This window comes from Triticum aestivum, chromosome 7A (genome assembly GCF_018294505.1).
Source record: "Triticum aestivum cultivar Chinese Spring chromosome 7A, IWGSC CS RefSeq v2.1, whole genome shotgun sequence".
Lineage (NCBI taxonomy): Eukaryota > Viridiplantae > Streptophyta > Magnoliopsida > Poales > Poaceae > Triticum > Triticum aestivum.
Window position 1 is genome coordinate 90,339,898 of NC_057812.1, and position 72,089 is coordinate 90,411,986.

Sequence of the window (72,089 nt, forward strand, 5' to 3'; positions counted from 1 at the left end):
AATGTGCATCCTTTCCAAGCTATGTGATTTGTGCCTCATCTGCTTCCGCTAGGTCACCTCACACTACCCCAAAACAGGGGGCATGTTGCTGGACGTTTGAATTCACTGTGGAATTCCTTCCTTCTAAGGTGAAGCTAGGTGATTGTAGCATGCGGGACATAGAGAGATACAATTGTGAAGTGGGAGATTGATTTTACAGAGATTGATCCACAAGAACTACATAGCATGGAAGAGAAGGCCATGGAGAATGTGGTAGAAAAAATTGGGGAGAGCATTTTTTGGGGTCCAGAGCAAGAGGTAGCATTGTTAAGGTTTGATAGTTGGAAAGGAGAGTATGTGAGAATTGAGGATGGTGAAGACATGGTCGATGAAATCGATCGACAAGATGGCTGGACAACCAAACAGACTATGTTTCATGTAGTGCTTGTTGATCTTAAATCAGATTCTAAGGTTGGATATGTGCCATCAAAGTTAGCTTCACATATGGTAGATGATGATTGGGCTTCAGAGAGGCAGATAATGCCCATGTGTATAGGTGAAGTGACAGTATTACCTTAGGGGGTGATGTAGAAGAGGGCTCTCGTGGTGTTCGAAGGGTTGTTTCTGTTGATTGGAATTTAGTAGAGTTAAATGACCCAACTGATTTAGTCATTGCACCAATGGATGACAAGACACTACTAGGGAAAACCTTATACACAGAGGTATAGCAGTAGTGTTGGTCAAAACACGATGCTATTGCTACTTATTAGTAGCGCTTGTTACAAAAGCATGCTACAACCATTGTTGTAGCAGTGGCGCGTCTGCGTGGAAAAGCGCTACTACTATAATTCCCTCGCTGGTGCCGGTAGGCTAGGAATAGTAGTAGCGATTCTTCCAGAAGCACGCTACTGCTAAAAACTTTGTAGCAGCGCGTTTATGCTATAGAACGCTACTGCTATGAAAAAGAAAATAAATAGAAAAATAAGTAGAAAAGTAAATGAAAATGAAAGAAATAGAAAGAGGAGAAATGAAAAAAAGAAAATGTAAAGAAAACAAAAGAAAAAGAAAAATAAAACAGAAAGGAATAGCTGTAGCGCCTTTCACTGGAAAACGTTATAGCTAACTTAGCTATTGCGCGTTTGGCAAAACATGCTACAACTAGTTTTTGACTTAACCCCCAGCCGCACAGGCTCAAAATTTCGCTATGTCCTCCCCCCTCTCCCCAAACTGCTCCATCGCCGTCGTCGCCCTGCCGCCTTCGACCACACCGCCTGGCCTCGAGGCCGCCCTCGACCTCACAGCCGCCACCCGAGGCCGTCGTCGACCTCACCGTCGCTTCCCTCGAGCTCACCGCCACCGCCCTCGACCTCACCGCCGCCGCCCGAGCCCACCCAGGACCTCTGCCACCCGAGCCAAAGCCTGCCCTCGCCACCGACTGTAAGGCTCTGCCTCTCCTCTCCCCTACCCTCCACTCTGTCTCTCTGCTAGGGCAACTCATATATATGTTTATGCTGTGTTGATGTTCATATGAACCCTAGATTTGTTTAGGGCAGTAGGCATTTTTTAGCATTTAGGAAAAATGATTAGCAATTTTTTAGGAGATTAGCTAGGGCAAATTTTTATGAAAATGCCTAAATAGTAATTCCATTTAGCTTTAAATTAATAGAGGGTATGTAAATAATACTAGCACTTAGATTTGAATTAACAGTGGCTATAAAGAAAAAACACTTAGCTATAAAAAATTATTTGGACTATGGACCTAAATCTGTTCCAAATTTCATCCAAATCAAATTTGAATTATTTGGACTATGCACCTGAATATTTTTTAAGAAATTGGGTGTAGGTACTAAGGTCTTGCTGTGGAAATTTCGGTGACGTTAGAAGGGTTAGAGAAAATGGAGTTCCTAGACTTTTAGCTTTAGACAAAAACAAAAGTATTTAGCTATAAATAAAAAATGGTAGCTATGGCATTTAGGTATAAAAAAATAGAATTGTTTTTCTTTTCAAAAACTTGGTTAAACTAATTGTTGCTATGGAAACAAAAACAATATTGTTGTTATATGATATATGTCATAGATGTTCATTTGCATATTCCATTATTGTTGATTATATCTTTTCATTAAAGTGGCCATGTTATATGCAAATTCCTCAATAGTGTTTGCTCATGTTATATCTTTTCATTGAAGTGGTTCGATTGTGCCCAAGTGGCTTTGTTGTTTCCAGGAAATGAAGCTGAGTGGCCTATGTTTTGCCGGAATGTTGATTCATTTCCGCAAATTTCAGGTTCTCGATTTGTCCACTTTTTAGCAAAAGTCATGCCAAAATTTTCCAGGAATTTCGGCAAGACTTGTGCTACAAACTAGGACATGTCGAGTGCCCGGGATTTGCCGCACCGGGAAGGAGGAAATGTTCCTGCAAAACATAGGCCTTTTGTATGTCATTATTCATTTTATTAGGTCTAGAATTAATTTACTAGATTTAATCGTAGGAAACATGGCTAGGAACAATGAAGGACAGGGTTCTGGTGATTGCAACAATGTCTACCTGGGGGCAGACGAATTTTTGAGCCTTGCCGATGATCAACTAATGTTGTTGTTGGGCCCACAGGTCACATCAGGGATTGAGACCGACACGCAGACCGGCGCTGAGACTCAGACCGGCATCGAGACCAGCGATGAGACTGAGACCAGCGCTGCCTTGGGGAGCGGAGCTGGTATAGAACCGAAAGCAAAGAGGCGACGGCTTCCTAACAAGCTCGGGACTACAAGACTGGTGGTCACGGAGGTGGACGACGGCAATTTTGAGCCAAACGCGCCCAAGGAAGCACGCGCGTGCTACGACAATCAAATTGGCTGCATCATACGGACAACCGCCACCATCAACGATGAGAAACTAAACAAGATAGATAAATATGAGGCCCTCCCTCCTAAAGAAGCTGCACCAAATATTCTTGTTCCCGGGCCGGAATGAAAAGGATTATAAAGATCCAGATAAGGACCCGGCAATGAAGAAGATAAACAAACACGCCATGAGCAAGTTTAGCGACGTGTTGGCCGCCCGGAAAGCAAGGGTGAAATATCAGATCGTCAATGAAAAGGAACCCTACTCCGAGATTGTAAAGGATAATCCGACAATCATGGCAGAGCACTTTGAAATATTCAAGATGGCTTGCGAGGCCGAAGATGCCAAAAAAAAAATCAGAGTACATGAAGGGGCATCAATAGAAGAACATTGGGTGCCACCACCTCAGAAGTCGTGGTTACGGCGGGAAGAGGTCCATATGGGCCAAGGAGGACGCGGAAGTCGCGATTCTGGGCATCCCAGACCCCTTGGCGGAGTTCACCATCCCGCAGGAGCGTGACGTCCTCAGGTCCCGGCACCGTTGGGACCCAGTGAAGAAGGTGTGCGAGAAGAACGCGGTCACGGCGGAGTTCATTAGACTTCCGGTAATTTTAGTTTCTGATCAATTTGACGGCACGTTAGTCATATTTGTTAACAATCCTTGTGCCTTTTGCAGAGAGAGCAGCACAGGATTGCGGCCGAAAGCGACTTGCCGTCTGAGGCGTTGGCGAGGCCCAAGTGGGACACTCCATTCAACCGGGCGTTGAACATATTGAAAGGACTCCCGGTGGAGACTCGACCATCGTATGGACGTGTGCACGGTGTCGGAGACGGCGCCACGTCGAAGAAGTACTACCGTGAGACCACGGAGGAGAGAAAGGAAAGACAGAGGTTAACTAAAGAAAACATCGACAAGAAGGTTGAGATTGCGGTTGGAAAGAAATCATCTGAGACAGTCACAACAGTGGTAGCTGCAGCAAAACAGGTGCTTGTAGATATTTCTACTACCTTGGTTCCGGCCATTTTCAATTAGAGCAGGCAAAATCTAGAAAAAAATGCAGCGGACTTTCCCCTTGCTGACTTCCTCAGCAGCAGCTCGACTAGTGTTGCACCAACACCTGCTCCTGCACCGGCTCCTGCACCTACTCCCGCACCTACTCCTGCACCTGCTCCCGCACCTGCTCTGGCACTGGCTCTTGCACCTGCTCCCGCACCGGCTCTTGCACGTTCTCCTGCACCGGCTTCCGCACCTGCTCCGGCACTGGCTCCAACACTGGACATGCTCAGCGGTGCTTCATCTTTGGATGAGCTCGATGCCCTCACGGTATCTGTCAAACCGCCCCCCTTCAATAAATGTATAATCTCCCAAATTTGTTGCCTTTCGACCGGCTCACGTCGTAGACTTTTCTTTGCAGGCCGACAAAACCCCGTGCACCATATTGTACACCATCGGCGACCATAAGGTGGACGTGGGGAAGGCAACGATAATGGAGCCAAAGGAACCATTGTTCCACAGCCAGCCGATCCCCAGGAGTCTTCAAGGTTTCCGTGGCTAGTGTCCAACCGGGCCACGAGAATTTGGCTCCTCCGGTACTAGTTGGGGATGACGACGAGACCCTGCAGCGGCTTGGTGATTGTTGCAATGGGTGGGTCCGGTTGTGGCCAAAGAGTCTGCTTTGTCTGAAGCCGGCCGGGAGCACACCCATGAGCACACAGTTAGGTATGAACATCAACACCTCGCCTACTCCATTAGTCGCTGGTGACGTCGCCATAGATGAGGATGAGGATGACAATGACACTCAAGAGTATGTCTATACTGGCGCCTACTTAGGGGTTGAGCGTCATGCGTCGGTGCCTGAATTGCCGCCTCCAGAGTCTGAACGTATTATGGACAACCTTCTTGTAGGAAAGAAGTCTAGGAAGAGACCGAGGAAAGGCAAAAAAGCTGCTTCTGTGATCCAGCTGCCTTAGCAGCCTCAGGTTCAAGACCGTATAGATATCCCCGGTGCGGCAAAATGGCATATCCCCGGTCAACCAATCCTACCTAAAGCAGCTCTAGGGGCTAGATTCGGTGATTTAAGGAGACTTCATGATGATGTGTTGCAGATAGAGAAAGGCATCATCACCTCCAAAAATCCAGGATACCCACTCTACGTGGTTAACATGCCGCGAGGATTGTCGTACATCGACACATTCGCTGCGGAGAAGTTCTTCCTTTGATTTGATTACATCTTCGACATGTTTCACTTGAAGAAGCTGGATTTTGCGTTTGTCCGCCTTTATGCTTTGCACATGAACTACCTCATCGGGGTTGAGAAGATACCTCATATCTGTGTTGCTGACCCGTACTTCATGCACGAGGCCTTCTTGGGAGTCTAGGCAAAGCATTGTGAATACGCGAGGAAATACATCATGAATTTCATGCTCGCCAATAAGGACAAGGAGGCAATTCTCATGCCTTATCATCCCATGTATGTCATCCGCGCGGATATCCTTCCTTTGATTTCAATCATTCATTTGCACGGTGGAGACTAATTAATTTGAGGTGTACTTATTTTGCGAAGCGGCGGGCGCGCCGTCCTCATCATCGTCTACCCCCGATACTCCCACGCTCTTTACTTGGACTCGTCGAAGAACATTAACAAAAAGGATTACACCCACATCAAGTATGTTCTCGACAGTGCTATGTTTTACTATGGAGCACGGGGTGGAGTGGTCAAGGACAAGAAGAAAAAGAACGACAGGCCCGCCTTCGACCATAAGATCGACTTCTGCTACATCCAGCAACCGAGTGATTCTCTTTATGATGGATTCTATGTCCTACACAAGATGCTGGAGTACATACGAGATCACCATAACCTTCGCATGTCACCTACATCCGGCAATGCCCATATTCTGCAATGGGCAAAGCACTTAGGAGATGTCGAGGATCATCGACTTCGAGCTGAGTTCTATCATCCAGCGCAAACTTTCCCAAATCATCATGAAGGAGGTCGTCGAAAAAACAGGGATGTTCTACGAAGAAGGACAAATGTCGCGGGAAGATGTCCAAACACGCGTAGCCGCTCAGCATCTCGACCTGAAGCCTGTCACTAAGCTCGGGGACTATCTCCCTGACTTGGATGGATGGCACGACATGGAGTGATTGTCGATATATGACAATGTGTCCGTTTACTCCATACTATCTGTATGACGAAACTTTGAATTATGCACGACGAAACTTTATTTGTGATGTAATTAAACCGTCCTCCTTGACTAGCGAAGATCTCTCTAGTTAGGGCATTTTGGGTACGATGAACTTTGTTATTTATTCTTATGATATGTTGCTTCTATTTTTGCCAAGTCTGTCTCTTTCTGTTACTCAACTATATATGTTTCATATCATCGACTCATGTGACGATGCAGGTGTATAGATCATTGATGGCGAAGAAGTGCTACGCTAGGAGTATACGACTAGTGGCCGGAATGTCAGGCCCAGGTGTACCGGTTTCTGGTTTCCGAGCGACAGCCAGTAGTAAGTTTAGGTTCACGCAAAGTGATAGCTCTTCTCGCGTATATCATTGTTTAGATTGATGACGATGTAGTTGCAAGTAATCAAGATTTGTATCGCTATTTTCGAGATGATGACGAGAGACCACTTTGTGTTGGATGATGATTATGATGATGACATGATTTGATGAGACTATTTGTATATATGCTATGATTACATTTGTATGTGTATCATATGCTAAAGATTATTGTATAAAGCCTATTCAAATACAAAACAAATATGCAGAAAAAACTACTAAAATTAGCAGTAGCGAGTGGAGAAAAGTTAGCAGCAGTGCCATAGTAGCAGTAGAGCGTCCAGGAAAAGTGTGCTAGAGCTATTAGAAGTAGAGAGCTTCCACGAAGCACGCTGTTGGTACACTTGTATAGCAGTAGCGCGGGTGTGCACACGCTACTGCTATGAGTTAGCTGTAGTGCCTTATTAGTAGCGACGGTCCCCGCGCTACTGATATACCTAGAACCAGCGCTGCTGCTAACCTTTTCCCTAGTAGTGTGAGATGGCCAAAAAATTTGGCATTCCAGTAGCTGATGAAGATAAGGAGGAGAAGGATGGTGAATCTAGTATTCCTACTGATTGTAGCGACCCGACGTTAGACAGTCAAGTGTCTGTGCTTAAGTGTCATCCCTGGATCGGTATGCTGACACACACAGTACTCGAGGATTTATAATAGAGGTAAATCACATGTATAAAGTAACTGTCGGTGTGGAACGACACCTATGGGATCACAAGAATCCCTGCTATGGTTGTCGGGGTGCGGGGTTGCGAGGAGAGCAGGGCTAGTAGACAGCACAAAGATTGTATACCCAGGTTCGGGCCGTGAGGATGCGTAAAACCCTAGTCCTGCTTTGGTGGGTGTATTTCTGATAGTTCTTGAGCTCCCGAACTAGCTGTGGTCAGCGTGTGGTTCAGAAGAGCCGACCCCCTCTCCTCGTAGCCTCGGGCCTCCTTTTATAGGAAAAAGGGGTTGCCATAGTGGCACACAGGAGGTCGAAAGGTCTATAGTGGCACGAGGTTATCCCTCGTATTACAGGACAAGGTGCATTTAATGCATCGCTTAGGTGTCCTCCTACTTTATCGGGGACGGGGGCGAGGCCCGTCCCATCCGCTGCCGCTCCTCCTTGCTTCGACACGCGCCTCGGCCGGGGATGCGTGCGGTGCCATGTAGGCAGGCAGGCAGCTGAGTTGGCGCGGTGGTGGAGCCTTCACGAAGATCTGCATGCCGCCATGTAGGCACTTGATGAGTTGGCCTGGGAGCTGCATGTTGCCACGCAGGTGCCCGCCCAGCCGGTTGGGCTGGCAGCTGCATGTGAACATCGGTGGAAGCTTGGTTGACGTGGGCTTGGCAGTGGCCTTGCCGGCGTCTTTGGCGAGGGCCTTGCCGGGTGGCCCGGCAAGGGTCTCGCCATGGCATGTTATTGTCCCCGGCAAGGATCTTGTCGGGGGTCTGGTGGCCTTCCTTGGCAAGGATCTTGCCGAGAATCGTCGTCGTCTGATCTGATCTTGAATATGTCTTCACAAAGATCTATATGTCACCACAGGGGTGCCTTCCTGAGCCCTGGTCCCATGCTTATGATGGCACTGGGGGCCGTGGGCTCAAGGGTGGCTCGCTCTGTTGGTGCGGGGCGAGCTGTCCCAGCAAGAGTCTTGCCGGGGGAACTTGCTTCATCCCTCCGCTCTTTGTGGTCTTGGCCTTGGCATTGCTTTGACTACCTTGGGCTTCGATCTTACCTTGGCTCACCTCCCTCGTTCTGCTTGGTGTGGCCGTCGGCGCGGCTCTGACTGCCCGTGCATAGGAAAAGGGGTACAAAGATGCGTCCCTATTTTTGTACACCGACATGAGCCCCTGGGCCTGGGCCACACATAAGCGCGACGCGTTGTTGGGCCAGGCCCAAAACGGTGCGCGGGCAGGTGGGCGGTTTTTACCATGGTAAGATTCTTCGCACGCTCCGCCTCCCACGACCCGTGCCCGAGGCGCGGTGTGGAGGGGTGTGCGTGACGTGGGCGGCATGCGTGGGGCGGTTTCCACACGCATGCATCACATTGCAGTAAATGGGCAGCGCGCCCCGCAGCTTCCCCATAAAAAGGGATAACCGCGGGCGCACTGTTCCTTTTACCCTCCGCGCAACCCGAATCTCAGAAACCTTCGCCTGCCTCCCTCTTCTTCCTTAAGCTTCGTCCCCGCTTGCCGTCGTTGCACTTCTGCCGCCCTCTGTCCTGCCCTCCTGCCCCAGTCGCCATGGCACTGAAATTCACCAAGGACAAGGGAGTGGCCAAGGACGCCGAAGGTGCGGAGCTGCGGAGCCGCCGGAGAGTGCGCTGGCGGTGCAGTGGACGCAGTCCGCCTTCTTCCCCTCGACGGTCGACCTGTTCGAGCTTCGGGAGTCCTTCAGGCCCCTGTGGGGAGTGAAGACGGGGGCGAGAATTTGGGGCATCCGGCCACGTGCGTCATCCCCGCCATCTGCGCGGAGGCTGTCCCAAATCGGTACCCCTTCTTTGTTGATTACTTTTTTTGTAGGCTCTGTCCTCCCTTCTCCGATTTCTTCAGCGACATCATGCACACCTTCAGCTTGCACCTCCTGGATTTTACTCCGAACATGGTGGCGTGCATGTCCCTTTTCGCGCACCTCTGCGACGGCTTTGCCGGGGTGCACCCCAACACGGCGCTCTTCTGCCATTACTTCTTCCCTCGGATCTAGACGGGAGGACCCATCTCGGGGTGCATCGCCTGGATCCCCAAATCCAAGGGAGCGTACCCGGACGGCACCATGAAGGAGAGGTGGGAAGAATGGCGGGGCCGGTGGTGCTAGATCGAAGAGAAGGACTGGCGTTCTGCAGAGTTTGCTGGGCGCCGCTGGTTCGCAGAAGCGATTGGAGCGACGTCGACGCCGACGACAGAAAACTCACGGTCGCCACCACCAGGATCCTCCGGCTTACCCAGGCCGGGCTCACCCTTGAGATGATCGGGGCAGACTTCATCCATCGCCGGATCGCTCCTCTGCATAACAAGAGGAGGCCAGCCTGGCTCTTCACGAACCCTGCTGACATCATGCGGCTCTGCCCCGGCCTCGACCATAACTTCACAGTGATGGCGCACGCCCATTTCTGCCAGCGGATCTTCCAGCTCGACGTGGGCTGCAACGGCGAGGTCGAGTGGACCGGCAAGGTTGCGAGGGCCGCCGCGAAGGCCGGCAAGGTCGTCAAGGGCGCTCTATTCAAGCTGCCGATGGGGTGGTCCCATTGTGCAACAACTCGCGTCGGTCCGAGATCATCGCCATGATGCCGGACTTCAACATGCACGGCCCCGTCCCGAGCTGGAAGGAGCCGGAGGACGCCGAAGTGCAGCAGTTCTTCGACACCCTGCATGAGGCGTATGTCAACACCGACGCCGAGAGACTGCTTGTCCAGGACACCTCCCAGGCGGAGCTGAACTATATCGCCACTAGGGCGAGGGAGGCGCAACTCGCCAGGGAGGCCAACAACGCCGGCGGAGTGGAGGACAAGGCCGCGACGGCCGCGGAGGAGGAGGAGCTCGCCCGGTGGGCGGCGGCCACCGGGGCAGTCAGCAGCGCCGGTACCGAGGCTCCTTTGGTCGAAGATGTGACTGGCAGGTCGTTGTCGGAGGAGGTCGAGACCGCAGAGCCGACACCACCTACGGGGAGGGGGCGAGTCCTGCGGCGGGCCAGTTGTGGCGAGCCGGTCTGGCCTGGCAGGGCTGCGCGGTCATAGCTAACCTTGGAGGAGCCCGGGCGCCATACGAGGGCCGCGGCGGCAAAGAAGCCGGCAAAGGTCGCGGTGAAGAAGAACACATCCGCCCCTTCTTCGTCCGCGCGTGCCCAGACACCACCTCCTTCTTCTCCTCCGGCGAATGTTGACATGGAGGTTACCTTTGATTATGGATCCCTCAGCCCAAGGAGGAAGAGGAAGACAGCAGAGGAGGAGGCGGACGATGAGTAAGTATCCGGTTCCTTTTTGTTATCTCTGCCTCCTCAACCTGCATCGCTTGTCTTGACTTGTTTTCATCTTTGTAGGGACGGGGAGACGCTGGCCTAGAGAGCGAAGAGGGCCAAGGTCTCGGCAGGCGGCCAGCCCCCAGCTGGTTCTTCGGGGGCGCCATTGGTGGTGTTGAGCAGCCCGGACAGCAGCCCCCGGAAGAGCCCCCAGCGTAAGTTCATCACTCTTCTCCCGTCGACATGTGCCAGGGGCACGACACATTGGTGCTGACCTTGTCAGGTACGTAGGAGGAGAGCAGCAGTAGGAGGAGCCACAGAGGGCTATTCCCAACATGCCACCCCCATCGACCAAGCCGCCCTGGGGGCGTCCCCAGCAAGGGCGCCAGGCACCGGGTCCACGCACATGGAGAAGGAGGAGAACTTGGGCGCCGGCGGCATTTCCTCGACGCCAAATGTTGGCGGGGAGGGGGCTTCCATTTCCTAACCGGGTACTAGCACACGTAAGCCGTTTGCCGTTCGTCCCTGCTTCCCCTCTTCTCTTTGTTTTGGCTCCTGGTCCTAGCCTTGCCTCACCCCCTTCTTCGGCGCCCAAACTCCTCCTCAGTGAACAAAGAGGACGTGGACGCCGTCATTGAGGGCGTTGCCAAGGCCGCCAGGGCGGACGCCAAGAGGATCGCCGTTGAGGAGGCCGCCAAAGACGCTGCCGAGGATGTCGTCGAGGGGCCCACCGGGGAGGCCAACAAGGTTGTCGCTGAGGAGACCGGCAAGGGGCCTGCCGGGCAAGCCAGCAGGACTGTTGCTGAGGAGGAGGAGGAGGAGGAGGCTGGTGACCAGCCTTCCTCCTCTGCTACTTCCGGCTCCGGCAAGTACCTAAGGGTGGGTGACGATTTGTTCGTCCATCTTCCAGGTGCGTCGAGCACCAGGACACCCGTTGAGGGAGAGGTGTTCAACGATGAAGTGCTTGCCGCTGCCGGGGTTGAAGTCGTCGACGAGCCGATCATTGGCGGCGATGGCTCGCAGGAAGAGCAGCTCGTCCACGCCATGGGCGCCAACTTCCGGAAGCTCCAAATGCTCCATCGTGCCCACCTGGACAAGGCGAAGTCCAGGGCGGCGGTGGTGGAGAGGGCGGAGGTGGTCCTCTAGAAGCGCGTTGCCGAGCCACAGGACTGGTTCCGCGAGGCCCACAAGGAGCTCAAGGCAGCCCAGGGTGAGTAGGCCAGGCTCGACGTGGAGCTCACCATGAAGCTCGCCGACGTCGAGAAAGTTCAGGAGGCGGCGAAGAACTTGGCCGAGGCCGCCGAAGCCGCTCGGACCCAGCACGAGGCCGCGCTGAACTCCCAGGAGGAGGACCTCGCTGCGCGAGGAGAAGCTTGCCGCCATGCTTCACGCCAATGATGCAAAGGTGGAGAAGCTTGTTTGTAGCGGACCAGCGAGCTGGAGCAGAGGCACAAGGAGGCACTCAATGCCCAGGCCCAGGTTCACGCCGGCAAGGTGGAGGAGCTGGAGGCAGAGCGCGACAGGCTGAAGGAGCAGGCCTTGAAGCTGTCCCTGGAGCAGGACACGCTCAACAGTGCCCTGATAGAGGCACAGGGCGCGGTCGTCCGCAAGGCTGGGGAGCTCTCCGAGGCCAAGAACTCCATCAAAGACCTCAAGCTGAAGCTGGAGGGTCTCGAGAAGGTGCTGTCAGAGGCCGCAACCCGAGAGGGGACCCTGCCCATGGAGCTGGAGGCCGAGAAGCTGTTGTGGAAGAACGAGGGCCTCAACTTCGTGGACCACATGGAGGGCGAGAACTGTTGGCTCGATCGCCTCGCCACCGTCGCCAACCAGGCCACCGCGCAGTTGGCCCTCATGGGGATGCTGGACGTGAGGTATGTCCCGGAGCGGGGCTTGAGCGCCAATTGCAGCCTGACCATGTTCCTCGAGAAGGTCGTCGGCGCTCTGGAGCGGCTCCACGCCAACTGGGCGGCCTCACTGGCCGACGAGTCCCGAAGGTTTTGCCAGGGTGCCATGACCAAGGTTCTCACCAAGGTGGCGCACTGGTACCCCGACCTCGACTTCGACGCCGCGCTGGAGAGCTTGCCGGAGGGAACCGACCTTGCGCCGCTCAAGGAGCGCATCGAGCCCATCATCAGCCGAGCCGGCAAAATTCTGAGGGTGGAGGGCCAGTGCCGGGATTAGGTATCCCGTTTTTTTTTTCTTTATCGCCGCTGCAGGTTCACAAAGACAATTGCTATCTCTAGTTAGAACCGCAACAACAATTTGATGTAACATAACTCTGCAACACTTTTTAGTATCATGCATGTTTTTTTCCTGTTCGGTTTTTCCTTGTATGTCCACCCTACGTAACTAGGTAGGCTTGCCGGCACGTAAACCCAGGGCGGCATCATGGGGACGGATCCCCGGTGTGCTTGCTGCCGGGGAAACCACCTTACCTCCCTTAGCGCGGCCGCCCGAACTGTCGAGTTTGACTCGAGTTAGAGTCAGGAGCGTTGCCAGGTGCGGAAGGCTACCCCACCACTCTCGACGCGGCAGCTTTGCGCTGTTGAGCGGACTCAAAACAGAACAAAGGTGTTGCCAATCGCGAGGGGCCCCTTGTGTGCAGGTTTCCCATACATAGGTCAGATCTCCAAGGACGATAACCTTAAGTGTAAGAGGAAATAATCCAAGGCTCTGAATGACTTAGCTTTTCTGTCGCCGAGACGGCGTCGTTCCTCCAGCCGCCTTCTTCTCAGAAACCGAAAGCGATGAAGAACCGCTAGGCTAGCTACCAGACTAGATTCTCACAATTGAGCCCCCTACCTAGCGCGCCAAGGATGTCGGTGTGGAACGACACCTATGGGATCACAAGAATCCCTTCTACGGTTGCCGAGGCGCGGGGTTGCAAGGAGAGCAGGGCTAGTAGACAGCACAAGGATCGTTTACCTAGGTTCGGGTCGCGAGGATGCGTAAAACCCAAGTCCTGCTTTGGTGGGTGTATTTCTGAGACTTCTTGAGCTCCCTAACAAGCTGTGGTCAGTGTGTGGTTCAAAAGAGCCGACCCCCTCTCCTCGTCGCCTCGGGCCTCCTTTATAGGAAAAAGGGGTTGCCACAGTGGCACACAGGAGGTGGAAAGGTCTACAGTGGCATGAGGTTATCCCTCGTATTTCAGGACAACGTGCATTTAATACATCGCTTAGGTGTCCTCTTACTTTATCGAGGACGGGGGCGAGGCCCGTTCCGTCCACCGCCGCTCCTCCTCGCTTCGACACATGCCTCGGCCGGGGATGCGTGCAGTGCCATGTAGGCAGGAAGGCAGCTGAGTTGGCCCGGTGGTGTAGCCTTCACGAAGATCTGTATGCCGCCATGCAGGCGCTTGATGAGTTGGCCTGGGAGCTGCATGTTGCCAGGCAGGTGCCCGCCCAGCTGGTTGGGCTGGCAGCTGCATATGAACGGCGGTGGAAGCTTGGTTCACGTGGGCTTGGCGGTGGCCTTCCCGGCGTCTTTGGCGAGGGCCTTGCCGGGTGGCCCGGCAAGGGTCTCGCCGTGGCGTGTTGTCGTCCCCGGCAAGGATCTTGTCAGCGGTCTGGTGGCCTTCCTTGGCAAGGATCTTGCCGAGAATCATCGTCTTCTGATCCGATCTTGAATATGCCTTGACAAAGATCTATATGTCACCACCAAGGCTCTTGTCGGGGGAACTTGCTTCGTCCCTCTGCTCTTTGTGGTCTTGGCCTTGGCATTGCTTTGACTGCCTTGGGCTTCGATCTTACCTTGGCTCACCTCCCTCGTTCTGCTTGGTGTGGGCGTGGGCGTGGCTCTGACTGCCCGTGCACAGGAAAAGGGGTACAAAGATGCGCCCCTATTTTTTACACCGACAGTAACGTAAATACTATTACCTCAATCCAAATAGAGGAAGTAACAACAAGGTTGTGGATTCCCATCAACACCAACGGCAAAGTTGAGTATAGAAATCGTAACCCTAACGTATCACTTACTCGTCGTTGTAGCCACAAAGGTTCAGTACATTGAATATACTGGCAAATTCACACCATAGGATAATGATGAATAATAGCTATCACTACATGCATATATGGCTGGTGGAAAAGCTCTATGGTTATCATGTTTTTGCGAAAAGCCAATTTTCCCTACTGCAAAGGAATATATTTTATTTACCTACAAAGTTTGTTAAAAGAATATTGAGAAGGTTCCTCCAACTCAATCCCAAAATAATAATCATTAACCCCATCAAATTAATTAAATAAAGTGTTGAGATCAACATGAAATTCAAGAACCAGAGACTCAAGACGTCCATAATGGGGGACACGGCTAACCATGATTAGTTTGTACACTCTGCAGAGGTTTGCCCACTTTTCCCCACAAGACCCGATCTCCTCCGTTGGATTTCTCGCACTACATGATGTTTCAGAAACGGATGACCGAGACACAGTCTTTCAGAAGCATTAACTCCCTACTCCGGGCAAACCGGTACACCTACAATCCCCCTACATCTCCTAGTCCCCCTCTTCAAGAGCTCACGCAACTTAATCAACTATGCCAGAGCCCATAATGGCTTGTGGCTACACACGGAAGTTTCTAGCATGAATAATCTTATGATCCCTTTGAGCCTGGGTGGCATTCCATAGGGTGATCACACGGGTCCTCCGGGATCCCCTTGGGGAAGCACTGGGTTATCCAGGTGCCCGGGCAAACCACTGGGTGCTCCAGGGTGCCCCTACCATTCCACCCAGATGTGTATTAAAGTACCCACCTTAAGTTAACCCTTAATGATAACTCTCACATCTATCATGAATACACTCAACCAATCCACGTCTACGACCATAGTATAGCAGTAAGCAGAACGTAGTAACTCCCAGGGTTGAATGCAATACAACAGGTTCCTACTTCATCAACTACTTCCCAATACCCACATGTTATCAAGTCCTAACCATCTAGTGTTCGAGGGTTGAAACTAATGCATAAAAACTGGGTAATGAAAAGTATGATCAAAGTGTGAACTTGCCTTGTACTGTTGATGAAGATGATTCGCACTCATAACTCCTGGTAGTTCTACTCATCACACTCCGTTCAATCTATCATGAGCAAGCAATAGTAACCAGACATAAGCAATCACCCAAAAAGATCAGGAAGAACGAAGAACATAGTTCGGAAAACATTAAAACCAAGAAAATAACTCTTGCAACATAAAACAATTTCTAACAGTACCAAAATTATGTGAATTTGGCATTATCAGAAAGTTTAGGTCAAGAGCTTCGATTTGCAAAAAGAATCAATTAAATCGGAGTTATAAAACTCAAGTTATGATCAAAAGAAGTTTGAATAATAATCTGAACAAATTTCGAAATTTGGAAATTTTAAAAAGTTGATGTGACAGGTTCACTGGATAGGTGAAAACAAGTCAAAACTATAGGCGTTGGTTTCATCTAATTTAGATAAACGAGTAAACAATTATGGCTATTGGAAAAATCAGGGTCAAGCTGTTTTACGGAAAAAATAGCTATGGCTAAAAAAATCTAGATCTAATTGATAATCTAATTATTCTATCGTACTAATATAGAAATAATAAACTACGGAAGTATAAAAAGAAAAAAACAAAGAAAGATACCTTTATAAAGTAGAGAGAAAAAACAACTTTGGAGACAGAAGACAATTTCCAGAAGTCCCACCGAAGGGGAGAAAAATATTTTTCTTTAATGAATCTAGCCAAACCAAAATATTTATTTAACCTGAATCGGATGATTTTTGAAGCTCTATGGGTCTATATTTATAGGTGAAAAAAAGGTTTAGGGGTCAAAGGCTAGGCAATGTGGGACTAAACATATACATACATAGATGAAATTTTAAAAAAAATGGGCTAAAAGTTAGGCCCGGCCGTGCGCTCTAGTTTTTTTTAAACAAAATTCTGTCAAATAAAAAAAAGGCTGGCTGGGCCTGGCCCATGTAGGAGAGAAGAGAAAAAAATAAAATAATGGGGTGCCCGATGCCACTATGCTGCGCACATAGGCGACAGTTAGTTCCAGCCGCACGTGCAATTTTTTTAGAAACAGAAAATGAAAAAAGGAATAACGAAAATAAAAGTAAACTTATATATAGGCATATTATATATCAAAATTTTCAGATTTTTTTTCTACAAAGGAACATTTTTCTAGCATCAAATAAAGTCGACAAAATTCAAATAATTCAAACAGTGCTACTGCTACAATAAAACCCAATAAAAATCATTTTAAAAATACCAAAATCATTTCAAATTTATTTCTCTCCAATTTTCTATTGTAGGGAATCATGTTACCCTATTTTCAATATATTTTAGTTTTGGAGAAAAATAATTTGAATAAAACCCAAATAACTCCAAATTGAAAATAATTTTTAAAAGGATTTTAAATTTGATCATTTTAAACTTCCAACTCATATTTCATATGCTTTGAAGAAGTCATTTTATCTTCTCTCATGAAAATCACTAGCAAAACATGCCCGTGCGTTGCAACGGGAGAATGCAAGGTGCGAGAATCAAGCTTAGTGACATAGATATTGTAGTGGTGGAATACTTATCATTTAAAAAATTGACCATTAAATCACCCTTCTTTATTAATTACAATATATCGTGAATCATATTTGTTCTCTTCCACAGCTCACAAATAACCGGTTCAATAAATTAGCCATTATTTAGTTCGGGAAATCAGCCAAAAAATTAATAGTACTTCTGAAATTATGTATAAACAAAACTTGCGCCCTGGTTAACCTGTTTGCTACCACAAATTATTTTTCAATGTAAGATTATACAAACAACAATAGATGTTCCGGCCATTTCTCAACATACATGAGAGTAGAGGCCAAGTATACATTGATAAAGAATGAGAATATCAGTCTTATGTATGGCTGGACGAATATTACCTGCAAAAATTCCTCACAATAAAATTATCCTCTTTGCTCAACGCAGCTTCACCAATCAAACCTGAATAATTCTGTAAAAAAACAATCATTGACTTCACATGGAATGAAACTTCATACACACATCAAATGTTGCCTAAAACTGCTAGAACAAACATGTTCAACTGATTTGTTTTCGGCACTGGATCAACTCATAATCTTAGTTATAGACTGACATGTATGATTCTTATAAACTGAAATGTGTTTTAGAGCAGATAAAAAAGATGCACAAGGACTGCCAGTTGCATAAATATAATTGATGGTTATATATGAAACATCTACAATTTTAAGAATCAAACTTGATCTAAGGAATTGACACACATCTGCAAGTATCTAATAATAAAATTCATATGAAAGATAACCTCTACTGATTCAAATATTGCAAGTTCCACCCCTTTGTTTTAATAGAAGGGCCACTCAGTCCAGCACATCCCCTTTGTCGAAAATTAACAGACCTACAACATGCATGTTTGTGTATAACCTATCTGCAAGCAATATCCTATTTGAGGATTACATCAAGACTTACGCCGACATCAAGGCTGCATCGTTGGTCCCGGACACCATCCGGCCTCGACAGTTCTGCATGCACCCACCTGCCTATCTGAAGCAATTTTTGTATCACCTCTGGTACTCCATGCGCATAGTTGGCGTGATTATAGCATTGTAGGTAGAAAAGGCATCCGTCTGTAATCTGAATCTTCACTGAACTTTTCAGGTTTGACCATTCAGGAGATCGATCACACAAAATTTGACAGCACAAACTTTTACCCTTACCGGTCTACCATCAACCATGGAAAATCCAACACATACTTGGCTTCACATTGAGACAGTTCACCACCTTCATCTCACACGACTTGTCACACTGCATATCCACGAACCAATCCAGTTAATGTTTGATGGTTAAAAAAAATTTAGAGTAAATCAGCGGATGCATGAATAAATCGATCAGTGCGTTGCAACGGGAGAAAAAAACATCAGACACATGCCACCAAGCTCTAGGACCTCCGCCTCCGACATGGCAATCAAGCATACTCGTTGCCCATGCACTGGGCCGCATGATGATCTTGTACCCTTCTGCCCAACCGGCGATGTCGGCGGCGAGTCAAGGCATCAACGACTGACAAGTGCTGGCGACCTGCTTAGGATGGATAAAAGAAAGGCCGAAGAGGGAGGCTTGTATTTATCAAGCATAAATATTTACAATAAAATCGATCTGATATGTACCAAGTTGAGCAAGATTGTCATATAGCTTCCCCTCATATAGCATCTACATAAGAAAATCCAGCACACAAATATATAAATATGTTTTCAAACATAGTGAGGATCGACAGATGGTCTTGAAGAATTCTGACAATGTACACCGTAATACACTTGAATCTCCACCACACATGTAATTTTATCAAATTGACAAGGGAAGTTATAGGAATTGTAGCCTCAAAAATGGTTCCATCTAAATCATGCTATGTATTCCTGTTTGAGATCTTTTATAGAATCAATAAAATATGACGACATTAGGGATCAAAGATCAAAGATCGACCAAGAAACTCAAGGATTAGGGAATCATGCTTACCTTGTTAGGAATGACACTGACGGAATTAGTGAACTGATGTGTTGTGCTCAGGCCAATGGATCCGTGCATCCTTGATACACACATGTATATACATACATGAAGGTTGCTGGGTTGAAACTTGAAAGGAGATTGATTCATCTGTCGGCTGGACAGCTACACATGTCGGAGCAGCGCATGCTCAATCGCCATATCACAAGCCTCGGCCGTCGTGGTCCCCTGGTTCCTTAGCGACGCTGCCCCCAGTCACCCGTGAGCTGCCGCTAGGCCACCCCGCGTGCTGCAGCTCGAAGCTCCCCTGCACGCCGCCGCTGGCTTTCCTCCGTGCACCACTACCTTGTGCTTTGCACGACGTCACCCGAGCCCTCTAGGTGGCGCAGAATAAAGAATCGGCAGAGCTCGTCGGCGACCATCCCCAACCCCAGCTTCTATCTTCTTCCTCATGCATGGGGACGGGCCACCCGAACAACTCCTCCATCTCGCCTCCTCCCTGTTCTACCTCCCGCACCTCCCAGTGGTGGGTTACTCCTATGTTTTCTCTTCTACTCTCTTCCTCCGCAGTAAGAGGCGACGGCGCACTGCACTCACGACCGCCAACCAAGCTGATTCTGCGCGCGCATGACCCAGCACGCGGACGACTGATAGATGTCAACGCGGGCGAGCATCTTCTCCCGCGACGAACTCGAGGCGGCCATGGCCAATCTTGTACGGCAAGGGGAAACGACAGCCGATGGCGGCAGCTCCTCTGCATGGACGTGGACGGCGGCGGCCAGATGGAGGTGGTCTCCCTCCCCCCGCGCGAGCACCGTGGCCGCCTTGTCGTCCGTAGCCATCTCCACCGCCGGGCACGTGGGCAGCCGATGGAGACGGGGAACCTCAGCAACGGGAATTGACCTCGCAGGGACCGGGGGGAGGGGGCGCTCCTTGGCAGCGGTGGTGGCGTCTAGGAGGTTCACACGGTGGGAGACATCGGTGGCGTAGGGAGGCCGGGTCGTCCGAATTGGGGAACAAGGCTTGGGTCGGGCAACACTTTCTTTTTCCGAATTTTTTTAATGTCTTTCTTCAGATGTTTAGCGAATCGTTTTTTCCACCCATCGGTGGTAGTGGTGGGTAATTATTTGTCACATTATTTATTAAAGGAAAGTGATAGTGAATCCGGAGACTCAATCTGTGCTTTATTATTATTAGGGAGAGATTGAGTTCCTTAAAGTTTCTAAATTTGAAAATAGTTTCAAATGAAATTCAAATATTTTCAAATACCCTTTTCATTTAATTAAATGGAATAAGTCATGCCATCTTCTCTCTAGGGTTTTGTATTTGAAAATAATTTTAATTCACGGAGATCATAAAAGAAAATGAAAGTTTGGGAAAGTCCTTTTATTCTCTCTCATTTAACTTTCAAAAAGTTTCAAAATCACTCACTTTCAGTCAATCAATCACATAACAATCAAACAAACCATCTATTTAATATAACATTCCAAAATTTAGAATTTTGGGATGTTACAAACCTACCACCCTTAAACTGAATCTCGTCCTCGAGATTCGTAGAGGCTAGCAAGAAATAGGTTAAGTTCGGGGTTTTTCTCAAAATCCATCGATCATCACACGAGGTCTGTGGTGTTACCACCCTTAGAAGCATCGCTACGGTCCCATCAATACTCATATACTCCATCCTTATTCTTGATAGGGTCGGTCTTTTCTGATCTTCAGTATAATTCCTTATCTGGCTCTTCCGGTTGTGGCTTAACCTTTTTCCTCAATTCTTGTGTCCTTTCTTCTTGGTAAGGTTCTTCTGAGACTGGGTCTTCTTAGCTGATGGGTCTGGCGCCAATACTAAAAAACTATCGATATCTCATGGTGGTCATCAAACAATTTGACTGGGTCCCTGCAGAAAATGGGTGTGGGCTTGAACCTCACCGTATGACCTATGGTTGGCAACAACTGCCTTGTACAAGGGGAAAAATTGTCATACCATTCTAAGGTTCAAACAAGGTTTCGATCGTCGTCGCTCTACTATGGGTAAGTCACTCAGATTTACCATCCCATATAGCAAGGCGGATAATAAGAATAAGTCGGTATGGTGATCAATCCATCCCGCACCAAAATCATTACCTTGTATATGGTTTAGCGAATCTCGCATTCTAACACTCGGTCATCCTCACAAGTATTGCAGAATTTCTCTTGTCGACGAACCAAGTTCGGATAAATCCATTTATTCTGCAAGCCAAACAAACATCTACCGTTTCTTCACAACTCTCAGGTTTTGCGTAAACTCCTATAAGATCGTCTGTTGATAAAATCGTAACTTCTTCCAGGGTTTTCCTTCAGCAAGAGTGTGCTTGGTTCTTGGCAGGTCCTGGGGCCTGTGGGTTATGGCTCATCTCATCACTTGTAAACCTTGAAATCATCATCGGGGGCAACTGATCATTATTCCAACATCCAGCTTCCTAGCATTCTTAAATCCATCCAATTGTACTATCTCCCTTCCTTCTATTTGTACCAAATTAAAACGTGATTATCAGACTCATCGTGGGGTTACACTTGCTCCATATTACCAACATTCTACCTCCTTTATATCCAATAGTACTTCATCCCCTCATAATCTTAGGGTATCCCACATATAGAGATAAAACTCATACTTACTTTGTCCAAAGTCCACTCCGTGGAACGTCATTATCCCTTCCAGGGGGTCAAGTGTCCTCACAGGGTAATACCACCCTTAAAATGCACAGACTCATCCATAGACCATAGTTCTCATATCCTCGAAAATGGTCAAAAACTTTCTTCATAGAGTAATAAGTCATAAAATCCAAATCAGTACCCACGATACTAACTTTATTGATCCTCAAATTATTATAATCTCCTGCACTTCCATTACATGCCTCAACTCAACACCTCTATATAAAAGAATTGTTCCCACTTCTACTACTATATTTCTTTTGTTGCAAACTCAACTATTTAGCACAAGTCTCCTCCTTGGGGCATTCTCTGGCATAGTGCCCTGCTCCATTACAACGAAAACATATTACTTCTGACAAGTCTCAAGGTTTCCTTTTTGGGCAACCGCTGGAGTAGTGCCCTGACTCTTTGCACCTGAAACAGGTGATATGACTCAGGTCCTTCCTGGAATCCAATCTATTTCTCTTCCTGTATTTTTCCATTCCAATCAGGGCTTCTATTTCCTATGGGTCATACTCTACTTCCTCTGTCGGGAATTGTACTAGATCCCCATCCAGACAATTCTAGGAGATGTGTCCTTCTTCTCCTCATGAATAGAATGACTTAGTGCATGGTTTAATTGGGTCTTCTTTGGGTGTGTCCTTCACCTCTTCCTTCATCACTGGTTCTTCTAAAATTTCCATGAGGGCTCCTTTCATTGCTTCTTTCTTATGTTGGATGGTTCTTTGAACCACGGGGTAAATGTGACACTGAGCAGGGTAGTGGGTAGTCCCTTCACATAAGAAACAAGTAATCGGCCTAGTTGGGCATTCTTCAGCTGGGTGGCTTTCTTCACAATTACGACATTCATCTTTGTGTTCTTTATGGTTGTGCCCTATTTCTCCATAGAGCTTGCATGCACAAGGTTTCTTCATATCATTTCCATAAGGCTTCGACTTCTAGGACACAAGCCGAGACTTTGGCAAAGTCAACTTAAATTATTTCCAAGTGGTTACTCCTTGCCATCCATTGATGGTTTGATACATCATCCACCAGGCAGTAGCACCTCTTTCAAAGCACCAAAGAGCATGCTGGGCCATATCCTTTCTGTCTATAGTGTTATTCTTCATATGATCTTCCATGTTCTAAATCCACCGGTCTGTCTCCAATTGAGTCATCGGTCCAGAAAATATGAGTTCATCTCCATTCATCCTCTATTGGGTCCATGGGTTTTGGCCTAAGATGAGAGAGATGGAGAGGGATACACACAATACAAACAATAGTTTTGAAAAGACAGATTTTATTTTGTGGCTATCGGAAAAACATCAAACAAATGATAGCTTATAATCGTCGCATCTAACATAGGTATATAACAGGGGTTTGGTCTTCTAAAGGTCAATAAATCTTCAAGGTCGTCTAACTCTTCAAGTCTTGTTCATGCCTCCAATGGCTTCTTTCGATCATGCTTGTCTTTCTCAAATCCTTTTTGCCAGCTCATCTCTATTGTAGCAAAGTCTCTCATGACATCCTTGAATATTTTGGAGTTGCATTACGAACTTCTGGGTTTCAACACCCTTGGCATGAGCCATGGTCCCACCGTCCTTCAGTTTCTGACAAATCTCTGGTATTCTTGAGGTTTTGCTCCTCTCGCTTGGCTACTTTCAGCTTCTAGGGTCCTGTGTTCTTCACGAAAATGCTTCTTTGTCAAATACAGCTTCCTAAAGATCCATCTTATAATTCTTGATGTAATACTCCAAATCCTGGTGATACACCAGCTAAGGTTAAAACTTCATCTTAGTGATAGGTGCTCCATCAGCCTTCTACCATCCAATCCTTCTGAAGAAATGCATCCTTAACTCAGCACGGTGACAATAGCATCAGCAGGCGATGACATCACGGATAACCGTGTTTATGCCCATGTCATTGCCATGAGCTTTCATTCCATAATTGCCATCTCCTTCCTTGGGGTTTTCTTGACAAAATCTTTGAGTTTTTTTAACTCTCCATATTCTGGTCTTTCTCCGATACACCTTGATCTCGGGTATTGAAAGCTTTAATAGTCTCACAAGTTCCATAAGGGTAACCCTCCTTGGTCATACCAATCTGGAAATTCTTCAGAGCCTTCAAATTCTCCTAGTCTTCGGAGTCTTCAACCGTTGAGGTTTCCATTATTCTAATGCACGGTAAAATCCTCTTGATTCCGAAGTGATCTTGGTTGTCCGATATCTTTTACTCCTTGGAGTGGTCTCATCAGTCGATCTTCGTGTGGTCAAAAGGGAAAGGGGGTATGGTCTCACTAAAGGGAATATTTGAATAAGCTCAGAAGAGAAGAGAGGTAAAAGATATTTTTTTAAATAAAGTTGTAGAGAAAATCTTTCCTATGGGCTTGCCAGTTTTCTAGGGTCACGTCCTACAGTCAACATGTGATCTGATACAATCTTGTAGCGACCCGACCTCAAACGGTCAAGTCTCTATGCTTAAGTGTCATCCCTGGATCGGTATGCTGACACACACAGTACTCGAGGATTTATAACAGAGGTAAATCACATGTATAAAGTGATGCCTACTACACAACCTTCTTCTTGTAGACATTGTTGGGCCTCCAAATGCAGAGGTTTGTAGCACAGTAGAAAATTTCCCTCAAGTTGATGACCTAAGGTTTATCAATCCGTGGGAGGCGTAGGATGAAGATGGTCTCTCTCAAGCAACCCTGCAACCAAATAACAAAGAGTCTCTTGTGTCCCAACACACTGAATACAATGGTAAATTGTATAGGTGCACTAGTTCGGCAAAGAGATGGTGCTACAAGTGGTATATGGATGGTAGATAAAGGTTTTTGTAATCTGAAAAAATAAAAACAACAACGTAACTAATGATAAAAGTGAGCGTAAATGGTATTGCAATGCTAGGAAAAAAGGCCTAGGGTTCATACTTTCACTAGTGCAAGTTCTCTCAACAATAATAACATAATTGGATCATATAACTATCCCTCAACATGCAACAAAGAGTCACTCGAAAGTCACTAATAGCGGAGAACAAATGAAGAGATTATGGTAGGGTATGAAACCACCTCAAAGTTATCCTTTCTGCTCGATCTATTCAAGAGTCCATAGTAAAATAACATGAAGCTATTCTTTCCGTTCAATCTATCATAGAGTTCGTACTAGAATAACACCTTAAGGCACAAATCAACCAAAACCCTAATGTCACCTAGATAGTCCAATGTCACCTCAAGTATCCGTGGGTATGATTATACGATATGCATCAAACAATCTCAGATTCATCTATTCAACCAACACAAAGAACTTCAAAGAGTGCCCCAAAGTTTCTACTAGAGACTCAAGACGAAAATGTGTGCCAACCCCTATGCATAGATTCCCAAGGTCACGGAACCCGCAAGTTGATCACCAAAAAATACATCAAGTGGATCAATAGAATACCCCATTGTCACCACTGGTATCCCACACAAGACATACATCAAGTGTTCTCAAATCCTTAAAGACTCAATCCGATAAGATAACTTCAAAGGGAAAACTCAATTCATCACAAGAGAGTAGAGGGGGAGAAACATCATAGGATCAAAATATAATAGCAAAGCTCGCGATACATCAAGATCGTATCACCTCAAGAACACAAGAGAGAGATCAAACACATAGCTACTGGTACATACCCTTAGCCTCGAGGGAGAACTACTCCCTCCTCGTCATGGAAAGCACCGGGATGATGAAGATGGCCACTGCAGAGGGATTCCCACTCCGGCAGGGTGTCGGTACGGGTCGAGATTTGTTTTCGGTGGCTACAGAGGCTTCTGGCGGCGGAACTCCCGATCTATTGTGCTCCCCGAAGATTTTAGGGTATATAGGTATATATGGGAGGAAGAAGTACGTCGGTGGACCTCCGGTCTGTCCATGAGGCAGGGGGCGTGCCCCCACCCTCATGGGCAGCCCGGGACTCTCCTGGTCCAACTCCGATACTCCGTCGGCTTCTTCTAGTCCAAAAATAAGTTCCGTGAAGTTTCAGGTCAATTGGACTCCGTTTGATTTTCCTTCTCTGCGATACTCTAAAACAAGGAAAAAACAAAAACTGGCACTGGGCTCTAGGTTAATAGGTTAGTCCCAAAAATCATATAAAATAGCATATAAATGCATATAAAACATCCAAGGTTGATAATATAATAGCATGGAACAATCAAAAAATATAGATACATTGGAGACGTATCAGCATCCCCAAGCTTAATTCCTGCTTGTCCTCGAGTAGGTAAATGATAAAAACAGAATTTTTGATGTGGAATGCTACCTAACATATTTATCCATGTAGTTCTCTTTATTGTGGAAACAATATTCAGATCCATAAGATTCAAGACAAAAGTTTAATATTGACATAAAAATAATAATAATTCAAGCATACTAACCAAGTAATCATGTCTTCTCAAAATAACATGGCCAAAGAAATCTATCCCTACAAAATCATATAGTCTGGCTATGCTCTATCTTCACCACACAAAATATTTAGATCATGCGCAACCCCGATGACAAGCCAAGCAATTATTTCATACTTTTGATGTTCTCAAACTTTTTCAATCTTCACGCAATACATGAGCGTGAGCCATGGACATAGCACTATATGTGGGATATCATGGTGGTTGTGGAGAAGACAAAAAGGAGAAAATAGTCTCACATCAACTATGCGTATCAACAGGCTATGGAGATGCCCATTAATAGATATCAATGTGAGTGAGTAGGGATTGCCATGCAACGGATGCACTAGAGCTATAAATGTATGAAAGCTCAACAAAAGAAACTAAGTGGGTGTGCATCCAACTTGCTTGCTCACGAAGACCTAGGGCACTTGAGGAAGCCCATTGTTGGAATATACAACCCAAGTTCTATAATGAAAAATTCCCACTAGTGTATGAAAGTGACAAAACAGGAGACTCTCTATCATGAAGATCATGGTGGTACTTTGAAGCACAAGTGTGGGAAAAAGGATAGTAGCATTGTCCCTTTTTTTATTTGGCCTTTTTTAGCATTTGTTTTTCATTTGGCCTTTTTTGGGACAATGCTCTATTAATGATGATCATCACACTTCTATTTATTTACAACTCAATGATTACAACTCGATACTAGAACAAAGTATGACTCTATATGAGTGCCTCCGGCAGTGTACCAGGATATGCAATGAATCAAGAGTGACATGTATGGAAGAATTATGAATGGCGGCTTTGCTACAAATACGATGTCTACTATATGATCATGCAAAGCAATATGACAATGATGAAACGTGTCATAATAACGGAACAGTGGAAAGTTGCATGACAATATATCTCGGAATGGCTATGGAAATGCCATAATAGGTAGGTATGGTGGCTGTTTTGAGGAAGGTATATGGTGGGTTTATGGTACCGGCAAAAGTTGCACGGTACTAGAGAGGCTAGCAATGGTGGAAGTGTGCGAGTGCGTATAATCCATGGACTCAACATTAGTCATAAAGAACTCACATACATATTGCAAAAATCTATTAGTTATCGAAACAAAGTACTACGCGTATGCTCCTAGGGGTTAGATTGGTAGGAAAAGACCATCGCTCGTCCCCAACCGCCACTCATAAGGAGGACAATCAATAAACAAATCATGCTCCGACTTCGTCACATAACGGTTCACCATACGTGCATGCTACGGGAATCACAAACTTCAACACAAGTATTTATCAAATTCACAACTAATCAACTAGCATGACTCTAATATCACCATCTCCATATCTCAAAACAATTATCAAGTATTAAACTTCTCATAGTATTCAATGCACTTTATATGATAGTTTTTATTATATCCCTCTTGGATGCCCATCATATTAGGACTAAATTCATAACCAAAACAAATTACCATGCTGTTTAGGACTCTTAAAATAATATAAGTGAAGCATGAGAGATCAATTATTTCTATAAAATAAAACCACCACCATGCTCTAAAAGGATATAAGTGAAGCACTAGAGCAACAACAAACTACTCCGAAAGATATAAGTCAAGATCAATGAGTAGTCGAATAATTATGCAATTATATGAAGACTCTGTAAGATTAAAGAATTTAATATCTTGGAATTTTATTCAAACATCAAGCAAAACTAAATAAAATAAAATAAAATGACGCTCCAAGCAAAACACATATCATGTGGTAAATAAAAAATATAGCTCCATGTAAAGTTACCGATGAACGAAGACGAAAGAGGGGATGCCTTCTGGGCACCCCGAAGCTTAGTCTCTTGGCTGTCCTTGAATATTACCTTGGGGTGCCTTGGGCATCCCCAAGATTAGGCTCTTGCCACTCCTTATTCCATAATCCATCGAATCTTTACACAAACTTGAAAACTTCGCAACACAAAACTTAACAGAAAACTTATAAGCTCCGTTAGCGAAAGAAAACAAAACACCACTTCAAGGTACTGTAATGAACTCATTATTTATTTATATTGGTGTTAAACCTACTGTATTCCAACTTCTCTATGGTTTATAAACTCTTTTACTAGGCATAGATTCATTAAAATAAGCAAACAACACACGAAAAATAAAATCTGTCAAAAATAGAACAGTCTGTAGTAATATGTAACTAACGCAAACTTCTGGAACCCAAAAAATTCTAAAATAAATTGCTGGACGTGAGGAATTTATCTATTAATAATGTTCAGAAAGAATTAACTAAATATCGCTCTCCAATAAAAAATGGCAGCAATTCTCGTGAGCGCTAAAGTTTCAGTTTTTTACAGCAAGATCAACAAGACTTTTCCCAAGTCTTCCCAACGGTTCTACTTGGCACAAACACTAGTTAAAGCATAAAAACTCAATTATAACAGAGGCTAGATAAATTATTTATTACTAAACAGGAGCAAAAAGCAAGGAACAAAAAATAAAAATTGGGTTGCCTCCCAACAAGCGCTATCGTTTAACGCCCCTAGCTAGGCATGATGATTTCAACGATGCTCACATAAAAGATAAGAATTGTAACATAAAGAGAGCATCATGAAGAATATGACTAGCACATTTAAGTCTAACCCACTTCTTATGCATAGGGATTTTGTGAGCAAACAACTTGTGGGAACAAGAATCAACTTGCATAGGAAGGTAAAACAAGCATAACTTCAAAACTTTAAGCACATAGAGAAGAAACTTGATATTATTGCAATTCCTACAAGCATATATTCCTCCCTCATAATAATTTTCAGTAGCATCATTAATGAATCGAACAATATAACTATCACATAAAGCATTCTTTTCATGATCTACAAGCATAGAAATTTTATTACTCTCCACATAACCAAATTTCTTCTCATGAATAGTAGTGGGAGAAAACTCAACAAAATAACTATCATGTGAGGCATAATCCAATTGAAAACTAATATCATGATGACTGTCGCGGGTTTGGTGCGATATATGCCAACGGATGGCTTATCATGGTGGGGGCGAGTAGAACGTCGCCGGTGCCTGGAAACGGGATGAGGCGAAGACATGCACGCCGGTGAATGTTACCCAGCTTCGGGGCTCTCCGGGGAGATAATACCCCTACTGCTGCTCTGCGGGGTCTCCGCATGATCACTATGGTCAAATGTTACACGGTTGCTCCTTGAGCTGTTTCCGGTGGTAGGAGATGGCAAGGCTAGCTCTCTCCTTATATCTAGTGTGGTCTAGAACTACTGGCATCCAACCCTTTGCATGGGTGCCCTGGGGGTTTATATAGGCCTACCCCCCAGGGGTACAATAGTAATTCGACTGGGTGCAGGCCCAGCTATTAGTTCCTCCGACCTCTCACTTCTCCGCCGACTGCTGGGGCCCGCCGACTGCTGGGCCCTGCCAACTGGTATGGTACGGAGCCGACAGGACGCGTCCGCCGCGGGCGGGCCTTGCCGGCTGCTGATTACTGTAGCCGTGCTCTTGATGACGTAGGCTTGGTCATGGGGTCGTGGCAACAGCCCCACCACGTGGCGGGCGATCACTGTGGCCACTCCCCATCTCTTCTTGATTAATGGCGTGTGGGCCCCGGGGGAGGGCTCGGCCGACTCCCCCGGCCCGACTTCCGATGGGTCCGACTGGCGGTGCTCCCGCCGTCTCCCGAGGTCTCGCTGGCTGGTGGGCCCTGCTGCCTCCAGGCCGTACAGACAAGCCATCGTGGGTGCAGGACTAGGTACAGTGGTGCTGATGTCAGGGCCGGCCGGGCAACAGTGCCACGCCGCACGGAGATCTTCCCAAGTACGGCACGCTGTAGCCATGCCTGCCCTTGGTAAGGGGCGGGGAGTGGGCTTCACTGTAGCCACGCCCCTGTCCCGTCCCCCTCGATGAGGTCACGGTTTGTTGGAGTCGTCGGCCGACTCCCCAAAGCCGGCTTCTCTGGAAGTCATTCCTGGGACTCGACCGTGAGCGGGCAGTCGGCCGCCTTGCCGTAGACTCCCCAGGAGGTGGCTCTTCGCCCTGTGGTCTTGAGGGGCGCAGCCTGCCCCGATGTCTTGAAAGGTCATGGGGCTCGGGTTGGCCTACCCGTGGCCCATTACTCCGACAGTAGTCCCAGAAGCTGGTGAGGCGCCGCGGATGATCGGCCGAGAAGCCTCAGCAGTTTCTCTTTCTGGGTGCAACACACGGTCCTGATTGACTTCCGCCGGGCTGACTAGGAGTCGGACTCGCCCAACTCGGACTTACTCTATTCCGACTTGCTCAGTAGTTCGAACGTCGCGGCGGGATTTCAAGTGGCGTGCTAGCTAAGCTTCCAGGCCGCCGCCCGTTCTTGGCCTGTCACGCGAAGGCACGTGGCCAGGCCGTCCTGCCAGCCCACGCGCGTGACGGGACAGGCCTGTAGGCGGGGCCCACTACTACCGCGCCTCGGCGACCGAGCGGATCCGCTGCGGCCCGGTGGACGGTTGGGGTTCCCATGTAGTTACTGCGGGCAGTAACTTTACATGGATCTTGGGGGCGTGGGGTTGTGGGTGCAGTAAATCCCCACGTCCGCCCCCTCGGCTTCGCAGCCCACGGGGCTATAAGTACGGGGAAGAGGGGGGCACACGCGCCCCTCCTTCCCACTACCCCTTGCTTTCTTCCTCCTTGCAGCTCCTCGCTCTCCTGCTTCCTCCTCTCTTCTTCGCTCCGCCGCATGCCCAAGCTCCGGCGATCACCGCAGTGACAGCTCGTGATGAGCTCTTCCTCTGCGGCCGCGCCTCCCCCGGTGCGCTACGGCACCTGGGACGGTTCCGAAGTCCATGAAGACCACATCGAGTTCCTCCGCCGGACCCGTCGTCTTCCCGGCGAGGACCGCGTGCAGGTGCGTCTCGCGTCGGAGGGGGATATTTCCCCCGCCCCGCGGGAGGGCGAGCGGGTCATCTTCCGCTCGCATTGCCTGCGCGCGCTGGGGCTGCCGGCGAGCAGCTTCTTCCGGTCGTTCATGGAGTTTTACGGACTCCAGCCGCACCACCTCACCCCCAACACAGTGGTGCTACTGTCCACCTTTGTGGCTCTGTGCGAGGGCTACCTTGGAGTCCTCCCCACCCTCGAGCTCTGGGGGGAGTTCTTCTGCTCCAAGCTCGGCACCCAGGCCGTGGGTGTGCCGGCTCAGTGCGGCGCCTTCATCGCCGTGCGAAGGACAGGAGCCGACAACCACTTCCCCTCCATCTCGCTGCTGAAGTCGGTGAAGATGCGACAGCGGTCCTACTTCTACATCAGGAATGTCGCCGCGAGGGGCGACTGGGTTAATCTGCCGGCTTTCGAAGCCGGCCCGCCGGCTAGCAGACTGCCCAACTGGTCGTACCGGGCCAGGTCGCTGACGCCTGCGGGAGCCGGCGCCATCACGCGACTCCGAGTGCTGACGCAGTCAGAAGGTCCGACTAGTACGGACCTGCTGGCCGCCTTCGTCTCGCGCCGAGTTCTCCCACTCCAAGGCCGCCCTCACCTGATATGCCAGATGAGCGGGGGCCGCGACCCGAGTCGGATGTGCACCAAGGACATGCTTCACGAAGAGGTGGCCCTGATGGTGAACTACCTCTCGGACAGCAGGCTCCCGGAGGACTGGCGATTCGGCAAGGAACCATACTCCCAAGCCAACCCCCCGCCCGTGGTGAGCCGCCTTTCTTTTCTTTCTTTGGATTGTCTTCTTCTTGCCAATTTTTGTTCTAATCAGTCTGCTTTTGGTTAAAACCCCCTTCTTCACCCACCAGCCGGCACCTCGGGGCCGGCCCGTGAGTTCGCCGCTGATCGGGCGGAGAGCGACGTCGATGACCCTGATCTGGGGGCGGCGGCTCTGGAAGACAACGCCGAGGGAGGAGGAGGGACGACAGGCGACTTCAGGCCCTCGGCTACCTTTGCCGACTGGCCTGAAGATGACGCCGACGGAGGAGTCGCCCCTCGCCATAGGCCAGGAGCCAGCCAGCCGGACGCGGGCTCTTCTGCCGCGTCGGGCGCTCTAGGCGGCAGGAAGAAGCGCCGGGCTGCGCCGACATTGTTCGGCAGCCAGCCGAAGAAGCCCAAGGGCTCGGCTGCGGCGACCCGGCGGGACGAGGCAGCCGCGAAGGCCATCCGCTTCCGTAAGGAAGTGAAGAAGCCGTCGTTGGTCTCTGCGTAAGTATTCTGACTTCAAAGTTTATTCTTTCTTCGTGATTTGTCTGAGTCTCTGCTCGCCCCTCTTTCTTCAGGGCTCCCCTCTCTCTTGAGCGGGTCGCCGCCGCCTCCGTCATGGGGTCAGCAGATACGCCCGCCACCACTCGGCGGATAGACCCCGTTGCCGACCTCCGGGAGGCGACGGAGCGGAATGCGCAGGAGAAGCGCAATGAAGAAGAAGCCCTCCGCCTGGAGAAGGCGGAGGCCGATAGGGCGCAGGCCTCCACCAAGAAAAAACTAGCGGAGGCCGAAGCCGCCGCCGCGGTGAAGCAGCAGGCTGAGGAAGCCGCACGCAACCAGGCGGCCTTGCTTGTTACCCTGCTGAACTCTGCGCCGCCACCGCCGCCGGAGTTCACGGGGCAGACTGGAGGAGCCGGCGGGGAGAACCTTGTCGAGGAGAGGGAAGGGAGCGAGCCCTCTACTCCAGGCGCGAACGTTCCGCTGCCGCCTCCGCCGCCGTTTGAAGGCGTGCAAGGCGAGCAGCCAGCGGACCCTCCGGTGCCGCCGACCGAAGAAGAGGCTGTGGCAAGGCTAGTCCTCCAACTCGGCTCGCCAGCGCGCCGTCGTCTGGAGAAGGCGACTTCGGCACCCCGCCCCCTGGAAGCCGGCACCGCCAGCTCGGCGGCTCCAGACGCCGAGGCGACGAGCGCCGCATATGTTGGGTGGGTGCGGGGAGGCGGCACAGGGCCGCTGAACCGGGCGCTCCTGGACGTCCATGCAAAGCTCCGCGCTGAGGGCGACGCCCTCCAGAGCTGCACCAAGGCGTTCCTGGCGTCGCGGGCGGCCGTCCGGGTATGACTTTTCTTTGGGCCTTTATTTTTCTTGTTCCTCTCTGTGGGGGCGCGCCAGCGCACCCACTGGGTGTAGTCCCTGAGTTTCGGGCCGGCTGCTAAGCAGGCAGCCCAGAACTCCAATTGGTGAACTTCTGGGTACTAACTTTGTCTGAGATGCTTGTTGCAGGATTACCACAACCTTCGCATCACTGCCTTCAACTGCAATGTTGAAGAGCTGGGCAAGCGGACTGCCGACTTGCCGGAGAGCCGGAGTAAGTCCTTCCCTCTTTTTTTTCTCTGTGGGGGCGCGCTAGCGCACCCGCGGGCTGCAGTCCTCGAGATTTGGGCTGACTGCTGAGCAGTCGGGCCGGATCTCCCCGGCGACTTACTTTATTGACGACTGTTGTCTTTCTTCCTTTCCTTCAGGAGCCAACATTGCTCTTCAACAGCAGCTGAGCGAAGCCAACTCTGCCCTGCTCGCCAAAGGGGAGGAGTGCAGCAGGCTCGCCACAGAGCACGATCTGCTAGCACCTCAGTTGGCAGAGCAGAAGGAGCTGCTTTCGAAGTCGCAGAGGGAGGCAGAGGAGACGGAAACCGCCCTCTTGGCCGAGTTCGTGAGCGAGCGCTCCTCCTAGTCTGACAAGGAGGCGCTGCTGTCCTCCGGCTTGCACGAGATTGAAGACATCGTCGATGGTGAGTCTCTTTATTTTCTTTCTTTGAGCTACCGACTTAGATCGTGCCGACTCCTGGTTTGACTTGCTTTTTCGTTTCTATGTGTCCTTTGAAGACTTCTTCCCTGGGCAGTCAAAGGCCGCTATCCAAGCCATCGAGGCCGATCGTGAAAGTCGGAGGGTGGAGGGCGCGGAGATCGCCGCCGATGCCCCCCGAACTCTCGATGAGCACATCTTCAGCATCGAGGCTCGCCTTCGGCCGGCTCACCGGATGCTGCGCCGGCTTCAGCGCATCGGTGCCCAGGCGATTTCCGCCCTTTGGTCGGATATGCAGGCTCCGCGCACCCCTAGCCTGACGGCCAACTGGTTGGAGGTCGCGGCCGGTCGCCTCGAGGCCCGGAAGGGCTCTTCGGCCCGGGCTGGAGCACGCCGGGCCTTGGAGTTTGTCAAGGCGTGGTACCCGGGGCTGGATCTAGACCGGTTGGCCACGCTTCGGTCGGAGGCCCAGCCGAAGCTGGCGGCTGCGGAAGACGCCCTCATCAAGCATGCTGCAGCGATCGCCGAGTACACCGACACGAGCATCTTCATCCCCGAGCGGTCTGAAGACGGCGAGGAGGTACCGCCGGAGTGGTTTGGGATGGACCCACACTACGATGAAGACTCGGCGGAGGTGATTGGCTTCAGCGTCGAGGAGGAGGACGAGGCAGAGGATGAGGGCGAGGCGGAGGCACCAGAAGATGGAGCAGACGACCAGCCTCAGCCCGACCGCGCCTCCAGCAACGAGCCGCGTGCGACCGACCCGACTGCTGCCGGAGGCGATCAAGCCGAGACTAGCTGGCCGACCGCCCCGATGCCTGACACTGGCGCCTCCTCCGACCCCCCGAATCCGTCTAACGCCTCCTAAGCCGCTGCTGTGTCTTTTGTTTTATCTGCTTCAGTAGTCTTTTGAGGAACTTGTTAATTCGCACAATTCCACCCGCGGGGTGTATTTTGAACCTCTATTCGACACTTCGGCCAAGGGCCTATGTTATATATATATATATATATATATATATATATATATATATATATATATATATATATATCTTTTCTTGATCATTGTTCTTTTGGCTGTTTTCCTTTGCCGCTTTCCCCTAGTTGCCTGCCTTGCCAATCGGACAGCCGCTCGGCAGACTGTTGCTGGATCAAGTGCTAGGCTACTTTGGGAAAGCAAGTACTTAGCCGATTTCAAGATTGTTTGAGCAAGTTGGATAGAAAACGACAATCCGACTGCCCGAGAGTCAGTTTGCGAGAAAGGCTTGGAAGCCGTCTTGAGCTATGTTTTACGCTTTGAGTCCTTAGCCATTTTTCGTGCGAGCACCCATTCTACCTTACCTCTTCCCACCGTACAGTCGCTCTGCGAGCTGCGGCTTCTGACAGAAGAAGGCTTAGATGTTATACACTACTTGTCCGGCTGCAGGAAGCATTTCATAGTGCAAGGCGGCAAGTCCCCGGGCCGACTTGTCGAGCCCCGTGCCAAGCGGCATGACAAAGAGTAACATACTTGTAGGCATAATTTTTATCATACAGACAAAAGAGGGCAGTCCTCGAGCTCGTCTCGGGGGGCCCGAAGTCTTGGTACTTTAATACAAAAGGTAGCATGGTACATACTGCATCAACTATAAAATCTCCGGAGAAGATTTGCATTCCATGGCCGCTCTGTCTCCTTGCCGGAGTAGTCCCTCTTGCGTGCTCGGGGCTTCTGAGCGTCGATCAGGTAGTAGGAGTCGTTGCCTAGTACTTTGCTGATGATGAAAGGGCCTTCCCAAGGTGGCGACAGCTTGTGCTAGCCGGCTGTTCGCTGGATCAGCCGGAGTACAAGGTCGCCTTCTTGGAAAGATCTTGGCCTGACCTTCCTGTCGTGGTATCGGCGCAGGCTCTGCTGGTAGATGCTGGACCGGCTGAGTGCCAACAGCCCGCCCTCTTCCAGCAAATCGACGCCGTCTTGTCGTGCTTCTTCTGCTTCCTCCTCGGTGTACATGGTGACTCGTGGGGAGTCAAACTCTATGTCTGTTGGGATGACGGCTTCGGCACCGTAGATGAGGAAGAAGGGCGTGCTGGTTGACTTGTTTGGAGTCGTGCGCAGACTCTAGAGGACGGCTGGCAGCTAGTCGAGCTAGCAGCCAGCCGATCGCTCCATAGGCTCGATCAACCGAGGCTTGATGCCGGACAGGATGAGGCCGTTTGTTCGCTCCACTTGGCCGTTTGACTGCGGGTGGGCAACGGACGCTAGGTCCAGTCGGATGCCCTGTGTTGCGCATAAACGGGCCAAGGCGCCTTTGGCAAAATTTGTGCCATTGTCGGTGATGATGCTGTGTGGTATGCCGTACCGAATTGTGATGTCGGTGATGAAGGTCACAGCAGTCGGACCGTTCAGTTTCTTAATTGGCTTCACTTCCACCCACTTGGTGAACTTGTCTACTGTGACAAGTAGGTGAGTCAGACCACCTTGTGCTGTTTTGAATGGTCCCACCATGTCTAGACCCCAAACTGCGAAAGGCCAAGCGATGGGGATGGTCTTGAGCGCGGAAGCCGGCTGGTGCGGCTTGGAGCTGAACTTCTGGCACCCTTTGCATTTTTGGACCAACTCCTTGGCCTCTTCCAAGGCAGTCGGCCAAAAGAAACCGTGCCGAAAAGCTTTGGCGACGAGTGCTCTTGAAGCCGCATGGTGGCCACATTCGCCTTGATGGATGTCTTTGAGGATCGCCTGGCCTTGCTCTGGCTCTACGCAGCGCTGGTAGACACCAGTGACGCTGCCCCTGACCAGCTCTCTGTTGATTATGGTATAGGCTGCTGCCCGACGTTGTACTTGCCGAGATGAGGTCTCATCAATTGGTAGCTCTTTGTTCACCAGGAATTTGAGGATGGGTTGGGCCCATGAGGGTGCTACTATTTCTTCGGCTACCAGAACTGCGACTTGGACGAGGGCGGCTGGGCTGGGAGGCAGCAGGCTGGAGTCAGCTGCCGCTTGCTGGGCCGTTGAAGTCCCCAGGCCGACTGGCCCGGTCCTTGGGCCGAGTTCTGGAATCTTTGAGTCTGTCACCGCAGTCCCCGGGCCAGGCTCGACTGTGGCAGCTTTGGAGTCGCCCTTCAAAGTCCCCGTTCCGACTGCCGGAACTCTGGAGTCGAATCTGCCGTCTTCGGGAGGAGCCGGCACAAAGATGGAGTCTGATTCTGGTGAAGGCTTGACAGACGGCTTGAGGATGCGTTGAAGGGCGACGCTAGATGGTATTGCTTGGTGGGTAGAGCTGATTCGTGCCAAGGCGTCTGCTTGGTCGTTGTCGTTTCTTGGCACATGGAGGAATTCGCACCCTTCAAAATACCCGCTGAGTTGCTGCACGAGGAAATGGTAGCTCGCCATGTTTGCATCTTTTGCGTCCCAGTCGCCAGATAACAACTGGACCACTAAGTCCGAGTCGCCATAACACAAGATCCGGCGGATGCCAAGTTCTTTGGCAAGCCGGAGCCCGTGAATGAGCGCTTCGTACTCAGCCACGTTGTTGGAGGTGGCAAAATGGATCTGCAGTGCATATTTGAGCTTGTCGCCTTTGGGAGAGGTGAGGACGACGCCGGCTCCCAAGCCGGTGCGCATCTTGGAGCCGTCGAAGTGCATCCGCAAATGGGTGGAGTCAGGCGCTGGAGGCAGGTACTGGGTCTCGGCCTAGTCGACGAGGAAGTCAGCCAGTGCTTATGATTTGATAGCGGTGCGGGGCTGGTAGTAGATGGTGTAAGGAGCCAGCACTATGGCCCACTTGGCCACTCGACCAGAGGCATCTCGGCTACCGATGATCTTGGCAAGTGGAGCCGTGCAGACCACCGTGATTGGATGTTCTTGAAAGTAAGGCTTCAATTTCTTAGCAGCAAAGTGCACGCCATAGCACATCTTCTGGTAGTGGGGGTAGTTCTGCTTAGAGGTCGACAGTCGCTGGCGTCTCTGAGGCTACTGCGTTCACCTCTTGTCGCTGCAGCCGCCTGCTGTGTCGATCATCAGCCACACTGGTGAACACCATGTAGGCTCCGTGCTCTTTAGGGTACTCGTCTTGTACTGCGCCGACTGGCCTGACTGCCGGCTGCTGGGGCGGAGGTGGAGGCGGCTGCGCAGCAGGCGGGGGTGGCAGGAGGTCGTCTCCCTTGGCGATCCTCGTAAGCCAGTGGCACTTCCGAGTGGTGTGATTCGATGGCTTCGTGCCGTTGTGGAACTTGCAAGGTCCATCCAAGGTCTGCTCATAGGAGAAGGCCCCAGTTCGGCTTGCCGCCTTTCTGTCGCTTGGGCGGAGGTTGCTCTTCTGGCTACTGGGCTTCGACGGTCGCGACCTGCCGGCTGCTGGAAGCCGGCTGCGGGGCCTTGCGCTTGTGGTCGCCCTGCTGTTGTCGCCAGCTGGCGTCTGCTGCCGGAGTTCTTGGAGCCTGAGGAGCTACTTTGCCAGTCGTGCTGATTTGAATTTCCGTCTTCATGGAGGAGTCGGCTGTAGCGTACTTGTCCGCTATGATCAGCAGCTCGTCGATGGTTTCTGGCTCGTCGCAGAGGAGCTTGTGCTTGAGGAGGGTGCCTTATCGGCACCCAGCTGTGAGGTACTCGATGGCCTGCACCTCGTGCACGCCCTCACAGGAGTTCCGGAGCTCAGCCCAACGTGTGATGTAGTCGCGAGTCGACTCATCAGGACCTTGCACGCATAGGGAGAGCTGGCGAGGCTTGGGAGGACGCTTGTACGTGCTGGTGAAGTTGCGAACGAATGCGTCGGTGAAGTCGACCCAGCTGTTGATGCTGCGGGGCTTTAGGCTGTTCAGCCATGTCCGGGCCGTGCCCTCGAGCATGAGCGGAACATACTTTACAGCGACACGCTTGTTGCCGTTTGCTATGCTGACAGCCGTGGAGTAGTCGACTAGCCAGTCTTCCGGCTTCATGGAGCCGGTATACTTGGGAGTGTCTCTTGGGAGCGTGAACCCTCTGGGAAAGGGCTCGTCCCGAATGCGGGGCCCGAAACAAGGCGGACCCAGCTCGTCTTCTTCTTCCAGCGCCAGGGACCGGTGAAGTCGGTCGATTCGGTGGCGGGCGTCATTCTCCCCAACTCCCTCTCAGCGGCCAAGGCGGTCACCAAGAGTCGGATGGTCAACAGGCAGCGGGGAGACTCGCCTCTCCTTGCGGGGAGGGGGAGGCGGACAGTCGTCCCGTCGTTCCACTGCTCTCGGGCGGCCGTCTCGGTCGCGCTCTATGGTAATCCGAGTCTGACTGTGGCTGACAGCTGGCTCCTTGTCCTTCCTTCCTCAGGCACCGCCAGTCGGTGTTCGAGACGTCGCGCCTTGATCTCGGTGCGGGTCGTCGTTTGGCCGCTGTGGTGCCTCCGTGTGGCAGCCGGCCTCGTTCTGCGCGGCGGCTGCGTCGAGGAGCCACTGGACTCGCTCCATCATGAGGCGGCGCTCTTCGCCCTTGAAATTGTCTAGCTCATCCACCGCTGCCTGGGCAGCTTGGATGTTCTCCGCTGGCGTGGCATACACGGGGCGGCTAGCCCCAAACAGGCTGGCGATGGCTATGCCGTGCTGCTGAACCGCGCCAAGGCGGCTAGGCCCTGCCGTAGCCGGCGAGCCGCCAACAGCGCGATCCATCTCCCGCTGGTAAGCTTCTGACAAGCGTCTCATGCTGGCTAGCTTCTTCGCGCCTTCAACAAGCTAGAGGCAGCGCGCTTCTAACGTCTCTGCGTCAGCATCTTCCGGAATGGGCACAGCTAGGTCTTGCAGCGCCACACCGAGTGAATCGGGCGCCCTTCCACCAGGGAACTCGTCATGACTGATGTCTCGTGGACATGGTTTATGATCCAGCTAAAAAGATGCATAGGGCCAGTGTCACCTTTGGCAGTCCACACAGATGCATGCAAAGGGCTAGAAAATGCAGTGAAGAGTGTTTTCCCCCATTGTGAGCAGAGGGAGTGCTTCAGCCATATGTGGATGAATTTGATCAAAAAATTCAGAGGGGAAGAATTTGGTCGCATGTGGCCAGCAGCAAGATCTTACACTAAAAATACACATTCATATCATCTTGGTAAGATAATGACAACATGCCTTGAGTTCAAATTGGGTGAACACCTACCATTCTCTATTATGGTATAGGTCAGGATTTAACACTGCTATCAAGTGTGATCGTATCAACAACTTGGCAGGAAGTTTTAACAACAAGGTGAAGCAGTTAAAAAATTTGCCTATGCATGGCATGGTTGACCAAATCACGATCATGATCATGCACTTGTGGGAATTTTGAAGAACGATTGGTGATTGTCTACAAGGGGATAAGCTTCCTGCAGTGGTTCAATAGGTGGTCAACAGGAGCAGAAATCTTACACATTTATCTATTGAAAAATCTTCTGTGTGGGGTGCTGAAGTTAGAGATACCAAAACTGGTAGAAGGCATGTTGTTAATACTGAAATGCATGATTGCACTTGTTTGGAGTGGCAGCACATTGGGAAACCATGTGATCATGCCATACTTTCCTTGGCCTCCCGACCGAAGATAAACATGCACCCATATTTGCACGAATATTTCTCAGTAGCAAGATTCAAGGCTGCATATGCAACTCCAATTCCAGCACTTACAGATCAGTCTTAGTGGCTTGAAGTGGAAATTGAATTTTCCATGTGTCCTCCCCTAACAAAAAGAAAGGCTGGCAGGCCTAAAGAGAGTAGATTCAAGGCATGGTTTGAGAAAGGTGGGAGTAGTAAAAAGGGCAAGGGAAAGAAGGATGCAAAGCCAAAAAGGTCCCAAAAAGGTAACAAAAGTAGATGCAAGTTGTGCCAAGAACTTGGGCACTGATTTGGATCTCCCAAATGTTGTTACACTCCTGAAAGGCCAAAGTATGTGGGCATATGTTTGCATTGTTTACTATTTTGTTGCATTTTTCAATTACTAACCAGTTGACATGCTTTATCTTTTTAGGAGGAAGCATGCAGGTGAGCCCCTTGTTGTTGAAGAGTGCTAGCCAAAGAAAAAGGCAAGAGGCAATGGCTCTAGAAGAAAGAGAAGTTTTGGTGAAACAATACACATTCAACCAGACTTGGATGGTGTGGTGCAAAATGACTAAGACTTGGGTGTGCTGCTGCAAGATGAGCAAGATTTTGATGTTCTGGTGCCAACTAAAGACATGGGTACCTCTGAAGATATTCCAGTTGATGTTGTGAAAGCAGAGCCTATGTTGGAAGTTGAGTTGCCAATTGAAGACATTCCAGCTGATGTGGTGCCAATTGAGCCTATATTGGAAGTTGTGTTGCCAACTGGTGATATTGAGTCCAATGATACTGGAACTATTGTGGTGCGAAATGCAGCGTGTGTTCCAGGCAGTCCAGTGAAGAAAATCAAGAGCTTGATTGAACTAGGTGTTGTACAACCAAAAACAAGCATTGGTAAAAAGAAGAAGAAGAAATCCAGTGGTAGGAAGAAGCAGAAGTGAAAATTTGTTCAAACCTGTGTATTGCTACTATGCTGTAGTAATAAAACCTTGCCTGAATTTGTGTAATCATATTTTTACTTTGATATGATGTGTATTTCTATAATACTATTCAAGTTTGAGACAAAATACAAATTTGAGACAAAATTGAAATTTGAGCCAAAATTCAAATTTGAAGTTATTTGGTATGTGGTATTGGTGTTATAATGATTTCTGGACTATTATGCTTGTTAGTTGATTAATCGGAGCACTTTTATTATGTGAAACTCTCGACATGAAAAATGTGCTCCACATGACATCCAAAACCCCTTCAAAGCTAGGGAAAATAGACCCATTTGTAAGCAAGTTTTTTTCGACCTTCTCAAAATGAGCCCAAAAAGAAAACTTGACATCTAGTGTGCGTATATAAGAGTCCTTCCTGATATTAGATCATTTTGATCAAGTATGACATGCTTAACACTAAACCCTAGCGCACTTCTCTTCAAAACCCTACAACCTCGTTCTTGATAGCCATCTTTTGTGAAGGTTGAAAATATCTGTAGTACAAGTTTCTTATTTTTCCTAGATACTTAGTCACATAGAACGATGATCAGCACAAGTTTTATATTTTGAATTAGTTATGCTCAAACCTATCCTTTGAAAACCTCTCAAAACCCCTCAAAACCCCATCAAAACCCCATCGAAAACCCGCACTCCTCTGGGCCATTGGATCACTGTGAATGGACAGTCTGGATCAGGCACTAAGGCTACGTCAGTGATCCGCGGGCTGCACTCTAATTGGCTGATTCGAAGATGCTGAAATCTGGACCATTGGATGGATGTGAACATAAGCAATGGTCTGGATCAGGAGCCACGACACAGACCCACGTGCTGCGCTTTCGTTGACTGGTCGTTTTAGCCCATTTTTTACATTGTAAGATTGAGCAGGACTACCATGTGTTGTTGGGCTTAATTAAAGCAGCCCACCCATTGGACCGATGGACACGACGCTGCATTTGGCCTGAAAAGCATGCATGCACGCGCAGCGTTCGATGTTGCATGCATGGCATCGAGGGCGAGCACGCCCGCCGACACCCTCATCGCATTATGGCTATTTACCCAATCTAGATGGGTCTAGATGCCCGGCCATCGCTAGCCGCTGCATGCATGGCATCGAGCTCATCTCCGGACGTGTTCTTAATTGCTAGAGTGCTACGCGGGTCGTTGGCATTACTTCCACAATGCATGCGCGTGTACACACGGGGTTGGCTCGGGTGACTCGATGCCACATTGCTCGTTTCCCATGCCATTACGAGGGAGAGGAAAACAAAACGTTAAAACAGTGCACCTCGGCTATTTAGGCACACCCAAGCCTACATCTTCCTCTACATCTTCCTCTCACTCTCCTTCATCTCCCATCTTCCCCACAAGCCGTCCCAAGATCCACTCGAAGCTAGCAAGCAAGATGCAGTTCACTGGGGCTACCTACCATGTGCCGCCCACCTTCCCCGAGAGGCTCTACCCTCCCAGAGTCCAGGTGAAGAACACCCTATGGGTGTGGGCATTCTCGAGGTGGAGGGGGTAGACCGAGTTCTTCCTCTCCGTCGGCTACCGCCACCTCCGGAGGGGCTCTCCGGCCATGTTCCGTGTCGAAGAGGTTAGTAGCAATGGCCATCCTATCGGGCTCATCGTGAGGTTCACCAACCCCTTCGACGCCTACTATCTCCTCGGGGTGTGTTTTTTGGTGTGAATGCAAGTTCATCGCATTCACCATGTACAACATCTTCACCGACTTTGACAGCACCTTCCCCGCCGATGAGCACATGCACACCCTCCCGTACCCCACCGACGACGACGAGTGAAGGAGTTCGCCATGGAGAAGAGGAGTTGGCCTTGGAGCAAGCAAGCCAGTGGTACCCTTTTATTATTATTGTGTTGGGTTGAACTATGAACTATCTATGTTATAATGGTACTATATATGTCGTGCTACCCTTATCTATGCAATGCTACTACTTATGCTACTATGTTCTATCTGTTTTTTTCTATCTAGTTGATATTGGTTACTTGATATATATCGTGCTTGATGTTCTATGGGTACCCATGTTCTATCAAGTTGATCGGGTCCCTATTTGATCTATGTCTTACTAATAAAAGGTAGATTCCACTACGGACATGCAAGTGTATGGGTACCAAAATATTTTTGCTATTTTTTTCATATGTTGGTGTGCTGCATCTATCTAGGCCCTGGCTAGTAGGTGTACGATGCAAATTTTTGTGCAACCATGGACGTGCAACTAATTTAGTTCATGCAAATAGGGTCACCCTAGCTACACTACTAGGGAAAGGCCTATACACAGAGGTATAGCAGTAGCATTGGTTAAAATAGGGCGTTACTACTACTTTGTAGTAGCGCGTTGTAGAAAGCGCACTATAGCTACAACTATAGCAGTAGCGCGTGTGCAGCAAAAAGCGCTACCACTATAAATCCTACCGTGCTGGCAGTAGGCTAGGAATAGTAGTAGCGGTTCCGTGCAAAGCGCGCTACCACTATGGTCGTTGTTGCAGCGCATTTCCTGCGTAGAGCTCTACTTCTAAGAAAGAAATGAAACATGAAACAAAATAGAAAAGTAAATGAAAATGGAAGTAGTAGGAAACAGAGAAATGAAAAAAAGAAAATGTAAGGATAAACAAAAGAAATAACTGCTTCCTATAGCAGTAGCGTGTTTTGCTAAAACGTGCTATAGCTAACTTAGCTATAGCGCATTTCCAAAAAAGCGCTACTGCTAGTTCAACTTAACCACCCGCGGGCTCAAAATTTTGCTAAGTCATCCTTTCCCCCCTCTCCCCCATGTTCCCCTAACTCCTCTGTCGCTGCCGCCCGAGCCCGAGCCTGCCCTCACCGCTGCCGCCCGAGCCAAGCCTGCCCTCACTGTCGCCACCCTCGACCTCACCACCGACGCCCGAGCCCGCTCAGGACCACCGCCTCCCGATCCCGAGCCCGTCCTCGCCGCCCTACCTACGTTGCCGAGCACCTCCCCGCCACGTCTCTCCCCTCTCTGTAATCCCCCCACCCCTCCCCACCCCCTCTCTGCTTTTTCTTCCTCTGCCATGTTAATTAGCACTAGTAGTAGATGTTAATCAGTACTAGGGTTCATAGATAATGATTTTTATTAGTAGTAGATGTTAATTAGTAGTAGTGATGGTACTAGTTAACTAGGGCAGTATGGTTAATAGTAGATGTTTTTTAGTTAGGGTAATAATAGATGTTAAGTAGTAGATAATGTAGATGTTAATTAGTTCAGTAGGATTTAGTTTTTGAATTGAGTTTGTTTAACTATATCTTAATTAGGGCAGTAGGGTTTAGTTTAGAGTAAAGTTTAGTTTAGTAGTTAACTAAATATAATCTATATTTGGTTATTGAATTTAGTTTGAGAGAGCATGAGATTTGCGTAGATTTTCTTGAAGTGTCAAACGCTAGGAGATGCAAATTTGAAGTGGTCAGGATATTTGCAAATTCCTCAATTGTGTTTGCACATGTTTCGATTGTGCCGAAGTGGCTTTTTTGTTTCCAGGTAATGAAAGCCGAGTGGCCTATGTTTTGCCTGAATGTTGATTCATTTCTGTTCTGGCAAATTTCAGGTTCTCGATTTGTCCACTATTTAGCAAAAGTCATGCCAAAATTCACGGAAAATTTTGGCATGACTTGTTCTACAAACTAGGACATATCGAGTGCCCGGGATTTGCCACACCGGGAAGGTGTCAATGTTCCTGCAAAGTATAGGACTTTTTTATGTCATTATTCATTTTATTAGGTCTAGAATTAATTTACTAGATTTAATCGTAGGAAACATGGCTAGCAACGATGAAGGACAGGGTTCTGGTGACTGCGACAACGTGTACCTGGCGGCAGAGGAATTTTTGAGGGAAGCCTACGATCAACAGTTGATGTTGCTAGGTTCACCTGTCACATCGGAGACTGAGACCGACATCGAGACCGGCGCTGAGACTGAGATTGACATCAAGACCGGCGCTAAGACTGAGAGCGGCATCGAGACCGACGCTGAGACTGAGACCAGCGCCGAGACTAGCGGAGAAGTGTATAGATGCAGGTGTATAGATCATCGATGGAGAAGAAGTGCTGCGCCAGGAGTATACGACGAGTGGCCGGAATGTCATGCCCAGGTACCGGTTTCCGGTTTCCGAGCGACAACCAATAGTTAGTTTAGGTTCATGCTAATGCGAGAGAGGGATACGAACTCATGTACTTCATAGTTCCGCTATCACTCAAAGTGATAACTCTTCTCGCGTATATCATTGTTTAGATGGATGACGATGTAGTTGTAAGTAATCGAGACTTGTATCGCTATTTTCGAGATGATGACGAGAGACCACTTTGTGTTGGATGATGATTATGATGATGACATGATTTGATGAGACTATCTATATGTATATGCTATGATTACATTTGTATGTGTATGATATGCTAACGATTATTGTATAAAGCCTATTCAAATACAAAACAAATATGCAGGAAAAAACTGAAACTAATAAAACTAGCAATAGCGAGGGGAACAAAGTTAGCAGTAGCGCTCCCTTACCAGTAGCGTTTCCTACTAAAAAGCGTTGCAGATATTAGCAGCACTGCTCTGCACTAAAGCGCGCTACTGCTAGCCATGTATAGCAGTAGCGTGGGATGACATGCGCTACTGCTACACGTTAGCTATAGCGCCTTATCAGTAGCGCATCATCCCGTGCTACTGATAGGGAAAATACCCGCGCTATTGCTAGGGTTTTCCCTAGTAGTGCTAGTAGGTGTACGGTGCAAATTTTTTTGCAACCGTGCACATGCAACTAATTTAGTTCATGCAAACAATTATTGGATTAACTCAAATGCACAAAAGAAAAATTTCTATGCTCGTGAAAATATTGGTTTGAATTTTACCTCTGGCCAATATTTTGTGCAACCGTGGACAAGCAAAAAATATGTAAAGAAGTATATGTTTGTTAAAGGTTTATTTTCCGAAGCAACATTTTATTTTGAGTTTTTAGTCGAACATTTTTTTCTAAACATGGTTTCTTCTATGCTATAAAACTGGGCTGGTGCCCCTACGCGGGTGGGCTTGTCTCTATTTGGGCCTCATTATTTTTTCTTGTCCCAACATCTATTCGGCAGCAAGATTTTTTTACTAGAAACTGAATTTGGGGTGTGTGCACTCTGTTAACTGAAGAACAAGAACAGAGTATGAACACTGAATATTTCTGCTTCGATTCAGTTACATGAACTTGGCATGGCGCTTGATGTCTACTACACAACCTTCTTCTTGTAGACGTTGTTGGGCCTCCAAGTGCAGAGGTTTGTAGGACATTAGTAAATTTCCCTCAAGTGGATGACCTAAGGTTCATCAATCCACGGGAGGCGTAGGATGAAGATGGTCTCTCTCAAACAACCCTTCAGCCAAATAACAAAGAGTCTCTTGTGTCCCCAACACACCCAATACAATGCTAAATTGTATAGGTGCACTAGTTCGGCGAAGAGATGGTGATACAAGTGCGATATGGATGGTAGATATAGGTTTTTGTAATCTGAAAATATAAAAACAGCAAGGTAACAAGTGGTAAAAGTGAGCACAAATGGTATTGCAATTCTAGGAAACAAGGCCTAGGGTTCATACATTCACTAGTGCAAGTTCTCTCAACAATAATAACATAATTGGATCATATAACTATCCCTCAACATGCAACAAAGAGTCATTCCAAAGTCACTAATAGCAGAGAACAAACAAAGAGATTATTGTAGGGTACGAAACCACCTCAAAGTTATTCGTTCCGATCAATCTGTTGGGCTATTCCTATAAGTGTCACAAACAACCCTAGAGTTCGTAGTAAAATAACACCTTAAGATGCAAATCAACCAAAGCCCTAATGTCACCTATATACTCCAATGTCACCTCAAGTATGCATGGGTATGATTATATGTTATGCATCACACAATCTCAGATTCATCTATTCAATCAACACAAAGAACTTCAAAGAGTGCCCCAAAGTTTCTACCGGAGCGTCAAGACGAAAATGTGTACTAACCCCTATGCATAGTTCACGAGGTCACGGACCTCGCTAGTTGATCACCAAAACATACATCAAGTGGATCACGTGATATCCCATTGTCAGCACAGATAAGCAAATGCAAGACATATATCAAGTGTTCATAAATCCTTAAAGTCTCAATCCGATAAGATAACTTCAAAGGGAAAACTCAATCCATTACAAGAGAGTAGCGGGGGAGAAACATCATAAGATCCAACTATAATAGCAAAGCTCGCGATACATCAAGATCGTACCACCTCAAGAATGTGTGAGAGAGAGAGAGATCAAACACATAGCTACTGGTACATACCCTCAGCCCCGAGAGTGAAGTACTCCCTCCTCGTCATGGAGAGCACCGGGATGATGAAGATGGCCATGGAGAGGGATTCCCCCCTCCGGCAGGGTGCCGGAACGGGTCTAGATTGCTTTTCGGTGGCTACGGAGGCTTCTGGCGGCAAAACTCCTGATCTACGTTATTTTCTGGAGGTTTCTGTATTTATAGGAATTTTTGGTGTCGGCACGTCAAGAAGGTGCCCACGTCGTCCACGAGGTAGGCCCATGCGCCCCTATTGGGCCCACTCTCGTGGACAGCCCGGGACTCTTCTGGCCCAACTCTTTTACTCCGGGGTCTTATTTTGGTCCATAAAAAATCGTCAAAAATTGGCACGTCAATTGGACTCCGTTTGGTGTTCCTTTTTTGTAAAACTCAAAACAAGGAAAAAACAGAAACTGGCACTAGGCTCTAGGTTAATAGGTTAGTCCCAAAAAATCATATAAATGCATATAAAACATCCAAGGTTGATAATATAATAGCATGGAACAATCAAAAATTATAGATACGTTGGAGACGTATCAAGCATCCCCAAGCTTAATTGCTGCTCGTCCTAGAGTAGGTAATGATAAAAACAGATTTTTTGATGTGGAATACTATCTAACATATTTATCCATGTAATTCTCTTTATTGTGGCACGAATATTCAGATCCATAAGATTCAAGACAAAAGTTTACTATTGACATAATAATGATAATACTTCAAGCATACTAACTAAGCAGTCATGTCTTCTCAAAATAACATGGCCAAAGAAAGCTATCCCTACAAAATCATATAGTCTGGCTATGCTCTATCTTCATCACATGAAATATTTAAATCATGCACAACCCCGATGACAAGCCAAGCAATTGTTCCATACTTTTGATGTTCTCAAACGTTTTCAATCTTCACGCAATACATGAGCGTGAGCCATGGACATAGCAGTATAGGTGGAATAGAATGGTGGTTGTGGAGAAGACAAAAAGGAGAAGATAGTCTCACATCAACTGGGCATATCAACGGGCTATGTAGATGCACATCAATAGATATCAATGTGAGTGAGTAGGGATTGCCATGCAACGGATGCACTAGAGCTATAAGTGTATGAAAGCTCAAAAAGAAACTAAGTGGGTGTGCATCCAACTCGCTTGCTCACGAAGACCTAGGGCACTTTGAGGAAGCCCGTCATTGGAATATACAAGCCAAGTTCTATAATGAAAATTCCCACTAGCATATCAAAGTGACAACATAGGAGACTCTCTATCATGAAGATCATGGTGCTACTTTGAAGCACAAGTGTGGAAAAGGATAATAGCTTTGCCCCTTCTCTCTTTTTCTCTCATTTTTTTTGTTTTTTTGGGCCTTCTCCTTTTTTATGGCCTCTTTTTTTATTTTTTGCCCGGAGTCTCATCCCGACTTGTGGGGGAATCATAGTCTCCATCCTCCTTTCCTCACATGGGACAATGCTCTAATAATGATGACCATCACACTTTTATTTACATACAACTCAAGAATTACAACTCGATACTTAGAACAAAATATGACTCTATGTGAACGCCTCCGGTGGTGTACCAGGATGTGCAATGACTCATGAGTGACATGTATGAAAGAATTATGAAAGGTGGCTTTGCCACAAATACGATGTCAACTACATGATCATGCAAAGCAATATGACAATGATGTAGCGTGTCATAATAAACAGAATGGTGGAAAGTTGCATGGCAATATATCTCGGAATGGCTATGGAAATGCCATAATAGGTAGTTATGGTGGCTGTTTTGAGGAAGGTAAATGATGGATTTTTGGTACCGGCGAAAGTTGCGCGGTACTAGAGAGGCTAGCAATGGTGGAAGGGTGAGAGCGCGTATAATCCATGGACTCAACATTAGTCATAAAGAAATCACATACTTATTGCAAAAATCTATTAGTTATCTAAACAAATTACTATGCGCATGCTCCTAGGGGGATAGATTGGTAGGAAAAAACCATCACTCGTCCCCGAGCGCCACTCATAAGGAAGAGATATCAATAAATAAATCATGCTCCGACTTCATCACATAACGGTTCACCATACGTGCATGCTACGGGATCACAAACTTTAACACAATTATCCCTCAAATTCACAACTACTCACTAGCATGACTCTAATATCACCATCTTCATATCTCAAAACAATCATCAAGTATCAAACTTCTCATAGTATTCAATGCACTTTATATGAAAGCTTTTATTATACCCATCTTGGATGTCCATCATATTAGGACTAGTTTCATAACCAAAGCAAATTACCATGCTGTTTAGGACTCTCAAAATAATACAAGTGAAGCATGAGAGTTCATCTATTTCTTCAAAATAAAACAACCACCATGCTCTAAAAGGATATAAGTGATGCACTAGAGCAAATGACAAACTACTCCGAAAGATATAAGTGAAGATCAATGAGTAGTTGAATAATTATGGAACTATGTGAAGACTCTCTAACATTTAAGAATTTCAGATCTTGGTATTTTATTCAAACAACAAGCAAAACAAAAGAAAATAAAATGACTCTCCAAGCAAAACACATATCATGTGGTGAATAAAAATATAGCTCCAAGTAAAGTTACCGATGAATGAAGCCGAAACAGGGGATGCCATCCGGGGCATCCCCAAGCTTAGACTCTTGGTTGTCCTTGAATATTACCTTGGGGTGCCTTGGGCATTCCCAAGCTTAGGCTCTTTCCACTCCTTATTCCATAGTCCATCGAATCTTTACCCAAACTTGAAAACTTCACAACACAAAACTCAACAGAAAACTCGTAAGCTCCGTTAGTATAAGAAAGGAAATCACCACTTTTGGTACTGTTGTGAACTCACTCTAGATTCATATTGGTGTAATATATACTGTATTCCAACTTCTCTATGGTTCATACCCTCCAATACTACTCATAGATTCATCAAAATAAGCAAACAACACAATGAAAACAAAATCTGTCAAAAACAGAACAATATGTAGTTATCTGTATCAAACGTATACTTCTGTAACTCCTAATGTCGGTGTAAAAACTGGCAGATCTCGGGTAGGGGGTCCCGAACTATGGGTCTAAGGCAGATGGTAACAGGAGGCAGGGGACACGATGTTTACCCAGGTTCGGGCCCTCTTGATGGAGCTAATACCCTACGTCCTGCTTGATTGTTCTTGATGATATGAGTATTACAAGAGTTGATCTACTATGAGATTGTAGAGGCTAAACCCTAGAAGCTAGCATATGGCGTGATTGTCTGTTGTCCTACGGACTAAACCCTCCGGTTTATATAGACACCGGAGGGGGCTAGGGTTACCCAAAATCGGTTACAAGGGAGGAGATCTACATATCCGTATTGCCAAGCTTGCCTTCCACGCCAAGGAAAGTCCCATCCGGACACGGGACGAAGTCTTCAATCTTGTATCTTCATAGTCCAACAGTTCGGCCAAAGGATATAGTCCGGCTGTCCGGAGAGCCCCTAATCCAGGATTCCCTCAGTAGCCCCCCGAACCAGGCTTCAATGACGATGAGTCCGGCGCGCAGTTTCATCTTCGGCATTGCATGGCGGGTTCCTCTCCAAATTCTGAATATCTGCTGAGTAGTGTCCGGCTCCCCATAAATGTTGCACTTCTTGGCTTCTGCCCAATAAGGGCTATCTTCCACATGTCAAGCGAATGCGAGGAGCCAGGGCATTTTTACATTTGCCACCCTAGCCATGTAAATAAACTGTCTATTAAAGGGACGGGGATTCTTAGATCCAAACCACACCATCCTCCCACGACGAGTTTCCATCGGAGCGCGCTCGGAAAAATCAATTCCAACATGGCCGGCCACCGCAGCTCCTCCTCCTGCTCCCATAGCCCTAAGCCCGGTGACTGGGAGAAATGTTCCCCAATCCCTCCAAGGGGGAGCGGGTATGCCTTGTCCCTTATTTACTAAGGGTATTTGGATTTCCGATCCATCCGTTCCTCCGCAGGCTCCTGGAGTTTTATGGCCTCCAGTTGCATAATTTTACCCCCACTTCCATATTACACATCGCTGGTTATGTTGCCTTTTGTGAGCTATTTCTGGGATGCGAGGCTCATTTTGAGCTAGGGAAGAGGCTATTCTGCTTTGTGCCCCGTACACAGGTGGGGTCACTATATCAAGTGGGCGGAGCCAAAATATGGCGCATCGCTGGGACCGGATACCTGTCCTATCACACCCTAGCTAGTTCAAGCATTAGAGTGTGCATCATGTTTAAATTTCTCTTAAATTTGAAATGGGGAAAGCAGAAACCCCCAACACCCCCCCTAGAAACAACTAGGGTTTACTAAAATTATTTTCAATGAACCTGAAATGCCCTTCTAAAAAGTTCACCCTCCTTGTCTTGGGTTAAAACCTCTGGCAAAATTGGTGCACAATATTCTAGGTCAACAGAAGGTCATTGAATTAAATCATAAGTATTTGAATTTGGGCATTTAAATGCTATAAAATAATTTAAATGCTCAAATAATCCTGGAAATAAATGTTTGCTGTTGGAAATAATCTAAACAGAGCCCACAATAATTTTCAGGATTTTTGGAAACGTTTTAGTATTTTATTTAAAGCCCAACAGTTGCAGTTAATTAGAAAAACAGAAACAAATAAAGAGAGAGAGAGAGAGAGAGGGAGGGAAGCCCACCCGGGCCTTACCTGTGCTGGCCCAGCCCACCTGGCTCGGCCCAGCCTACTGGCTCTGCCAGTCGTCGTCCTCCTCGCGCCAGAAGGACGCGGAGCGCGTGGCCGGCCCCCGTGGCCACATGCTGGCCACCTCGTGCTTCCGCCGACGCCTGGAGACGCCTAGGGGTGCCACGCGACCCCCACGTCCCCCTCTCATCCTCTCTCACTCTCCCCTCGTCTCCCTCACCCTCTCCCGCACCATGGACGACGAGCTTGTCACCGTCTCACCGCCGTAGTCGCGCTCTCTGTCTCGCTCGCTCCGGTCGCCCCCGAGCCCACTGCGCTACTCATCGACCTCCCTGTGAGCTCCGCCGCCTTTCCCCTCTTCTTTCCCACGCGTTTGCACCCTCTAGGCCATAGTTCCCCCATGGCCGAAGCTCGTCTCCGCTCGAGCTCGTCGCCGGCGTTGCTCCGGCGACCATTTGGTCCTCCCGTGCTATGCAACGTGCTTGCTGCATCGCGTAGTGCCTCGCTAGCGCTTCAGTTTCTGTGTTTGCATGCCGCAGCCCACTCCCCGCACATGGCCGAACTCCGGCCGCCACCTTGGAGCTCGCCGCCGTCGTCTCCGGCCACCGTAGGCCCGGCCTCCACCACCACTAGATGCGCGACTGCAAGAGCTCTCCAACGAGCCCAAGAACGGCCTCGCCCGTGCTCTGTGGGCGTTTTCCGAGCTGCGCCACCGTCTCGGGCCTTGCCGGCGTCGAGTCGTTGGCGAGTTTGACCCAGTTTGACTCCTGGGTGGGCCCAGGTAGACCCCCCCTGAGTCTATGACAGGTGGGGCCGGTCTGCTAACTAATTTAGGATTAGTTTTAATTAATTTTAATTAAATCAGTCACTGACATGTGGGCCCAGGCCCCACTGACAGCTAATTAGTGTTAATCTAGTCCTGTTAATTAGCTGAGAGGCTGACAGAAGGGGCCCACCAGTCAGGTTTGACCTGGGCTGGCGCCTTTGACCCGCTGAGGTCAGCATGACGCAATGCTGACGCAGTAATGCATTTTCTGGATTTATTTTTATTCAGGAATTTCCAGAAAATAGTTAAAACTTCTAAAAATCATAGAAAATCAACCATAACTCCAAATGCAAAGATTTATATATGAAAAATGATCAAAAAAATTCAATCTATCCATCTGTAATGATTTCATGCATGACAAAACAAGTTTACCTTGCTGTTTAAGCAGAATAAGGAAATGCACTATTAGGTCCATGTTTAATGAGCTAATATTTGAATCTTTGATTCAAATGAGTTCATTCCTTTCTGTTATAGCTTGCATTAGGCCAAGACACATTTATATTGCCATGTCATAGCATGCATCATATTGTTGCATATCGTCATGTGTTGATTGTGTTCCGATGTGTTCTTCGTGGTAGGTTCTGCCTCCGAGGATATTCACGAGTATCCAACTGAAGGGCAGTATCCCACTACCACTCCATCAGGCAAGCAACCATTGATCATTCTGATACAAACCCATGTTCTCGCTTCTGCTCTTGTTTACTTCATTAAGACAACGCGATTCAAACTGATGTGTGCTACGGTAGTTGAACCCTTATCCTCCGCATGACCTGTCATTGCCGCAGTAACTAGATGAAACCCACTAGCATGTGTAGGAGTTGATTGAGCCATGTATGTGATTCCTACCTTGCTATGCCTGCTATGCTTAGAGTTGTGTTAGGTCTGGTTCATCTGGGTGATTCACCAGAGTAAAATGCTTATGCCGGTAATGTGAGGGATGTGTTGAACATGTTTTGGTAAAGGTATCAATGAGAGGCCATGTAGGAGTACATGGTGGGTTGTTTCACTGAGGCCGTCCCTAAGAACTGAGATTTGTATGTGTGATTTAAGATTCAGCTACTACCATGCATTGGGATCCTTAATTGACCCTCTCGGCTTCTTAACCACCCTAGTACTCTGTCCAGGAGTTGCGAATAGTTTCTGGTGTTTGTAGGATATGTGTTGGCGGCCGTGCGTAGCGCTGACCCTAGGGGTGGGCTATATTGCGGTAGATACACCGTGGCACGGTGTACCGAGTCACCCGTTTGGTGTCTTGGGATCCCTGTTAACATCGTTCGGGGCCGTATGTGGAAACCTCGGCCGGACTCCCTGCGGATGGAACCTGGATAGGCGATAAACCTGGACTAGAGACTTAAGTGTTTAGGTAGGCCGTGGCCGACACCCTCGCTGGGCTTCCGCTTGAAGGTTGCCGAGTACATGTCGTGTAAACGGCGGTAAGTGGTGAAAGCGTGTATGAAGAAGTACACCCCTGCAGGGTATAAAACTATTTGAATAGCCGCGTCCGCGGTAAAGGACTACTTGGTTGCCTATACAGTTCATAGACAAGTTAATGGGTACTAATAAAAGACTCAAGATAAGTGTGAGTACCGAGGATGGCCCTCTCGTAGGATGACGAGGGAGGATCCCCGGTGGAGTATTGTGTTGGTGAGTAGTGGACTCGTGTGCGAAAACTATTTTACTGCTGAAGTTCCGTAGGTTAGCTTAGCCAAGAGTCAAAGCTGGCATGCTGCATTAACCCCACCACATTCTTGAGAATAAGCATGTATAGTAGGTTCTAATGTAAGACTTGCTGGGTACCTTTGTACTCATGTTTGCTTAATTACTGTTTTCAGACGACAACACCGCCCCCTATGATGGGTTCTACGTAGACCTTGACGTCGACGAGTGACTAGCCACCCAGTTGGTGATCCTGGCCATGGAGGGCCTATGTAGATAGACAGGCTTCAAGAAGCCTTCTTTCTTTCTAGAGTCTGTACTCAGACTAGTTGCTTCCGCTTGTGCTTGTTTGTTTGTATGACTTGAGTGTCGGGTCATGTGACCCCTATCTGTATGAACATGTTATGTATGGCTCCCTGGAGCCTTTAAATAAAGTACTTGAGTTGTAGAGTTTTGTTGTGATGCCATGTTGTATGTACTCATATCGGGCATATTGTGTGTATGATTGAAATGCTTGGTATGAGTGGGATCCGGCAATCTAGTTGTTTATCCTTGGCAGCCTTTCTTATGGGGAAATGTAGTCTAGTGTTCCTCGAGCCATAGTAGTCCGCTACAGCCCGGTTCACCGGAGTCCTGCTAGCCTAGCACTACTGTTCAGGACACTTGACTGGCCGGCATGTGTTTCACTTCGTTCCTATGTCTGTCCCTTCGGGGGAATGTCACGCTGTGACTTCCGGAGTCCTGCCTAGCCTGCTACAGCCCGGGTTCCCCGGAGTCCTTTTAGCCCAGTGCTACAACACGGAATCAATCACTGATGACCGACATGCTCGATGTGATTCATGTATGCCTGTCTCCATAGGTCTGTGCCACTTTGGGTTCATGACTAGCCATGTCGGCCCGGGTTCTCTGTCATATGGATGCTAGCCACACTATCGTATACGTGAGCCAAAAGGCGCAAACGGTCCCGGGCCATGGTAAGGCGACACCCGTGGGATACCGTGTGTGAGGCCGCAAAGTGATATGAGGTGTTACCGGCTAGATCGATGTGACTTGGAATCGGGGTCCTGACAGCGTTGGCATCAGAGCTGGACTGCCTGTAGGTTCGTTGAGCCAAACTGGTCGATGTCGAGTCTAGAAATGCTTTAGTTATATGTAGGGGAATTGATTGTGGGAGGGAACGTAATGCTCTTTTACTCCTTTACCCTATGCCTCTGATCTGAGTCATTCTCTTCTCATTCAACATGGGTTAAGGACTAGGCTCTCTCCTTCTATCAGGTTCACGTGTTACTAATCCGTAGTAGCTTATATGATTGATGTTACAAGCCCCAGTTCAGTTTCTACTATTTTAGTATGTTGCTAATTGGATCAGAATCTTGATATGATGTTGTTGAGTGGTATTGCGAACTGTTGTGGATGTCCCAAATCTTTTTCTGAGCATTTACAGCTGTTATGCTGTCCAATTTTCCCTAGAAATTCTGATGTCTTTACTTTGTGGTTGTGCTTTCAGATGGCCAACCGTGTTCAAAACCAAGTGGTTCGCCTGACCCGGTGCCTCGACGTGCCCGGTCATACTGCTATGTTAGTCCGGGTAATGATCGAGACGGGCTACCGTTGGTATCCCGAAGACACCGTCAAAGAGCAGTTCCGCGACTTTAATCAAAGCCAATATCTCTGCACCGTCAGGATATTTCCATCTTATCCTGGATCTATCGAGCCCCTTCACTGTTCCTATGGACTCGGGGTTACTGTTGAGATGGTTGTGCAGGATGCTACCTATTCCATGATGACCATCTTGCGAGTCTGGACTGGCCTGCTTCGGAACACCGACCTCCGTTACATGCCAGCTTCACTTCCGGGAGCACAAGGGTATCTTCAGGCTATCTATGCTGACTCCACTCAGGAGGACTCATTAACTCGTACCACTGCCGAGATGCTCGAAGATAAGGACCGAGAGAATCGGGCCTTGAGGCTGGAGCTTTTCAATACCCGTGCTGATCATTGGGCCACATTGACTCGGTTTGCACCTGCGGTGCAAGCTGGATGTATGGATACAAGGGATCTGTATCTTGTGAGATTAGCTCTGCCAGACATGGTGGATTGGCGTGATGTGGGAGGCATCACCCCACCCTGTTGTCCCCGTAGGCCACCGTTTGTTGGTCCAAGACCTCATCCTAGCCCCTATGGTCCACAGGCTCCTCAGGACCGTCTGTTCCCGGATGGTCATGTTGAACTTCCAGGCTATGGAGGTGACTTCTATGAGGACTACTATGGAGCTGTCTGAGTTAGTAGTAGTACCACTAGTATTGTAGTAGTTGTATCTCCACTGTCCTGCGAGACTTGTGGAATATGACTTTGTGTGTAATCAAATCCGAAGGTGTAGACAAATAACGTATAGGAGCTTGGAATGCCTCCGATGAGATGTAACGTCTTTCATCATAGTTGTACTGTAGCCTGGGCTTGTACTAAACTATGTATGATGTGTATGACCATTGGTATATATATGGCAGTTTTATATTACCATGACATACGGATGAACATCTCTGCATTCCGCATTATCCATTACATTCTGCACTCCTTGCTAAGTTTGAGCCATCCTTATCTAAACCATTGTCTTGTTTTCTCCTAGGATGGTCAACACCCGCAGCAACCCTGCTGCCTCGGAGCAGGGGGAAGCCAGTGCAGCTAGAGGTGAAAATCTGCCTCACCCGCCTTCTCTGGCCGAAGTAATGCTGGAGGCGGAAAGAAACAAGCGTGAGACTGACCGCCTGCTAGAGCGGATTGAGTAGAACACTGCACGCCACCCGCGAAATGACTTGGTGTCGATCAATGACTTTATCAAGCTGTACCCACCAAAGTTTAACCATTCCGTCGAACCCCTCGACGCGGATGACTGGCTTCGCAGCATCACTCACAAGCTACGTTCTGCCAACGTAGCCGAAGCCGACAAGGTTACCTATGCTGCCTATCACCTCGAAGGCCCTGCTAGCCTTTGGTGGGAAAACTTCGAAGCTATGCGCCCGGTCGGCCAAGTTACTACTTGGGCTGAGTTCAGTGAGGCTTTCCGCGAGCATCACATTCCAGAAGGTCTCATGGATCGCAAGGGGAAGGAGTTCTGCAACTTCACCCAAGGAAGACTGACTGTGGATGCTTATAGTCGTGAATTTGGAAATCTGGCACGCTATGCTCCCAAAGAGGTATCTACTGACACTAAGAAGCAAGCAAGGTTCCGCAAGGGACTTAGCCCTGAGCTTCGCCGCGATCTTCGTCTGCATGAGTGCACCTCCTTTCAGAAGTTGGTCAATAAAGCCATCAGTGCTGAGACAGGCCAGACTGATTATGACGCTTCACGCAAGCACTCCCATGACTTTGGCTCTTCATCCGGCTCTGGAGCTCAGAAGCGCCGGGTGTGGATCCCAAGCATAGCACTGCCACCCAGGTTCATCCCGAGGCCATCCTTTGAGGCGCCTCGTCCCAACCAGCAATTTGCACCGCCCAAGCCCTATGGTGGCCCCGCTGCTAATGCTACTCCACGCCCCAATGTGGTGACATGCTTTAAGTGTGGAGAGCCGGGTCACTGTAGCCGCGAGTGTCCCCAGAACAACAACCCCAATCAAACTGGAAAGTCCGTTGGTCGTGGTAAGCCCGCGGGAAAAACATTCTACGCCAAGCCGGCCACCACTGCCGTTGGCCATGTCAACTATGTTTCAGCCGAGGAGGCTCATGAGGATCCCAACGTCGTCCTTGGTACGCTCCTTGTTAACTGCTATCTGGCATCTGTTCTTTTCGATACTGGAGCATCTCATTCATTCATATCCGAGAGCTATGCTCGATTGCATAACACGACATTCTGTGACATGCCCACTTCCATGGTAATTCAAACTCCGAGCTCCAAATGGCAAACTTCTAGAGTAAGTCATGGGAACAAAATTCTTGTCGATAGACTTGTCTTCCTTGCATCCTTGGTACCTCTCAAGTCCACGGACATAAACATCATCTTGGGTATGGACTGGATGTCAGCTCATTACGCTAAGATTGATTGTGCCACTAGAACCGTTCAGCTTACTCACCCATCGGGCAAGAAAGTCAATGTCTTAACTCGAGTGGCCAAGCGCCAGCTTTACTCCCTAAATGCCAACCCCCTTCCAGACCTTGAGGATGTTCCGATAGTCCGAGACTTTCCGGATGTCTTTCCAGAAGAACTGCCAGGTGTTCCACCTGACAGGGATGTTGAGTTTGTGATAGACCTTGTTCCAGGAACCGTTCCAATTTCTAGAAGACCCTACAAGATGGCACCCTTAGAACTAGCCGAGCTTAAGAACCAACTCGATGAGTCCTTGAAAAAGGGTTTCATCCGTCCTAGTTCCTCTCCTTGGGCTTGCCCCGTCCTCTTCGTCAAGAAGAAGGATGGAACGGATCGAATGGTTGTGGACTATCGCCCTATCAACCTGGTCACCATTAAGAACAAATACCCGCTTCCTAGGATTAACGATCTGTATGATCAGCTCGCTGGATCCTCAGTCTTTTCCAAGATGCATTTGAGGTTGGGCTACCATCAAATCAAAATCAGAAACGGGGACATTCCCAAAACGGCCTTTGTTACTCGTTATGGCCAATACGAGTACACCGTCATGTCCTTCGGTTTAACCAATACCCCAGCTACCTTCTCTCGGTTAATGAACTCGGTTTTCATGGAATACTTGGATAAATTCGTCGTGGTATACCTCGATGACATACTCATCTACTCCAAGACTGAAGAGGAACATGCCGAACATCTAAAGCTGGTATTGATGAAACTTCGAGAACATCGCCTTTATGCCAAATTCTCCAAGTGTGAATTTTGGTTGCCAGAAGTGACCTATCTAGGCCATGTAATCTCTGGCAAGGGTATTGTTGTCAATCCCGAGCGAGTTCAAGCCATCCTTGATTGGACTCCACCTGAGACGGTCAAGCAAATTCGGAGTTTCCTTGGCTTAGCGAGCTATTGCCGCCGCTTCGTCGAGAATTTCTCCAAGGTTGCTAAACCTCTAACTAAACTCCTCAAGAAAGATAAAAAGTTCGAGTGGACTCCACAGTGTGAGTTCAGCTTTCAAGAACTGAAAAGACGCCTGACATCTGCTCCCGTACTGGTACCACCAGATTTCTCCAAGGACTTTATTATCTATTGCGACACCTCGCGACAAGGACTAGGTTGCATACTCATGCAGGATCGTCAGGTAATTGCCTATGCTTCACGGCAATTACACCCACATGAGGAAAATTATCCCACACATGATCTAGAGCTTGCAGCTGTAGTCCATGCACTTAAAACCTGGCGACATTACCTCCTCGGTAATCGTTGCGAGATCTTCACCGATCACCAAAGTTTGAAATATATCTTCACCCAACCAGACTTGAATCTCAGGCAAAGACGTTGGGTTGAGTTGATCTCGGATTATGACTTAGGAATAACTTACACCCCGGGCAAAGCCAATGTCATGGCCGATGCACTAAGCCGTAAATCGTATTGTAACAACCTGATGTTACAATAGAGTCAACCACCTCTCCCTGAGGAATTCCGTAAGCTTAACCTTCACATTGTTCCTCGAGGATTCCTATCCACCCTGGTGGCGAAACCTACCCTTATGGATTAAATCATAACCGCCCAGCGGTATGATAAGGGCATATCTCGGATTAAGGAAAACATCGCTAGCGGAGTTGCTAAATGTTTCTCCATGGATGAGCGTGGTGATGTCTTCTTCGAGAACCGTTTGGTGGTTCCCAAGAAACAACATCTGCGCCAGTTGATCCTTAAGGAAGCTCATGAATCCCCTCTCACCATTCATCCCGGTAGTACTAAAATGTATCAAGACCTACGCCAGAGGTTTTGGTGGACTAGGATGAAGAGAGAAATCGCTCAATACATTGCTAATTGCGACGTTTGTCGTCATGTTAAAGTAGAGCATCAACGGCCTGCTGGCACTCTTCAACCTTTGGCTATTCCCGAATGGAAATGGGATAAAATCAGTATGGATTTCATCACTAGGTTTCCCAGGACCAAGAGAGGGAATAATGCCATCTTCATCGTGATCGACCGTCTTTCCAAAGTAGCCCACTTTCTAACTGTTCGTGAGAGTATCACCGCTAGCCAGCTAGCCGATTTATACATCTCCCGAATAGTGTCTCTTCATGGTGTTCCATTGGAAATTAACTCAGACCGTGGGAGTCTCTTCACCTCTCGATTTTGGGAAAGTTTCCAAAATGCTATGGGAACTCATCTCTCCTTTAGTACTGCCTTCCATCCTCAATCAAGTGGTCAAGTAGAGCGAGTCAATCAAATTCTGGAAGATATGCTCTGAGCTTCTGTCATCTCGTTCGGAATGAGTTGGGAGAAATGCCTTCCATTCGTGGAGTTTGCTTATAACAATAGTTATCAAGCCAGCTTGGGCAAGTCTCCTTTCGAAGTTCTCTATGGACGAAAATGTCGAACGCCTCTTAACTGGTCAAAAACCGGGGAAAGACAACTCTTTGGCCCGGATACGATTCAGGAAGCAGAAGAGCAGGTTTGCGTTATTCGTGAGAAATTGAAAACAGCCCAATCTCGTCAAAAGAGTCAATATGATCGTAAACATAAGCCTATGACTTATGAAGTCGACGAGAAGGCTTACCTTCAGGTTACTCCGTTAAAGGGAACCCATCGTTTCGGTATCAAAGGCAAATTGGCCCCTCGTTACATTGGACCCTTTCGCATTCTTGCCAAACGAGGAGAAGTTGCCTACCAATTGGAACTACCTCCGCATCTTTCCAGAGTTCACAATGTCTTCCATGTTTCACAACTCAGGCGTTGCTTCGCGGATCCTATCCGTGGAGTGGACCACGAAACGCTTGATCTACAAGATAACCTCTCCTATCGGTAATATCCCGTTCGTATCCTTGATCAGGCCGAGCGTACCACTCGACGTCAGAATATCAAGTTTCTCAAGGTTCAATGGTCACACCATTCCGAGAAAGAAGCCACTTGGGAAAGGGAGGATCGTCTTTGACTTGAGTACCCCACCTTCTTCCCGGAGGATCCTAAATCTCGGGACGAGATTCTTTTGAGTGGGGGTGAGTTGTCACACCCTAGCTAGTTCAAGCATTAGAGTGTGCATCATGTTTAAATTTCTCTTAAATTTCAAATGGGGAAAGCAGAAACCCCCAACACCCCCCTAGAAACAACTAGGGTGTACTAAAATTATTTTCAATGAACCTGAAATGCCCTTCTAAAAAGTTCACCCTCCTTGTCTTGGGTTAAAACCTCTGGCAAAATTGGTGCACAATTTTCTAGGTCAACAGAAGGTCATTGAATTAAATCATAAGTATTTGAATTTGGGCATTTAAATGCTATAAAATAATTTAAATGCTCAAATAATCCTGGAAATAAATGTTTGCTGTTGGAAATAATCTAAACAGAGCCCACAATTATTTTCAGGATTTTTTAAAACCTTTTAGTATTTTATTTAAAGCCCAACAGTTGCAGTTAATTAGAAAAACAGAAACAAATAAAAAGAGAGAGAGAGAGAGAGGGAAGCCCACCCGGGCCTTACCTGTGCTGGCCCAGCCAACCTGGCTCGGCCCAGCCTACTGGCTCTGCCAGTCGTCGTCCTCCTCGCGCTAGAAGGACGCGGAGCGCGTGGCCGGCGCCCGCGGCCACATGCCGGCCACCTCCTGCTTCCGCCGACGCCTGGAGACGCCTAGGGGTGCCACGCGACCCCCACGTCCCCTTCTCATCCTTGCTCACTCTCCCCTCGTCTCCCTCACCCTCTCCCGCACCATGGCCGACGAGCTTATCGCCGTCTCACCGCCGTAGTCGCGCTCTCCGTCACCCCCTCGCCTCTCTGACCTGTCTAGAAGCTCCGCCGCGACGCCCTCGCCCTCCCCACCGAGCCACGCATCACCGGAGGCCCTGCATCGCCGCCGTCGGATCGTCTTCAACCACGGTACCCGCCGGACGCCGTTCATCAATTCGCCTCGCTCCGGTCGCCCCCGAGCCCACTGTGCTGCTCATCGACCTCCCTGTGAGCTCCGCCGCCTTTCCCCTCTTCTTTCCCATGCGTTTGCACACTCTAGGCCATAGTTCCACCATGTCCGAAGCTCGTCTCCGCTCGAGCTCGTCGCCGGCGTCGCTCCGGCGACCATTTGGTCCTCCCGTGCTATGCAACGTGCTTGCCGCATCGCGTAGTGCCTCGCTAGCGCTTCAGTTTCCGTGTTTGCACGCCGCAGCCCACTCCCCGCACATGGCCGAACTCCGGCCACCGCCTTGGAGCTCGCCGCCGTCGTCTCCGACCACCGTAGGCCCGGCCTCCACCACCACTAGATGCGCGACTGCAAGAGCTCTCCAACGAGCCCAAGAACGGCCTCGCTCGTGCCCTGTGGGCGTTTTCCGAGCTGCGCCACCGTCTCGAGCCTCGCCGGCGTCGAGTCGCCGGCGAGTTTGACCCAGTTTGACTCATGGGTGGGCCCAGGTAGACCCCCCCTGAGTCTATGACAGGTGGGGCCGGTCGGCTAACTAATTTAGGATTAGTTTTAATTAATTTTAATTAAATCAGTCACTAACATGTGGGCCCAGGCCCCGCTGACAGCTAATTAGTGTTAATCTAATCCTATTAATTAGCTTAGAGGCTGACAGAAGGGGCCCACCAGTCAGGTTTGACCTGGGCTGGCGCCTTTGACCTGCTGAGGTCAGCATGACGCAATGCTGACGCAGTAATGCATTTTCTGGATTTATTTTTATTCAGGAATTTCCAGAAAATAGTTAAAACTTCTAAAAATCATAGAAAATCAACCATAGCTCCAAATGCAAAGATTTATATATGAAAAATGATCAGAAAAATTCAATCTATCCATCTGTTTAAGAAGAATAAGGAAATGCACTATTAAGGCCATGTTTAATGAGCTAATATTTGAATCTTTGATTAAAATGAGTTCATTCCTTTCTGTTATAGCTTGCATTAGGCCAAGACACATTTATATTGCCATGTCATAGCATGCATCATATTGTTGCATATCGTCATGTGTTGATTGTGTTCCGATGTGTTCTTCGTGGTAGGTTCTGCCTCCGAGGATATTCACGAGTATCCAACTGAAGGGCAGTATCCCACTACCACTCCATCAGGCAAGCAACCATTGATCATTCCGATACAAACCCATGTTCTCGCTTCTGCTCTTGTTTACTGCATTAAGACAACACGATTCAAACTGCTGTGTGCTACGGTAGTTGAACCCTTATCCTCTGCATGACCTGTCATTGCCACAGTAACTAGATGAAACCCACTAGCATGTGTAGGTGTTAATTGAGCCATGTATGTGATTCCTACCTTGCTATGCCTGCTATGCTTAGAGTTGTGTCAGGTCTCGTTCATCTGGGTGATGGGCCAGAGTAAAATGCTTATGCCGGTAATGTGAGGGATGTGTTGAACACGTTTTGGTAAAGGTATCGATGAGAGGCCATGTAGGAGTACATGGTGGGTTGTTTCATTGAGGTCGTCCCTAAGAACTGAGATCTGTATGTGTGATTTAAGATTCAGCTACTACCATGCATTGGGATCCTTAATTGACCCTCTCGGCTTCTTAACCACCCTAGTACTCTGTCCAGGAGTTGCGAATAGTTTCTGGTGTTTGTAGGATATGTGTTGGCGGCCGTGCGTAGCGCTGACCCTAGGGGTGGGCTATGTTGCGGTAGATACACCGTGGCACGGTGTACCGAGTCACCCATTTGGTGTCTCGGGATCCCTGTTCACATCGTTCGGGGCCGTATGTGGAAACCTCGGCCGGACTCCCTGCGGATGGAACCTGGATAGGTGATAAACCTGGACTAGAGACTTAAGTGTTTAGGTAGGCCGTGGCCGACACCCTCGCTGGGCTTCCCCTTGAAGGTTGCCGAGTACATGTCGTGTAAACGGCGGTAAGTGGTGAAAGCATGTATGAAGAAGTACACCCCTGCAGGGTATAAAACTATTTGAATAGCCGCGTCCGCGGTAAAGGACTACTTGGTTGCCTATACAGTTCATAGACAAGTTAATGGGTACTAATAAAAGACTCAAGATAAGTGTGAGTACCGAGGATGGCCCTCTCGTAGGATGACGAGGGAGGATCCCTGGTGGAGAATTGTGTTGGTGAGTAGTGGACTCGTGTGCGAAAACTATTTTACTGGTGAAGTTCCGTAGGTTAGCTTAGCCAAGAGTCAAAGCTGGCTTGCTGCATTAACCCCACCACCTTCTTGAGAATAAGCATGTATAGTAGGTTCTGATGTAAGACTTGTTGGGTACCTTTGTACTCATGTTTGCTTAATTACTGTTTTCAGACGACAACACCGCCCCCTCCGATGGGTTCTACGTAGACCTTGACATCGACGAGTGACTAGCCACCCAGGTGGTGATCCTGGCCATGGAGGGCCCTATGTAGATAGACAGGCTTCGAGAAGCCTTCTTTCTTTCTAGAGTCTGTACTCAGACTAGTTGCTTCCGCTTGTGCTTGTTTGTTTTTATGACTTGAGTGTCGGGTCATGTGACCCCTATCTGTATGAACATGTTATGAATGGCTCCCTGGAGCCTTTAAAAAAGTACTTGAGTTGTAGAGTTTTGTTGTGATGCCATGTTGTATGTACTCATATCGGGCATATTGTGTGTATGATTGAAATGCTTGGTATGAGTGGGATCCGGCAATCTAGTTGTTTATCCTTGGCAGCCTTTCTTATGGGGAAATGTAGTCTAGTGTTCCTCGAGCCATAGTAGTGCACTACAGCCCGGTTCACCGGAGTCCTGCTAGCCTAGCACTACTGTTCAGGACACTTGACTGGCCGGCATGTGTTTCACTTCGTTCCTATGTCTGTCCCATCGGGGGAATGTCACGCTGTGACTTCTGGAGTCCTGCCTAGCCTGCTACAGCCCGGGTTCCCCAGAGTCCTTTTAGCCCAGTGCTACAGCCCGGAATCAATCGCTGATGACCGACATGCTCGATGTAATTCATGTATGCCTGTCTCCATAGGTCTGTGCCGCTTTGGGTTCATGACTAGCCATGTTGGCCCGGGTTCTCTGTCATATGGATGCTAGCGACACTATCATATACGTGAGCCAAAAGGCGCAAACGGTCCCGGGCCATGGTAAGGCGACACCCGTGGGATACCGTCCGTGAGGCCGCAAAGTGATATGAGGTGTTACCGGCTAGATTGATGTGACTTGGAATCAGGGTCCTGACATGTCCGATACCCCAAAGAAGACGTCTGAAGACTGGCCTTCAGAGTGGTTTTACATGGAAGACATCCCCCTTCCAGATCCTGTTCGGAGGGGTCTTCCCGAGTTCCACCATGCTCCTCTAAAGAAACACCGAAGATGGCGCCCACGGAGCCCCCAGGAGGAAGATAACGGAGAAGTCCTTTACCTGATGGACCGGATTAAAGTGCTGGCTCAATCAGGATTGACAATAGTCGAGGTTATGTCAATATGCATAATGCGGGGGGTGCAGCCACTTCAATATCAAGGGCACCCCCTGTGGTGCTTTAATGGGGAAGATGATGCCACCCGCTGCAGGCGTAAGGGTCCAGACTCCTCTGCTGCATTAGCAAAAATTATGTCTGAGTTGTTCAAGGGAGAGGAAGAGGAGTTTATTCGTATTAAGCCACGGGATGGATTCTCCATGTACATCCCTCCAAGCTAGGTGAGCTGTCACTCTTTACTCCCAACCTTCCCGCATTCTTTGTCGTAAATACTCACCTTGCTGTTTCACGGCAGGAACTGCGAAAAGTTGTAAGGGAGGTCAGCAGCCCGCCTCCACAACCGGAGGACCCTGACCGGGCCCTAGATCCCGGACTTGAAGAGGATCCAGACATATTTGTGTAGCTGATATACAGGACGTTCTATCAATTGACCTGCGATGACGCCATGGTGGCCATGATAGCCGACTATCCTGGGCTACTCCCTGCATCGCAGGTAAGGGAAAACCGGAGTCCCAACTTCCGAGAAGGATCCCATTTTATGCACTTCACCTACCGTACACACATGGTGTTTTACAGGGAAGGCCTTCAGGACGCCATGCCGAACCCGCAGTGACTCGCCAACAAGGGGCACCGAAGCTGGGTAGGCCAAAAAGGAAGGCGGTCAGGACTGAGACACCGTCGCAGAGGTATGATACAAAATCTCGCTCCGTGGTTCTCGTCTTTCTTTAAAATATAATGACGTCCATGTTTCCTAATAGGAAAAACGCTCGTCGGACTATATCCAGAGAGGCTGCCAATCATGCCTCCACCAGTCACGCTCTAGGGACGGACAGAGAGGAGGAAGCTAACATGGGGCGGATGCCGTATGCTCCTCCTACGGAGGATGCGGATAGACTATCCGCTACAAATTCCGAAGTGGAGAGCGCCATGAATCACAGGCGTCGTTGGGCCGTACTCCGTGACGCTTGTTTCTCCCAAGAGGCGTTCGATGCCTTCAACTCAGGAGATGCGTACATCCGTGCTACTCAAAATGGTCTTGCCAGAGCCACGGACCAGTATGTAAAGGATATATGGGTAGGAAAATCTGACGATTATATATATCAGTAGCCCTTGAGACTTGAAACAGTTGACACAACTGATTTAAGGATCATTAATTGTACAGGTTCTTACAGAGAAGAATACCCAATTGTCTCAAGAGCTGGAAGAGTGCAAAGCCCAGCTACAGGCCGCGGTGGCCGCGTTGAAGGAGTCTGAGAAGGCCCCCTCTGGTAACAGTTGCTTCCGTTGTAAAGAGTTATAGGTACCAGATAGTGTGCCGGATGCATGCAAATCTAAAAGTAGATGTTGCAGATGACCCCGGAGTGAATCCGGAGGCCGTGTCGGGCGATGCACAACGTGCTAATCGACAGCTAAATGCTGGCGAGCGCGTGCTTACGCGGGTCAGGTAGGAGAAAAATAATCTCCAGGACGCCAATATCCGGCTAGACATGGAACTGAAAGACGTCCAAGCCTAGCTTGCGGAGTCCGTGAAGGAGAATAAGCGGCTTCGACGCGGCATTTTTAGTAAGTGCTTGAACGAACTTTTGAAGGAGTTCGGCAAAGAAGCCGGCTAACAGAGTTATGTCTGCAGGTATGCTGACGGGTCATCCCGCGGAGTAGATGCCCGGGTCTGCGGGTGATCTTCTACTAGAGCTATCACAACTGCACGAACAAGTTCGGCAAGTGATGCAGGGTATTGCCCAAGCCTTGTGGCCATCCGCGTCCCCGCCAGGAGGCATGGGGGAGCTTATAGAGAAGCTCAAGGGAGTGCGGTGGCGCGTCCGATTATGGAAGATATCAGCCTGCCAACAAGGTGCAAGGGAAGCCTGGGCTATGGTGAAGACACGATATACCAAAGCTGACCCAAACCACATGGCCAAGGTCGGACCTGTGGGGCCCGATGGGAAAGAGATCCCCGTCAGTTTGGTGTATGACCAAGTAGAATTAGCCGCAAAGTATTCCCAACAGGATTGTAGGCTAGACAACCTGTTGGATGGTATAGAAGAAGAATTTAATTAGTCTTAGGGACTATGTACTTCAATTGACATATATAATGTCCCTAGCCGGATTGTAAATCATTTGTCATGGCGGACATTTTTGCTTCGACCTCTGGACCCGATAGTCCGAAGTGTATCCGAATACCCACTTGGTTATGTAAAAACCGGGGTATGCATGGAAACCAGGCGTAGGGGTCATAAGTGCTTGAACAGACAAGTACCCAACTAGCTATGTTATATTACATGGATAGTAAGAAACATCTTCCAGGGAGAATAGTTCCTTTAAGGGTTCCTTTCCCTGGGTACGCATGCCCTAATGTGCATGTCCGAACTGTGAAAAGAGACGCAGCGTATAAACATCCAGGGGCATGTGTCAAATTAAATAAAAGTCATCTTTTGTTCACCGACTAAATATTCCCTTAAAAACGCTAGCTTTCGGCTTCACCCAGTCTGAGGTACACATCTGGCTGACCCGGCAGTAAAAATCGTAGAGGTGCTCCCCTTATGCCCTAGCCGAATTAACGGGAACGTAGGGCATAAATACAAGAGCCAGGCAACCCATCTTGCCAAAACTTAAGTCATATTGGTGCATATAATGGCAAAAAAGGTACATGCGGAAGAATAACACATGTGTGGGGCATAAAGCCCAGAAAAATAGTTATATTAAGCTTCTGTAGAAGAAGCCCGCAAGTATAATGAGCGCAGTTAGTGCGTCAAGATTGTGTAACCAAGACACAAGTTTAGCCTTTTAAGGCCTTGAGGAGAACAAAAAGAGAGAAAGAGAGAGAAGAAAGATAATTGATATGCAAAAAATTGATGAAGGTAAGGAGACGAACATAGAGTCCGACACTAGGCGTAGAATCTTCGGAGTCTAGCTGCGTTCCATGGATTTGGCTCGAGTCGATTGTCCGATGCATCCCGCAGACGGTACGCTCCACCGGTCAGAACCTGGTCAATAATGAAGGGACCTTCCCATTTGGGCTTGAGCTTGTTCTTTTTCTTCTCCGGCAGGCGTAGAACTAGTTCACCAACATTATAGGTTTTGGCCTGTACTTCTCTGCTTTGATACCTTCGAGCCTGTTGCTGATAGAATGCAGAACGGGCTTTTGCCATGTCGCGCTCCTCCTCCATGGCGTCCAAACTGTCCTGCCGATCGAGCTCGGCCTCTTTTTCTTCGTACATGCGCACTCGCGGTGAGTCATGAATTATGTCACAAGGCAGAACCGCCTCTGCGCCGTACACCATAAAAAACGGTGTTTATCCGGTAGTGCGATTCGGCGTGGTCCGCAACCCCCATAGTATGAAGTCAAGCTCCTCTACCCAGTCCGTGTTTGATTCCTTTAAGGATCGCACTAATCTGGGTTTGATGCCGCTCATGATAAGACCATTTGCTCGCTTGACTTGACCGTTAGTTTGCGGGTGATAGACAAAAGCATAATCGAGCTTGATGCCCATGTTGCTGCACCAAAGTTTTACCTCATCGGCTGTAAAGTTCGTGCCATTGTCAGTGACGATGCTATGGGGGGATGCCATAACAGTGTACAACCCCAGATATGAAGTCTATCACTGGTCCGGATTCGACCGTTTTGACAGGTTTGGCTTCTATCCATTTGGTGAATTTATCCACCATGACCGGTAAGTATTTTTTCTTATGGGTTCCCCCTTTAAGGGGTCCAACCATATCAAGCCCCTAGACCGCAAAGGGCCAAGTAATGGGGATTGTTTGGAGAGCGGTAGGCGGCATATGGCTTTGGTTTGCAAAAAGCTGGCAACCGACGCAATGTTGGACCAGATGTTGTGTATCTGCCCGGGCCGTCGACCAATAGAAACCTGTACGAAAGGCTTTTCTTACAAGGGCTTGGGCTGCAGCGTGATGGCCACCGAGTCCAGCATGGATTTCTGCCAAAAGCTTCCGCCCTTCTTCGGAGATGCACCTTTGAAGGACTCTGGCAGTGTTTTTCTTGTAAAGCTCTCCCTCCTGGACCTTGTAGGCTTTAGATCGCCGGACTATGCAGCGTGCCTCATTTTGGTCCTCGGGTAGTTCCTGCCTGGTTAGGTAGGCTAGGAATGGTTTTGTCCATGCGGCGATGATGGCCATTATCACGTGGGCTGAAGGTGTTATTTCGATGGCAGAGCCTCCGATTGTGACAGAGTGTTCGGTATCTGATGATGTGGCTGGGTCCGGACTATTGCTACTGGTGTCCCCTTCCCATACCACGGATGGCTTAAACAGTTTTTTCCATGAAGATGTTAGGTGGGACAGGATCGCGCATTGCACCGGTACGGGCGAGGATATCCGCCACTTGATTGTTTTCTTGAGCCACAAGGTGGAATTCAAGCCCCTCGAACCGAGCTGACATTTTGAGGACGGTGTTGCGATATGCCGCCATTTTCGGATCCTTGGCATTGAAGTCTCCATTTATTTGAGATATTGTGAGGTTCGACCCCACGCACCTCTAGGCGTTAAATGCCCATGGAAACTGCCATCTGGAGACCATGTAATAGGGCCTCGTATTCGGCTGCATTGTTGGAGTCTATATATAGTATTTGGAGTACGTATTGGACTGTATCTCTGGTGGGGGACATCAGGACGACACCAGCCCCCAGACCAGCCAGCATTTTAGAGCCATCAAAGTGCATGATCCAATTGGAGTATGTGCCATACTCTTTAGGGAGTTCGGCTTCTGTCCATTCGGCGACGAAATCGGCCAGTACTTGCGACTTAATGGCTCACCGTGGTCTATATGTTATGTCGGGAGGAGTTCGATACCGTATTTGGCAATCCGGCCCGTGGCATCGCGGTTGTTTATTATGTTGTTGAGTGGTACTTCTGAGGCCACCGTGGTTGAACACTCTTGAAAGTAGTGTCGTAATTTCTGAGATGCCATAAATACCACATATGCTATCTTTTGATAATGTGGGTACCGTGATTTGCATGGAGTGAGGACAGTGGACACATAATAGACAGGCTTTTGAAGTGGGAATTTATGTCCGTCCGTCTCTCGTTCGACGACGAGCACCGCGCTTACAACTTGGTGAGTTGTCGCTATATATAACAGCATTGGTTCGCTGACATTTGGCGCGGCCAAGATTGGGTTGGTGGCCAGGATGGCTTTTATTTCCTCCAATCCGGCCGTGGCTACGTCCGTCCACTCAAAGTGTTTGGTGCGCCGAAGAAGGCGATAAAGGGGGAGTGCCTTTTCTCCTAATCGGGAGATAAAGCGGCTTAAGGCCGTCGGGCATCCAGTTAACTTCTGGATTTGCTTGAGGTCAGTAGGGATAGCCAACTACCACAGAGCTCGGATTTTAGTCGGATTTGCTTCAATTCCTCTACTGGAGACGAAAAAGCCCAGGAGCTTTCCGGCGGGTACGTCAAAAGCGCATTTTTCCGGATTCAGCTTAATGTCGTATGTTCGGAGATTGTCGAACATGAGCCTCAAGTCATCTATTAAGGAGTCGACGTGTCTGGTTTTAACGACCACATCGTCTATGTATGCCTCCACTGTTTTGCCGATCTGCTTTTCCAGACATGTTTGAATCATGCGCTGATACATTGCACCGGCGTTTTTGAGCCCGAAGGGCATTGTGTTAAAACAGAAGGAGCCATATGGAGTGATAAATGCCGTTGCGGCTTGATCGGACTCCGCCATCTTAGTTTGGTGGTAACCGGAGTATGCGTCGAGGAAGCACAATGAGTCGTGTCCTGCGGTAGCATCGATAGATTGGTCGATGCGGGGGAGGGGAAGGGATCCTTTGGGCGAGCCTTATTGAGGTCCTTGAAGTCAACGCATAGGCGCCAGGATTTGTCCTTATTTGGTACCATCACCAGGTTTGCTAGCCAGTCCGGATGCTTGATTTCTCTAATGACTCTGGCCTCTAGTAACTTGGCTAGCTCCTCTATCATGGCTTGTCGCTTAGGTTTAGAGAAACGGTGAAGAGTCTGCTTGGCCGGCTTGTGTCCTTTTAGAATGTTAAGGCTATGCTCGGCCAGCCTACGTGGAAGTCCTGGCATATCTGAAGGATGCCAGGCAAATATGTCCCAATTCTCGCGCAGGAACTCCCATAGTGC